Below are 56360 nucleotides of genomic sequence, written 5' to 3' on the forward strand. Positions count from 1 at the left end.
GGTAAATGCATAAGATAATTATTTTGGCCATCCCCGTGAAAGTATATAAGGTAAATGCATTGCTTTTTTTTCCTCTTTTTTTTATAACTATAATAAATACTTAACATATTTAATTTAATAATAATAAAAAAATAAATTACCTAAATTTGACGGAATGCAAAATTTATAATTAAAAACAATTTAAAAATATGGGATATTACATTGTGGAATCTCTGAGTTTACGGTCTTCCTCGACAATGTCAAAATCACACATAAGGCGAAGAGAAACGGACGGATATAAACTGTGTGTATTCCCTTGTTGGATGGTTCTGTATGTCTGATCGAGGCGTTTAGCGTGATGTTGAAGATGTCGATGGCGAAACTCATCACTAGAAATCAACGAATACCAATCTCGACTTACCGATTTGAAACGAAGCAACGGCGTAGCAGGCACTCTCGACAGAATGTTGATTACTAGATCATCTGGTATATATGGCTTACCGCTATTTTTTTTAATCTCCTTGCGGTTGAACAATGTGCATAATAAAGATAATTATCATCTTAAAAGAAAGATTACCAAAAGGATTGTAGTGTGTGTGTGTATATATATATATATATAAAAGTACAACTAATTTCTTTTTACTAAAAATTTTAAACTACTTTTACTTTTTTTTTTGATGAAAAACTACTTTTACTTAACTACTACCACTGTAATACAGATTAATTGGAAATTGGAAAATATATAGATATATCATCTAATTTAGATAATTTTTACTAAAATTAGTATAAAATAAGAGGATAATTCAAATTAGTTAAGAGTTTGATTCTTAAAAGACAATGTATTAAATTATTAAATATATAGGATTTGAAGTATAAACATGTAGTTTCTCTTGTTGTTAAGGTTTACAGGTGGTTTAGTTATAGTCTGCACCATTAAAAATGTAGATTTTGTTTAATTTTCAATTTTTAAGTTATTTTTTTCTATCTCATGAATTCTTCATATTTTGTTAGGATTAATTCCTAAAAAAATCACGAACTTTACATGAAATTTTATTTAATCATGACTTTTAAAAGTTGTCATTTAAAGGCACGAACTTTCATTTTATTTCAAATATATCACCAAAGTAAAATTCGGTGTATTTTATTTGACTAAAAATTCCTAATTCTAGATACTCTAACTGAAAGATAATAAAATTTGATGTTGATTAATAATTTGGATCTTTCATTAATGCTTTAGTAAAGAATTTAATTAATAAAAATATTCTGAAATAATAAATTTGAAACAATATGAAAGTTTGTGCCTTTAAATGATAGTAATTTTTAAATGTCATGATTAAAATGAAATTTCGTGTAAATTTCATGAAATTTTTAGGAATTAACCCCTTTTTTTTATTAATATTGACTTTTAAAAAAAGGATAAAATTTACAAACATTTGTCTTGATGATTTGTTATATACTCTATTTAGATTTACTAGACTTTGTAATATAAAATATATTTGGTCTGGAGAATATTGTTTCAAGATAAAATTCTTGCTTTTTTGGCCTAATTACTTAAGAAACCCTCACCTTATAGCATTTATTCGTTTATACTCTGACCTAGAAAAAAATTTATTTGTACCCTTTTTTTGATTTTTTATTTTCGTCTCTACCCTAAAGAGCTAATTTAACCTCTTTTTATTTGGAAAAATATTCAAAATAATCCTTTATATTTAGCTTATATTCTAATTAAACATTAATATTATTAATCATTAATAATATTGTCATCATTTAATTAATTTAATTGTACAAAATTTAAACTTTAGGATAGAGATGAAAACGAAAAATCAAAAAAAAGGTACAAATGAACTTTTTCCTACGTGAGGGTATAAACGAAAAAATATTATAAGATGGGTTTTTTAAGTAATTAGGTCTGCTTTTTTTAATCAAAAGATAAAATTCATGCTTTCTTCAGTTCTGTGTTTTATTTGTTTTTCAAAATTTTAAATATTTAATCAAAAGATATTAGGTTTTGTGTTTATAACTAATTTTTAATAATTAATATTTTCATATATTATAGATACTGGTATGGATATCAATATATATGGTTGCATAATAGATTGGATTAATAAGTGATTTGGATTTTATGACAACAACACAATATATATACACGAATGATGTGATATACTAAGTCTATCTAAAAATTCCTCAAAATGTAAATTTTTAAATTTTAATACAAACATAGATTTTTATAATATTGTGAAACTTTGGTTAATATGTGACGATTTTTTTTCATAAATTATATTTTTATTGTCTTATCTTTATTTGGGAGGAACAAACCTTAAAGCACTGTATGGATTGAGAATTTTTAAAATTAATAAATTCTATTAAATTCATGTATTTTAACTAATGGAATGCGAAATCTATAGATTTATGAATTTCACCGTTTGGAATATATGTATATATATAAACTCTATAGATTATAGAGATATATTTGAAATGATTAAATAGTAGCACGATCCACTATTTATAAGAGAAAATGATGGATTTTAACTTTTTCACTTCTTCGGTGGAAATTTAAATGAAAGATTTTAAAGTATAAGGAGATTTGAAAATTCATCAATTGTCATTTTTTGGTACCACACAATAGACTTTGATAGAATCTATAATTTGTGCAAAATTCATTAATTTTATTTTTTAAAATCCCTCAATCCAAACAACAGTGACTAAGACTTTCTCTGTGTTAAAATTCATGTCTTTAACATTTTTTGATATCATTTCATCCTAATGAACAACAGCAATAAAAATATCAAGAAGAAGATGGAAAATAACTTATAATTTTAGCCGGCTTCACTTTTTCTTCTTTTGATGAAATCAACTTTTTATTTTAGTTCTTGAAATATTGGAGAAAACTAAGAAGTAATTAAACATTTCTATTTATAAAAAACATTGAGCAAGATTCACAATTTAGTAGCTTTCTTTTTATGAAAATTAATTCGAAATTGCTTGATTATCTCTAAAATTAACATCTCGGTGCAGTGGGTACGTTAGTTACTCATGAACACTCATGAAAATTACTGAAAAAACTCATTTGTTCTTATTTTTTAGTTTTTATTAAAATAAAAATTTATCAAGATAAAAACAAAGAACAAGAAAAAACATTAAATGGGCTTTTCTTCTTCTTATTCTTTGTTCAAATGGTAATTTATGTAAATGAAGAATGGGGTTTTCAATACAGTTAAGACCTTTTTTTGTTCCTTATTTTAATTTTTTAATAGTGTAGGCCTCAATGTGAACTTGTTTTCTTTCAATCTATAACATAATAAAATTATGTTAACAAAAAATACTTCCATCTACAAATAAAAATACCATCTTTATAATTTATTAATTTTAATTACTAATTTTTTTAGTACTAATCAATCACTAACCTTTCATAAACATAAAATTCTTTTTATATTCTCTCAACTTTAACTAATTTTATAATCCTAATCAGCTATTAAGAAATCTTTATTAATTCTAATCAAAAGAGCATATATTATCTTAAGCCTAATTACTTAAAAAACCCCACCTTATAATATTTTTTCATTTATACCATGACCTAGAAAAAAGTTAATTTGTATCCTTTTTTTGATTTTTTATTTTCATCTCTACCCCAAAAAGGGTACAATTGACTATATAAAATTTTTAAGGATAAAAATGTTAATAACAACTAAATAGAAGGGTGTCACCATATTTTTTCTTATTTTAGAAAATACAAATAAGTCCTCCAACTTTAAAAATGCTCAAATAAATCTTCTAATTTATTATTTTTAAATATTTTAATAACAAATTAAATTATTTAAAAAAATATTTTCGGCGTACCATCGTACTCCTCCGATTTATCAAAGCCGCTAAATATTTTTAATTTTTTTTTATCGTTTTGATGCTCCTCCAGGAGGAGCTCATGGAGGAAGGAGGAGCAGCTCCTTCCTCCCATATCTGCTCCTTCCTCAGATCTGCTCCTTCCTCCATGGGAGGAGGAGCAATGGAGGAAGGAGCAGCTCGTGCTCCTCCGAGGAGGAGCCCAAAATGTTTTTTAAAAATAAAAAAAAATTCATAAATTTTAATTTTTATTACGGTTAAGATAATTGTATATTATATAAATTAAATATTTATTATCAATTTAAACTTTTTTTAAAAAAGAAGGTATTTTTGTACAATTAATATAATTAATGTCTTATTAGAATAATAGTTAAATTTAAAGGATTATTTTGGCCTTTTTTATATATGAAAAGATATCAATTTAGTACTTCGGGGTGCAGTTGAAAACAAAAAATCAAAAATAGGGTACAAATGAACTTTTTTCTAGGTTATGGTATAAACGAAAAAATATTATAAGGTGGAGTTTTTTTTAAATAATTAGGCCATTAACTTATTTATATTATTGATTTAATTTTTAACTAATATCAAATATAAATAATGATAAATGTAAGAAAAACCACATGCAACAATTTATATATAAATCATGATACGTGTGTAATTAAAAAATCATAAATTTTATCGTAACTTTTGATAAATAAATAAAAAAATCACGTGCAGCGTACGTACACAATAAACCAGTTCAAATAAGATTCTAATTTCAATTGCGTTTTCTTATTCTTTGTTTAAATTCTTTAGCTGTATATATATATAACTTCAATTTGGGGTTTTTTTTTACTTAAACATTGATAATGTAATCTTTTTTCTATGTTTGCATTTCTCATTTTTGAACTCATGGTTCTTGATGTTCCGTTGCTCTATCACTAAATCTCTTATAAAAAAAATTATATTTGAATTTTTTTAAAAAAATCTGTCATTTTAATTAAATTTTATGTTGATTTAATTGAATTTTATGATCAAAACACGCATCACCATCATCTTGATAATCAAGCACAATGAAAAGGTCTAATTTGTAAGTTGTACTAATTTTTTGTTAGAAATTCAAGATGGTCACATAAGCGTACACCTTTTATAGTTTTTGGCATCAATTTTTTTTTAACAGTTAACATTTTAAATTCAATTTGAATCTAATGCACATGCTCTAACTAAGAGGCTATGACCAATGAGTTATAACTCAAATGGTATATACGCTGAGCAGCAAACTGTTAGGTCGTGGTTCGATTTCTCCCACAAGCGCTTCCCCTCTCCAAATTATCAAAAAAAAAAATCTAAGAGGCTGTGGGTAAATTAGCTCTAAAATACCAATAGCAAATATTTAATAATTTACTTTGACTAAATTTATTGACCGATTAAATAAAATTATGGAAAAATGACAACAAAAATTAGAGTTGAAGATATGACAAAACCAATCTCGAAAATATTTTCAGTATCAATTATAACCATTGTTAAAAATCTGAATTAATTAGGAGATGTAAGAGTCTGATTATATGCAACAACTGTTAAATGATAATTATACTCTTAAGGGACGGAGCCAAGTGGGGGCTTGTAGTGGCATTATCCCTCCCAAACTTTTACTTTTAACTTTTTCATCTTCAAATTTATTTATTTTTTTAGCTTTTTTTGACATTTTAATTTTTTCTTTAATCTTTTAAGCCCTTTCAATTGTCTAATTTTTTATTTTGTTACCCCTCTAAAAATAAATTGTGGGTTCGTCCATGCATACTCTGACTGTAAAATAAAGTTTTTTTTTTATTTATGAATACTGTAAAATAAAGTTATAGTATTGCCTAGTATCGTCAATTATAGTAATCCTAAATTAACTATAATTAACTAATTAAGAAAGTAGTCAATTATAGGTAATTTGTGATAATTTTCCTAAATTGTCCTTTTAATTTCTTGAAGTAAATTATAATAAATTAGTGATTCACGCAATCCAAAGCCAAAAACAAAGGACTGACCTATATTATGAACGAATAAGTATAAATATACAATTAATAACCAACTCATCGCTTTGCATTATCTGTATCCAAATAAACATTCAAGATATATTGTTCATATTCATATTATTGAAACAATGCAAATCCTTTTTGTACAAACAAAAAAAACCAATCTGATTTAATTAGGAGTTCTAAATAAAAAAATTATGGGGATAAGCGGAAAGGTGAAAGAAAGATTATATAAATATTAGCCAATAAAATTTTAAATGTATAAAAAGAATACATTGAAACTTTAAACCAATTAATGTTGATATAAGAGTATTTTAATAATTTTATAGTTAACTAACACTACTTTTTTTTATCTTTGTCGGACAAAAAAAGTAGCTATTTTTTCTATTTTTACGGGACGGAGGGAGTAATATATATAAAAATTTACTCGATCTCTAATTTTTCTTGTTTAAATCAAATTTGTTAATTTCTAATTTAAATCAATTGACTATTTCAATTACTTAATAAATTAATTTACTATATTATACATCTTAAATTTAAAGATACACTCTAAAATGTAAAAATAAAAAAAATAAAAAAATGGTGAACGGCGGCCATAACTATAACATTTCTAATGTACAAGATTGTCATCATTTTATGGGTTGTTATAATATTGTAAGATTTAGATTAATATAAAATCTGGAGTTTTTTTATTGGTAATTCTTTTGTCTTATAATTATTTGAGAGGAACAGTCATTAGAATTTTCTTGTATCAAAATTCATGTCTATAACATGTTTTTATATCATTTTATTGTAATGAATAGTGATAATAAAAATATCAACAAGAAGATTGAAAAAACTTATAATCTCACCATTAAAAGCTTAATTTTTTTTTTGTTTTAATTCTTGAAATATAAGAGGAAACTAATAAATTAAATTCAGTTATGTGACTGTGGCCATAAAATTTTAAAAAAACTTTTGAAAGAATATACTTTCTCTTCTTGATATCATTTTTTTTTCAAATTGATAGATGAAGTTTTCTATTTCCAATAAAGATCTGGTCTTTTTTTTCTTGTACTGTAAGAACTCAGAGACAAAATCAGAAGTGGATGGTTATTGTTGGTACCTCAACGACTTGACTGACTACTGTTCCCAATGCTCCCATTCGCATTAGGAGTTATTTTTGGGCTTGATATCTTCTTTGTCTTTTATATTTTCCCGCAAGATGAAGGTGTTAATTAGAGACGAAGAGTATTAGATTTTATTACGCAAAAATGATTAAACAACTATCAAATGAATTCAGCAATAGAGTATGTTGTCTTTTATAATGTAAAAATGATTGAATAAAAGATCGATTTACCCCTCAACTTGACATCAAAAATTTAGAAGAGTCAAATCTAAAGTAGTCAAAACTATCTAAAAATTAAAAAGTTGATCAAAAATACCTTCTTAACAAAAAGAAAAAAAGAGAGTATAAATATATATTTTAGAAAAATTAGTCTTAGTTAACTATAATTAACCTATAGTGGATATCTAATCCACTTCCCACCACCTTCTCATCATTATGACTGAGTGAGATACTCTTTTTTTCTTTTCTTTTTTTTTCTTTTTTTTCTTTTTTATTATTTAAAATAAATAGAAAATTCTTTAATCTAGAAAATAGTTATATGCAAGAAGTTGGTATTTAAGCAGTCCAATTGTGATTCTTTAATATTTTAAGGGAATCCATTGTAGTACAAAAAAGTTAAAATTTTAATTAAAAATTAAATAAAAAAAGAAACCAAAAAAGTTTAAACAGAAAAATTCATACTTTAACCTTCTTTTTTCCTTTATTTGATTATTTTGCTTCTTTTATGTGTCATACATTTAGGACACTGTATCATTGAAGTATTGGGAGAATAAAAGATACCCTTTACATTATATTTGCTTTAAAATTGTTTTTTAAGTTTTTACATGCTTGCAAATTTATTTGATTCAAAAGTATAAATTTATTTTTACATATTAATTAGTTTTTGTTCTAATTCGTGGCCATTTTATAAAAAGAATAAAAATTTGGCAAGAATTTTCTTACTTTTTTCTTTATAGAAATAGAGATCTCCCTCTAATTGACTTGAGAGACTAATATAGGCAGAGCTCCACAAAGAGTACACTTAACAATTTGTATTTCTCCAATATATACGTAGTGGTATAGTGTATGGATAACATCTATACTAGTATTAGGAACATTCCTACTGAATTTAATATTTATCAAATATTTTTGTTAAAATTGTGCATATTGATTAATATACAAGTATACTTAGTCATTAGTTGAACTTTGAATAGCCTAACCTGACTTGATTATTTAGATGCAAGGTTAAATTTAGCCTGAGTTCGAATAAATATAATATTTATTATTTAAATTTGACTCAAACATTAAATTTATGCGAAATTAAAATAAAAAAATTTAAAATCTATATAAAAATTACAAACAATAATTCGTATATATGTGCATCTACTTCAGATTTGAGTTTAGATTATATTTGATAAAAAAATTATTCAATTGCAATCCACATTAGTCAAGTATGAGCAGGGGTGAGCATTTGATCGGTTTAGTCAAAACTAAACTGATAATTTTTAAATCGAATTAACCGATCGAATGCTCAAAACCGGACCGGCAGAATAAAAAACCATAACCAAAATTGAACCGAACAAATAAAAAATAAAAAAGATCAAAATCGAACAAAACAGAAACAAACAGTCGGTAATTCAGTCGTTCGGTTAAAATCGACCAATACACAAGATTTTTTTTTTATAAAATTAATATTAAATTACCATTCAGCCAATTTTATTACTTTGAATTGCAAACACCTCTAACTGAAAAAATATCAAAACCAAACTAAGTAAAACCCGAGTTTATAACTGAATTCAAAATCATAGTTCAATTAGTTAATATGATCGGTCGGTATTTTTGCTCACCCTAAAACTGAGCAAACAAAACAAATATTTGGTCCAGTGATCAGCTCCAGCTACAAGAAATAAGTTGATCATGGTGAATCTATAGGATTAATTCTCGAAGACATTTATGGTACAACCATATTTTAGTTGGTGTTTCAAACTCATAAGCTCATAGCCAAATGAAGAAAATGTTGCTATGAAACTATTTAATGTTGAGGTATTGGAATATCTACGACAAGACTAATAAAATGCGACAAAATTATATGATAAGGTTAGCTGAAATTTTTATAGTTTCTAGAAGAGTGATATAACGCAATGAAGAATAATTATACGCAACGGTTGCGCCACGTCATTCGTGTAACAAACCAATGATACGTTAGTCATATGCAAATATTTAATGATAAAAAAATAAGCAATAAATAAAGATTTTCTATCGTAAATATTTATTGTTTTGTTGTAAAAATGACATGGCACATTCGTTGTGTGGGGTAAATACTCTCCAATAAAACATAACATATGCTTCATTATTTAATTGGCAAAGACAATAGAGCAACAAGATATACTTACTAATAGTTGCCCATACCATCATGTAAATATAAGCATAAATATAAAATCTTTTCACACAATCCTATACAAGTTGTTGTTGTGCTACAATTATTTGGGCAAGTTGCACCACATCTTCTCCTCATCTAATAAGCATTAGTTTAGCATTTATGTCAAATTTAACTTTTTATTTTATATATAATTAATTGAATTCATATTTTTAAAATTATTGATTTAAATAAAATTTTAATAAAAAAATTAAATAAGTAAAGTTTTAAATTAAAAAGTAATTAAATTTATATTTTATATTTTCACATATAAAATAATAATATAATTAAAAATAAGTCTATATTTATAATCAAATTGAAAGTCATATGCTTTCTTTTGTTATAAATTAATTAGAAGATACAGTGAAAGTGAAAATATGATTCAATAAAGTTCATTTTACCTTGCAACTCGATATAAAACATAAAATTAATTAAGTCATTTACAATTTGATAAAGTTGAATTAGTTTATTTTATATTGAAAAATAACGGCAGACGTGAATTTATACATATGAAAGAATATATGATCAAATTTTATTAAAATACTGATTAGTTTATTTAAATTTCAAACCCACCGTTATGCCAATTTTTGAACAGACTAAATGCATTGTTATTAAAATAAGATTTTAAATGTTTTTGGTGAAAGCATTAATTTTTTTAATTAATTAAATAATTTAAATTTAAACTGCAAAGACATGAAAAGGTAAAACATGTTTATGTAAAAATCATCATTAGATTATATATATCTAATTATAGGATAGTGACATTTAGAGTTCAAGATTAACTATAATAATAGATTAGGATCAAATATCGAGCTTTTCAAAAAATACTAATAAAAAATTACAATATTTGGCGCTAACGACTAGTCAATCCGTTAAACACCGTTCGATCATTTACCTTTACACAAATCAACGGTTATAACGACTTCCAGACATAACATACACGTGCCCACCTAATCTCCCCCCAATCAAAAAAAACTATTTAAAGACATCAAAAATTTTCACTGTCTTCTTCCCTTCAAATAATTTCTCCATTCACAATCTTCTTGACTTTCTCCAAAATTTCAATAAAAAATCCCCAAATTCATAATTTTCTAACCCTAAAATGGAATCACAATCATATACGAATCGCGCTTTAATCCGTACCAAGATTCTAACGGATCATCTGGTAAATTCTCAGCAGCATCCACAATCAACGTCGAATCTTGAATCAAATAATTGTTTGAGCTATACACCGCCCGAAATTGAAGGGAGGTTCGAGTTCGATATAAAAGAGATGAGAAATTTGCTAGATATGCATGATGTAGTGGATAGAGATTGGTTGTTCGGGTTGATGAGACAGAGTAAATTGTTTAATCCGGTTGAGAGGGGTGGGAGAGTGTATGTGATACCTGATTATAATCAATCAATGGAGCAACAAAGAGAAATTACTATGAAAAGGATTGAATATTTGTTGGAGAGAGGTGCTTTTAATGGGTGGTTGGTTAGTAATGGTAAAGGGTTTGAAATGGAAATGAAAAAATTTGCTCTTTTTGAAGTTATTGGGATGTTTGATCATTCTCTTGCTGTTAAGCTTGGTGTGCAATTCTTTTTGTGGTAAGTTTGGTCATATCTTTGTTTGATTGGTTTCCGTCTTGAATTGATATGCAGTTTAAAACAAACACGGATATTAAGAATTATTAGGTTCTCTATATAAAACTGAGTTAATTTATAAAAAAATGTTATGGTTATTTAATGCAGTGGTAACTTTTATTTTTTTTATGATTTTGTTGTCTTTTAATGAGGGTATTTCTGGATAAGAAAATTTAAAATAGTGTCTATCAATTTGGGACATAGGGAGTATTTTTTTATTCAGATGATATTGAAAATGGCTTTATTTTGTAGTAATAGGATTGAGGAGGTTTATTTTCATGGATTAAGTTTCTGGTTTCTTTTTGTTAATGATGATTCTTAGGGGTGGTGCCATTCAGTTTTTTGGAACAAAGCGTCACCATGAGAAGTGGCTAAGGGACACTGAAACTTATGCACTCAAGGGTTGCTTTGCTATGTCAGAATTGGGACATGGAAGTAATGTATGTTGTCGATTTTATTGCCTCCGACATCAGTTTGCTGCGTAGTTTAGTTCTTTGTGCTCTCTTTTGTTAAATTGTCGTAAATCATTATTGGTTTTACGTTTTCAGGTACGAGGGATTGAAACAGTGACCACTTATGATTCGAACACAGGGGAATTTGTTATCAATACTCCTTGTGAATCAGCTCAGAAGTATTGGATTGGTGGGGCTGCTAATGTAAGGATTTCTATGGACAATTTGTTGTTCATTATATGTTTTAGTTTTAAATATGCAGCTGCTGCCTTAGTATTGTGTATATTGACAATGTTTTTTTTTTCGTGTTTGATATATAGCATGCGACACACACAATAGTCTTTTCACAGCTCAATATAAATGGGAAGAATGAAGGAGTCCATGCATTTATAGCTCAGATCAGAGATGAAAATGGAAATGTATGCCCTAACGTCCGTATAGCTGACTGTGGTCATAAAATTGGTTTAAATGGTGTTGATAATGGTCGAATCTGGTAAAAATCTCACCTTTTGCGGTTATTGAGTATCTTATTGGTGAATGAACGATTATCAAATTTTTTGAAATCATATTTTTCAGGTTTGACAATGTAAGAATTCCCAGAGAGAATTTACTGAATTCAGTTGCTGATGTTTCGCGGGATGGACAGTATCTAAGTGCAATAAAAGACCGAGATCAGGTAGTTAATCACAAGACAAGTGCATTCATTATTGTCATCATTGCCTTCGTTGCCATATTGCCATATCTTCTTTTTAATTTAATGAATCTGGTTATATGGTTGTGCAAACAATTAAGTCGTATTTACTTGTTCCATTTCCCCAGAGATTTGCAGCATTCCTGGCCCCGTTGACATCTGGTCGCGTAACTATTGCTGTCAGTGCAATTTACTCAGCAAAGGTATTAAATGATGCTCTTTATTTCTTTTAGATCATAAAGTCGCATATATGTGTGCTCATGACAGGAAAAAAAGCCATCTTGCATTACAATTGAAAGCTTCTAGACCCTTTTTGTAGTCTGATTTAATGCATTTAGACATAACTATATCTCTGTTCTCTAATGAAGACTGGTTATTTGTCATGGATTCTTTAATAAGAGGTTTTTTGTATCTTGCATCCTTATTGGATCTTGTTGCTTTTGTATCAACCCAGACTTTGATTATGAAATTAAGTTGTTCTTTAAATTAAGAGACTGGTTCGACAATATATGATGGACCCAATCCGAAACATTTGGATTCTCTCCAGTCTACATTATGCGGTGCTAATAGTGTCATATTATGTCCATTATTGTTATTCTGTTTCTGATTATAAATTTATTTTTTGTTACCGGTTTTTCTATTCTTCTATCAGGTGGGTTTAGCAACTGCCATAAGATACTCATTGACTAGGAGAGCATTTTCTATCAAAGCTAATGGACCTGAAGTGCTATTGCTCGATTACCCAAGTCATCAACGACGACTCTTGCCTCTTCTTGCCAAGACGTAAGTTAATTTGCGTGTTAAATTTTTCTGGATTTTTGTTTCTGCTTTGCATTTCCCAGTACAATGTTGGAGGATTTGCTGCGACTTTGAGTGTTCTCAAATTTTGAGTGTATATATGTTTGCATTTTAATCACATGCAATATTTTGGGTCATTGGCTAAATTTCCTTTTCATTTTGGAGTTGGTATAATTTTAAGCCGTGTCTGCGTTACTGGTAAACAAATTTAGGTATATCATGCTTCGATCAAAGTTGAGTTTAAATAGTTATTCTCATATATTGAGCGGTAGTATTAGAGACAAGGTGTTCTGTCGAGTTATGAACACTAGACCTTAAACTAAATAAGAAATCAGTATTGAAGTCCCTTATGATTTTATTTAGCGTTTTGATGTCTGGCAATGTTTAGTTTGATTCTAGATGACTGTATATTAAGATTATTTTGTATGATGTAGCTCTCTCGTAATTTAAATATGAAAGTTGTGATCCTGACTTGTCTTTCCCTTGGATTCTTGCTGTGCAGATGTGCTATGAGTTTTGCTGGAAATTCCTTGAAAATGATTTACTGGAAGAGGACACCCGAGACAAATAAACTCCTTCATGTTGTTTCAAGTGCATTTAAGGCTACCTTCACCTGGCATAATATGAAAACACTTCAAGTAAGGAGCTAAAACCCCAAATGGAGTTCTAGGTTCTTATATAAGCAGCCAAAGTAAAGTTTATATAATATGTTTTAGGAGTGTCGTGAAGCTTGTGGAGGACAAGGATTGAAGACTGAAAATCGAGTTGGTCACATGAAAAGCGAATTTGATGTCCAGACTACATTTGAGGGAGACAACAATGTTCTCATGCAACAGGTAATGGCTTGTTTCTTTTTTCTTTTTTCTAAGATTACTGAATGACAACCATTTTACACATGGTTAACTGTTATTTGCAATCTGAGTATAATAGATGAGGCTTTGAGTTTCTAACAGCAGTGTCCGATTTGGTTCCAATCAGATTCAACTTATGTCACTTAACTAGTTCTGGAGTCTTGCTCACTATTTGTGTATTTGCTTCTAACCTTCCCTGATTATTGTTCTCACTGTTAGACTAGCTTATTCGGTTGTTGTCTCAAGGCCTATTGGTCTCCTTTGAAGTTCCTTTTGAATCTGCTCCAGTTTTGTTTATTTTAAGAGTTTCATCTAAAAAGTGGAGTTTCAAATCTCAGGTCAGCAAGGCACTTTTTTCGGAATTTATAGCGACCCAAAAGAAAAAGAAACCTTTTAAGGGTTTGGGAATGGAGCACATGAATGGACCTTGCCCTATCATTCCATCTCAGCTGACAAGTTCTACTCTTAGAAGCACACAGTTTCAGGTAATATATTATTAATTTCGTTTGCATTTTAACCGACGCATGGGTTTATCTCACCACTTAACTTTTGTCAGGTTGACGCATTCTGCTTAAGAGAGCGGGATCTTTTGATTCGTTTTGCTACTGAAGTATCACAGAAACAAGCAAATGGTGAAAGTAAAGAGCATGCTTTCATCTCGGTAAGAATGTCACCTGCTGCTAAAATTACTATGCTCGCTGACTCCATTCTCAATCTAATTTTTATTGCTATTCTTATCTCTTTCCTTCCCCAGAGTTATCAACTTGCAGAAGACTTGGGACGAGCTTTTTCAGATCGAGCAACGTTGCAAACCTTCATCGAGGTTGAGGCAACTGTATCTGACAATCAATTGAAGGTAAATGATGGACTATTATCATACTGTACGAGTGTCCACTTAATGATTAGTTTTATATGAAGATTTTAAACTTTTTGATCTCTTAATGTAATTACTTTTTCATCTGCAGAATGTGTTAGGTCTAGTGAGATCAATGTACGCCCTAATCTGTTTGGAAGAAGATGCTGCGTTTCTCCGCTACGGATATTTATCAACGGAAAATGCTGCTGCTGTACGGAAAGAAGTAACGAAGCTTTGCGGTGAATTACGACCACATGCGCTTGCGTTAGTCAGTTCTTTTGGAATTCCTGATGCTTTTCTGAGCCCTATAGCCTTCAACTGGATTGATGCCAATTCCTGGTCCTCTGTTAAACAGCAGTAGTTTTTTTTTTTTGCTATGATATTAAATTTAATGAACTTTTCCAGTGAAAGCTTGCTGGTTCAAGGTTTTTGCCTTTGTGTTTTAATAAGAGATGCTGGATAATAAATTACTCAAACTGTTGTATGCTTATTTTTTTGTAAAATCTACTCCCTCGGTTCCTTCCGTCACACAAAGATAATATAAAGTTTTTATTTTTGGCGTTTCAAATTATAGGCCAAATTTCAATTGTTGGATAATTTGTGCTAATTTTATCTTTCATTAATGCAACTATTAACACTATCTTTTACTTTAATCATCATTAATTATTCACTTTTACACAATTTTCGCTGAAGTGCCAGATTAATTAGTCAATGTCATTTTTCAAAAATCGGTTGTATTGTTTTGCTTCTCCTTTTTTCAATGCAACTGCTGTCTTATTTTTTTGTTTATATACTATGGCTAATGCAAAAGACTAAAGACAAAGTATTGCACAAGATAAATTTTCCACCAAAAAAAGATGATCATATTTTTTCTGCAATATTATATTTAGTTCATTCCTCAAATTAATACGTAATTATTTTTAAAGTTCAATTATAATACTATAATTTTAAAATTCTAAAAATTATATCAATTTTAGATAAAATTTTAGAGATATTTTGCCCTTTTGCCTTTTTCTTTTCTTCTCTTCTTCTTCTCATCGGCGGCCGTCGTTCTTTTTTCTTCGCATACGAACTGTCGAATTGAGCCACTAGTAATTAGTGCTGCCTGTCGTCGTTCTTTTTTGCGTCCAACACTCCTCTGCTAAAGACGAGCCAAGTCTGTTCATAGACGAACAACGATGGAGTGCCTATTCGGCGGCGGTAAAACTTAATTCTATTTTTTAAATTATGTTTTTAATTAGAGTTGTAAATATATATTTAGTTAGATTTTATTTAGAATTTTAATTTAGGCTTAATTCCTTAAAAAACCCCTACCTTACACTTTTTCTTCGTTTATACCCTGACCTTGTAAAAACACCATTTGTACCCAATTTTGGGTTTTTATGTTTCATCTCTACCCAAAAGCATTAAATTGTTCTTTTTTCATTTGGAAAAGAGTTTAAAACATACTTTTTTCTATTTTAAAATATACAAATAAATCCTTAAACTTAAAAAATAATCAAATACATCCAAATAATTAATTAATTTTTTTAATTTGATAAAATAATAAAAAAATTAAAAAAATTATTATTATTTTTAATTTTTTTTGTCAGAAATATTTTTAAAAAAATTAAAAAAAATTCGAAATATTTTTAAAAAAAATTAAAAAAATATATTATTATTTTTAATTTTTTGAAAAAGATGGTATTTTTGTACTATTAATAACATTAATATCTAATTCGTATATAAGTTAAAAATGAAGGATTGTTTTAAACTTTTTTTCAAATGAAAAGAGTACAATTTAATGCTTTTGGGTAGAGATGAAACATAAAAACTCAAAATTGGGTACAAATGGTGTTTTTACAAGGTCAGGGTATAAACGAAAAAAAAATGCAAGGTGGAGTTTTTTTAAGAAATTAAGCCTTTAATTTATTAAGGTTTGAATAGAATTAATCAAGATTAATTATGTTTAGTTAAGAATCTCACTTTTTTGTCAATTGGATGAAAACGATCCGGTTTTGTCAACTGGTAAGTTGTTTTAATCCGATTTGGTCGAAAATGACTTTTTTTTCTTTTGCCAGGTTTAGAGGGTGAAGTGATCCTTCATCCAAAAAGTCACTATTTATAACAAAAAGGGAAGCTTTTATAGTAATATATAAAAATAGACGACTTTTTACATAAATAAAGAAAGTTTAGGGGGCAAAAACAAAACCTTAAAAAAATCAAAATAAAAACCCTAATTCTTCTACTTCACTTGCAGCACCCAAAAGGAAAATTAAGCGGTGGCGGTAATGGCTACAGGCAGAGAGTCGAAGAAAAAAAAAAGTTTTTGAAGCGGCAAAATCATTCAAAATCGAAACAAAAATTTGAGAAAAGAAAATGTGGATAAAATGAAAACCTGAAGGTGGTTAAATATGATGTCCTTCAAATTCATAAATATAGTTTTCAATCTGAATCGTGAAAATTTTCTCCATTTTTGTCCTTGTTGTTTTGAATTTTGCTGCTCTTGTTTTTTTCTCCTCTCTGTTACTGTTGATTCTGCTGCCGATTAGCTTTCCTTTTGGAACCTTGTGATGATTATGGATTATCAAATCTGAAGGTTCCATTATTCAATTTCTTGATTTTTATAATTTTTTTATGAGATTTGTTTAGGTAAATTTAAGGTCCTAAATAAATTCAAATTTTTACAGGTTGTTGCAATTTTAAGGTACGATTGTTTTGATAAAATTTAGCAGCTTAGCTCATTTCTATGTTTAATTAGATTACAATTGTCGAAGAAATTCATAAAAGAAATTGAACTTTTATCTTATTTTATATATAGCCAAGAAAATAAGTTACAATTTACAAACTTAGCTGAAATTTAGTTTTGGGACTTAAGTGTAAATTTCTTACAATTTGCAGGTGATGCACAATTAACATTAGTCTCTCTTTCAAATTGTCATCTTTGTCAATTAGGACATGTTAATGTCATAAGAGGTTTAATTAAATAAAATGAAGTCCAGTTCAACTACTTCAACTTTTTTTTTTGTATAAATTCGACCAATTGCGTAATGGGATGGCTTGCAATGAAAATATTCATAAGCGACTATTGGAGAAATCTAGTCTTTGCCCAAGGTGCAACCACTTGGAGTCTTTGGAACATTTATTTTTCCTGTGTTGGATGGAAACTGATATCGAATCCTGGACGTATAATTTGCCTACTCATTAACTTCGGTTGTTCCGGTCTCTGTAGAAAAGCTACAGGATGAAGGGAATAAGATTGAAATTATGTCCATCATAGTAAGGGTTTTGTGGTCTCTTTGGAAAGCCAGGAACTCCCCAATCTTCAATGATTCCGGTGGCAATCCTGTGGCATGGCAGTTCTTCACGTAGCAGCCACAAGTTGGAGTTGGAGCGTGTGTGGTGCGTAATCATCAGGGCAGAGCTGTTTACTCATTTTCAAAGCGTTTCGGTAATGTCTCTTCGCACGCAATGATAGAAGCCTTGGCTCTTCGAGGCGCTATTCAACTAGTAGTGAGAATCCAAGTTTGAGACCTGATATTCGAAGGTGATGCTAAGACCGTCATTGAAGCAATGGTCTATATCTTCAAGATTGCATATCCCTGGAAAAATACAGTTTTAGAAAGTTTAGTTTTGTTATAAGATATTGTAATTGGATGACAATAATGTAGCCAAAAAGTCGTTTGGGATTCTTCTTTCTATGACAATGCTGTAGGCCAATTGATGTTGTTAGATATGATATTTTTGTAGTCCGACATTTGAATGAAGATTATGTTAATTACCCAACCACCCTTATAACTAAAGGGGGAAAGTAGTAATATTTTTATTTTAAAAAATGCGGAATTAGTACTTAAAAGTACTCCGTCGTTAGACTACATTTCTATCTCAAAATAACACATATTTTTCTGAAGAAGTTGTGGCCTCTTTCATCCTAAGATCAAACCATTTACAGATTTCAAAATAACTATTAATAATAATCAAGGAATTAAAGTAAAATTAATGAAATGAAAATAATACACTAAATTAAGTTTTTTTTTTATATTTTAAAATGCTTAAAATAATGAATCTATTATCTATCTACTTTTATAGAACTAATAAATAAATTCTAAATCAATAACAAACATTAAATGACATAAAACACTTTATAATTTTGAAAATAATTAAAATAGAAATTTTCTGCTCCAAATAAGCCAATCATTATTGTTTTGGAAAATTAGAGTAGGAATTTCCTTTTCCACTAAATGGGGGAAATTATTAATTATTCTTTTTATTTCCCAAAACTTATTATACATGATAATTTACCAAGCTGACCCCGCTATGCCAATCTTTATATAGCCTATAATTTTTTCCCGGAAAATAACACAGACCCGTAAAAACCCGCCTTTGTTAACAGTTTACTTGTTGCATGAAATTGAAAAACCAAAGCAATCATCACAAACCCTAAATTGTTATTATTAGCAAATTTCTGATCGCGATTTTTTTGGCTTTTAATTTTTATTGAGGTAATTTTTTTAAACGATTTAATTTTTATTTCGCTTTTGTGTTGCAATTCAGTCACATTTGACTTCTGGGTTTTTGTTAGATGTGAGTTTAAATTCGATTAAGTTCATGAATTAGATGAATTGATACCACTTTTGTAATTTTGATGTCTAATTTGGGTACTTTTAGTTCTGATTTGATTAGGGTTTTTGTGGGTTAGGGGTTGAATTATGGTAGATAATTATATAAAGTGTTTTATTTCTTCTCTTTGTTAAAGTTGGTAAATGTGATTAAAAAAATTGAACTTTTATGATGATGGAGTATTATTGTTTTTTTTTTTATATAGGGCAAATGCAGAAAGGTGCAAAGAGTAAATGCACATCTTCATCACACAATCGGTTATTGGACAATGCAAAAAACCGGATTAATGATCTTCAGGAAAGATTCACTAGTCTCCAATCTGCGAGAACGGAGGGTAGAACTAGCGATGTTGCTGTGTTGGAAGAACAGGTGTATCAGAGTCTTCGAGAATGGAAAGCTGAGCTAGATGCACCATCCCCTGCTTCGTCTTTGCTTGTTAGTAACTTTAGTAATTTGAGTGTTTGTTGATGGTTTGGTCATAATAGTTTGATGGGGTTTTAAAACATTGATGGGATTTTTGTAGGGTGGTAGTATTGGAACATTCTCGGAGGATATAAACCGCCTTTTGCAGTTATGCGAGGAACAAGATGATGCTACTAGTCCATTGGTTGAACAGCCAGTTTTGAAGACTGAGCTTAATGGTCAGGATGTACATATTGGCAATTTTACAGCTTTTGACTATGTAAGTTTATTGGAGTTGTTGTATTGATGGTATCTTAGTGCAAGATACAATGGCATTCTTTCAAACCTCTTTTGATGATGTTTATGTGATACTATTTTGAATGTTTTAAAAATTTAGCATAAATCCTTTAAGAAACTAACTAATAATTCGAATCTTGAAATGTTTGTTTGCTGGTTTTGTGAAAGATTGCACCCTCTTTTTCCCTATGAAAGATTAAGATGGAAAAACAGTAGTTTTTAAACACTCTGTTTTCTTACTGACCTGATAAATGCATAATTGCATTTTTTACGTGTTTTACTTTGAAATCTTAGGCCTATGTTCGTATGTTGGGCTCTAGCAGTCATCATGAAGGTTTTATTTTCCGAGTGCATTATCATACTTCTATAATTTTTTTAACTATGACCTGAAGTCATTTGGTGAACCAATTTAGAATTCTGATCATCAAAATTATTTAGAGTTGTTTCTTGTGTTGCAAATTAACTGATCTTATGCTACAAAGTGTCACTTGTTTCGCAAACAATACAGGATGAGTAGCGAGACATTATGCTGAATTTATTCTGTTAATGCATTTCAGTCGAATTATGAGGTCCTTGGTTGGCCAGAATGGTGCAATTTGATTAAATGTATGATTAATGAGTAGTAGACAATCACTTTGAAATCCTTTTCACTGTGAAATATCATATATTTTTTTATGCTGGATCATTGCCAAGGGCATTGTTTTTTTTTTCCGATTTGTGGATAATATGCTTCCTCAAGTTTTATTGGACTGCCATTCATGTTCTGTTCTTATACACTTACGAAAAGAAATACTTCGCAGGGTTACTTTCCAAACAGCGACGCTCAAGTTTTTAGCTTTCAAGGATTTGATCAATGCAACAATTCCTCCATAGATTTGCAGAATACAGTGGGCGGTATCTCTGATATGACTGAATTTTTAGAGTGTCAACAGTTCATTTTGGATAATGAATTTGAGGGGGGGCTTTGTACCGCTACTAATGAATCTAAAGCGTTTACGGGAAGTGCTGAGGTCCTGCCTATCAGTCCTCCTACTTCTGCTTTCATGGGGCCAAAATGTGCGCTCTGGGACTGTGCCAGACCTGCTCAAGGATCTGAATGGCTTCAAGACTATTGTAGCAGCTTTCACGCTACTCTGGCTTTGAATGAAGGTCCACCTGGTATGTCTCCAGTTCAGCGGCCCAATGGCATTGATTTGAAAGATAGTTTACTATTTAGTGCTCTCAGTGCCAAGACGCAGGATAAGAATGTTGGTATCCCTCAATGTGAAGGGGCTGCTAGTATGAAATCTCCATGGAATGCTACTGGTAAGTTTGTATGGTAACTTGTCCTTTTTGCTTATTTAATGGTTCAGCTCAACTAGTGATTCTTTAGCATGCTTGCAACGGTTATGGATTCCCCTTTTATTTTTGAGTAAATTACTTTGACACCCCTGATCAAACCATGCGATCCCTTGGTTTTAATAATGTAAACAATTAAGTATGCTGTTAGAATTTATGATTTTCCCGTTAAAGACGAGGGGAAATTCATTTATGTGGTCCATTAGTTTGTCCCTATATTTTATCCTTTCCAATACTTAAGTCCCTTTCTTCTAATTTTTTTAACAATTTAACCCTTATATTTTCTATGATTGTGAATATTAACGGTTTCTCATTCACAAAATACTCTAATTCTTATTGAGATTTAAACTTTGAAGGACTAGGTCGTTTGATTGTGAAACAAAATGGATGCAAGTTTAAACTATGGTAAATATCATGGGTATCACAGTAATTTGCTCTTCTTTTTCTCAACTGCTTTTACTTGGAAATGGATAATATTGAACAAATTAGCTGTGTTTTAATTTTGGCGTTGAATCTGACCTTTTGGCATTTGCATAACAATAGTAGATTGAATGTTTGTAGTGGCTGCGTGTTAGTCTGACAAATTAAGCCATCATATTTCTTCGTACATACGGTTAATTTTATGCTTTCCATGCTGCAGAGTTGTTTGACCTTTCCTTGCATGCTGGCGAAAAAATTAGAGAGTGGCTCTTTTTTGATAAACCTCGAAGGGCATTTGAAAGTGGAAGTAGGAAGCAGAGATCCTTGCCAGACTACAAAGGGCGTGGTTGGCATGAATCCCGAAAGCAAGTGATGAAGGAGTTTGGGGGGCTTAAGAGGTCCTATTACATGGATCCTCAACCTCCTGGTTGCTATGAGTGGCATTTGTTTGAATACGAGATCAGCAAATCTAATGCTTGTGCATTATATAGATTAGAACTCAAGCTTGTGGATGAAAAGAAGACTTCCAAAGGGAAAGCTATGAAGGATTCTCTCGCCGACTTGCAGAAAAAGATGGGAAGGCTCACTGCTGATACCAATGCAAGTAGTCCCCCGAGTAGGGGCAAGACAAAGCCTGATAAAAAGGCTGCTGATGGAGATGTTAATATTGCTCTAGATCGTAAGACTTCTAATGCTTAAAGCTTATGCTGGGATGTCATACAATCATCTTCCTAATAGCTTTGATTGACTATACGTTATGGGAGCAGCTTTTGGTTGAATTTCGAAGCTAGCAGCATTCTTAAACATGATATTGATGACCTTTTTGGGATCAGTATCGCTGCTGGTCTACATAGCACAGAAATGCTGAGACAGGAGAAACAATGACGTTTTTTACAAAAATATGTCAAAAGTTTAGTTTCAGAGTTTCAACTTTTGGTCAGAATATGGAAACCCAAGTATGAAATGTATAGTGGAAGATACCAATGGTGCACTTATGTTTTATGTACACTACAATGATTAGTTCTTATATTGATCGATTTTGCATTGATATCAAGTTTGTACAAGAAAATTGTGGACTTGAATGTGCTCTTGGAAGTTTGTGTTGCATCATGCAACATGGTTTAACTCAATATCAAGCGGTATGCTATTTACAATGTTTTTAAAACCGGACCGGAGAGTGAATCGGCTTCAACCGGACCGGAGAGTGAATCGGCTTCATTGGGGGTTCACAGTTGGGCCGTGTTACTCCAATTATCAAATTCTATGTCAATCAGCTTTTAATTACTATAATTTTTTATTTCAAAAAAAAGTAGAGGTATGAAAGCTGGGTAATTTGATCATTTTATATTAAATAAAGTATCAAGATTAATAAATAATTAATAATAGCATATAATTTGCAATAATAATGTTTCAAGCTAATGTTGAAAGATACCAATAAAGATGAGAAATGTTTTCTGAATACATGGAAGATTTAGAATATGGATCATAATTCATACAAATCAATATCAAATTAAATAACTTGGTTGAACCAAAACACATGTAATTATTGATTAAAATTACCAATTTTATTATAATGATACATGCAGTAATTACAAATTAAAACACCATCACAACCATAAAAATAACATTACAACCATAAAATACAATCGACCTTTATTATGAACTCCATAAATAGTAATTAATTAAGGATAAACTTCAATAATAGATCTTAAACCCAATGTAGGAATAATCTTATAGTCACTAAAACCAGCATTAATAAATAAATTAGCCCATTCTTTTTCATTTCTTTCTTGACTAGAATACAGAACCATTGTAGCCATATCAAAGAAGAGCTGTGTTTCAATAGTCTCTTTGTTAGTCCATGTAGTTTGATTTTCCATAATCATATCTATGATTATTAATTTTCCTCCTTCTTTACCCTTAATTGCTTCTTTACATTGCTCAAGTATTTTCACACAATCTTCATCATTCCAATCGTGCATAATCCACTGCTTGTCATCAATAATAAAAGAATTCAAAGTTTGTAGCAATAATATTTAGAATAAATTAGACTTATTTATTTTAAATATCACAAACTTTAGTGTGTTTACCTATTTAATACGAACTTTCAATCCTGATAATATTGGACACCAACTTTTAAAATTTTGCAATTTCATACCGCGAATCCGTATTTTTATATATAGTATATAGATATTACGACCAAATACTTTTACCTTCATTAAAACAGCATCAGCTTGAGGAATTGCATGAAACATGTCACCCCCAACATATTTCAAGTTCTCAAAGTCTTGCAAACCAGCAACAACATGAGGAAGATCAAACACAATGCAATCTATGTGAGGAAATGTTTTAGCCATGGAGGTAGCCAAAGTTCCAGTTCCACCTCCAACATCAACTAATGACTTCAATCCTTCAAATATTTCTTTGTGTTGATTAATCAGAACCCTACTCATCAACCTAGCATCACTAGCCATAGCTGTCGGAATCAAGTGTTAGTCTAATTGAACCACATGCGTAGCACGTAATGCAAAATTAGTATAATTAGATAAAGCTAGCATCAATACCTTCATTAAACAAATTCCCAAAGTTTGGTTCATGGCCACCGTACTCCCAAATTTTCTTTCCATGACAAGTAGCAAACGGAGAAGCATCATCATTTCGAAACCAAGTACTCATAAAATGCCACGGCTCTGTTAAAATTGGGTCAAGCATGGATAGCAAGAGCGGTCTCACACTCAACGGGTTATCCTTAAGAAGTAGCTTAGACGCATTCGTCAAAACATAACCTTCTTCTTCTTCTTCTTCTTCGTCGTCGTCATTGACACGATCCAATTCGTTGAGTTTTTCATTAGCGAAAAACCCGGAATGGATCAAAATGCGCATTAGCCGAGCGAGACAATGGGATTTAGTCGGATGGATTTGTAAGGCGGAAATGAGGTGAGAAAGAGAGATTGGTTTGCCATAGTTGTGGATCGCGTCGGGGATTCCGAGTTGAACAGCAGATTTAAGAGACATTGAGTTTATGAAGTTGAATATGTGATTCCATATGTGTTCTTGAGCTTGAATTAGGCTAGCAGTATCATCACCCGAATTAGTACTCATCTTTAGGGTTTCTTGATTAGGTTAGGTAGATATATATATATATGCTGAAGTGCATATGAATCAACATGCTAAGAGCTCCTATTTATAGATTTAAAAAGAGTTAGCATGCAACCCATATAGATTTCAAGCATAGAGAGGTTATACTGAGGTTCAATTTTTTTTTTTTTGATTATAGAATTCCAATTTTTTTTATCGATAACGACATGTGATTCAATAATTTTTGATAAATTTGTTCCTATGTGAAGAATAGAGTTTATTTCTTTTATGTATTAAAAAAATTACTTTTTTCATCAATCAAGTAAGAATTTGACGTTTTAATTCATTTAGTGACATATCGTTGTTGGTAGAATTGAAATTTGATAATTGAATTTTTTTAAAAGTCGAACTGTTATTTACAAATGTTAAAATTCAATAATTGCAAAGAGTTGATCTTGCAATGAGCAATTGACCATCTTATAATAATATTATCAACATGCAATTTTAAAATATATTTTTGATTGTTTTAAAAAGTTTATATGTACGCCTTCATAAAATTATAATAAAATATATATTTTTCATCAAAATTGTTTTTCATCTACGTGTGATATATACATAACTCATTAAATGATCCACACGCATTGAGAAATTTAACAAAAATTCTACTATTTTTTTTTATCATTCGGAATTAATTTTTAATTAATTACTTTTAACATGAATTGAACTCATGATTTTAGCAAAATCTATTCAGCATATAACATTTAAGTTATAACTCATTGATACATATTCTGCTACTTAGCTGATACATATCTTACTTATTTGTAAAAAAAATCCTATCTTTTATGTTTGTCTTATTATATTTTTTGAAATTTGATACAATCAAAGGCCTATGTTTTATTTGTTGGCATTTTGCAGTCAGACGTCACTATGCGGTATCGTTTCATTCATTAAAAGAATAAAAACGACATTTATTGGTGAAGAAAAATTGTGTCTGTGCTAGAAAATATCAATAACTACAAGATTAGGCTTTTGTACCAAATTTTAAAAATTGTGCTTAAATATTTACAAACGATAAAAGTGATTTTTTTTGTGTCTTTTGCAAATACCCCTACTTTAAATTCTATTATGATATATCACATTTAAATAAGACAGTTTTGATATGCTTCCTCTTCGAGTTTTCATTTTTTAACGACAATCTCATGATACTTATTGTTGTCGCATCATGAGTTTGAGGGGAGATGTTAAATAGATTTTTATACTTATTATTATGTAAGAATTGTATAGTCTTTTTCTTTTCTAGTCTAGCATATATATATATATATCACTCTTTTATATTATATTAGAGTTTAAGACTTTCCATTTTAATGCTAGCCTCAATCTTTTCTTGTATCTCTTTGTTTTTCTCTTTTTTCTAATCAATGACATTTGCGATCTCTTATCATATAACATATTAAGAATTAAAAAATACAAGACATATTTTTCCAATGTTGGATTTTTTTTGTCCTTCTCTACAAATACGCCCTAAATATGTTGTCTCCTCTCTCTTCTTTTTCTTGCTTATAGCCGCCACCTATCAAAAATCACCTCCCTACCCCCATATAATCGAATTTATTAGTTTTCCTCTAGTTTTTAAATAGTTAATTTCATGTTCTTTAGTCTGATTTAATTTCTCTCTCGACCTTTGGTTTAGTTCTAGAATTTTTGTGTGTAAACCGGGTCAGATCTAATCAAATCTAGCTTTAGATTTGTATTTTTTTCATCTTTCGCAGTAGAGATGCGAGTTTTACGGTTCAAGAGGGCTGAATCTCCGCAATCAAAACATCATCCTCATCAGAGTGTATGGACATATGAATATTTGTGAATATTCGGTATTTCTACCGCTTAGTGGATTCTTATTTAGAGTCTCACAAAGAGTTTGGTTCATTTGACTTATCTCAAATGTTTATTGTGAAATTGCAGTATATGTTTTTCGATTATTATTTTCTTCTTTTAGGAGTTTTATACAATGATGGTTGGTATTTTTATGCATGTGTTTCTGTTGTATTCGGATGCAAATCCTCATTAATGATATGATATCATTCAGTTCAAAAAAATGTTAGATTTGGAAATTTTTGTTGGAGTGAATTTGGTCACTTCTGTCCGAGTCAATATGGTGAAATTGAATAAATTAGCAATTGGTGAACAATTATTTTATAATTAGCATCGAATTGGTAATTTCTGAGCCATTTTGATTAGCAATTTTTCCTTTTGTCAAATATAAGAAATGATCAATAGGATAAGAACACAAGGACATGAAATAATGTTTCCACCAATAATAGAATTGAATTGAAGAAATTATTGGTTGTCTCTTAATAATTCAAGATTCGATCAAAAGAAGACGAAGCAGGATCTGCCAAGACGAAGAAGCAGGATTTGCCAAATCGAGCAGGCTAGTAGCTAGTACGCACTTGATAAATTAACTGATATAATTGTCGGCAATTCTTAGATTCGAATTTAATTGAATAAGATCTATTAAAATAGTAAAATATTTTTTAAAATGTATTGGTTAATGTTTTATTTATTTAATATTTAATATTTTTTATTTTATCTAATTCTAATACTTATAATTTTTTAAACTAATGCTGTAAGATATTAATAGATATTGATAAATATGATAAAGTTTTCAGAAACTATGGAAGGAAAAATTCTTATGTAGACTCGGTTTACCACGTCATCCGTGAACTAAACCAATCATATCTTACCTAAGAATTTCTCCTATGAAAAATTTATAGCTTAGTCCACGGATGACGTGGTGAACCAAGTATACCTAAGAATTTCTCCTATGGAAGATTTATATTTTAGATCATAAGTCATACTACAAATCTATTCAAATTAAAAAAATCGGTTGAACCAAAACACATTTAACAAATGATTAATTGACCATTACCAATTTTATTGTTCACATTCAAGCAATAATTACAAATCAAAACAACATTACAATCATAAAACCCAATCTAGCTTAATACTCCATAGAAATTAATTAAGGATAAACTTTAAAATTATATCTTAATTAACAATAAAACTGGAGTAATTGTATTTTATTTTCCATTTTCATGAAAGTTGTAGGTATTCGAGTTAGATTTGTAGAGCCGTTCTGATCAATTAAATTGGACGTCAAGAAAAAGAATAATGCGTTAAATGCTCAGACTGGATATATGTATATTTCACCATGTTTTACACGTGTAACAACTTTTATAGCGATTTCTTCCTTTTAAGAGCACGTATCCGAATTTTCCGTCTTAAAAAAAGATTAAATATTCAAGTAAACGTTTCGGGGACGTTTGGACTAATTCAATCGGACGTCGAAAAAAAGTTTTATAACTTAAATATTGACTGAATATATGTAAATTTTACCATGTTCTACACAGACAACACCTTCAAAGGAGATTTTGTCTGTTTTAGTGGACAAATCAAAAAAATTTGTCTACATTAAATCTGTAAGTATTCGAGTAAAGTTTCCAGGGATATTTGGATCAGTTCAATCGGACTTCCGAAAAAAAGTTATGCCTTAAATGGTTAGATTGTTTTTCAAAAACATACTTTCATCCCCTTTCGTATCTATTGAATACTTGAATATCAACAACTATCACTAAATAAACTTGAAAACAATAAATTTTGAATTAAATTAAAATATTGAGAAATGGAACGCGTGTTAAATTATTCGAATAAAATAGTTTATTGTAAATTAATAAAGGAGGTATATTTAAATTGAAATTTAAAATAATTAAACATCTATTTTACTTAAATTGAATATAAATACTTATTATATGTTTTTTCATTTTAATCACGCAGTTTAAATTTTGTCCATTTTCATTCACGAACTACCACTTTTTTTTTCAAATTCATACGCAGTGTTGAGGTGTCACTTATTCATTGGTGTAAAATGACCTTCACATTAACGAATTACACCAATGGAGCCGTGACATCTCAGCACCGTGTATGGATTTTTAAACAAGTGGTAGTTTGTGCATGGAAATAACAAAATTTAAATTGTGTGATTAAAATAAAAAAAACATGTAAAGTTCGTAAATTTTTTGACATTATCTAATTTAAAATAAATCCATCTAATGGGAATAGGTGGACAAAATAAACATAAATATAATATATTAATTTTGATAAATAAAAACATATATATATATATATATATATATATAAGGGATTATTTTCCAAATACCTGTTTTTGGCAAAGTATTTACAGGATTTTGGCCCATCTTTTCCTTATTTCCTACGCTACCTATTTTTCTAATTTATTTACAAAAATACCCACTATATATAGAAGGCTTATCTTATTTTAGGTTAAATTTTCACATAGATACTCTTTTTTGGAAAAACTCATTTCCAGGTCCTTAAACTATACCGTTTTTAATTATCTGGTCCTTAAATTAATTTTTTTCTTTTACTGATCCCTCAACTCTGCAAAACCGCATTTTAAAGTCCTTCAGTGTAAGTCTGTTAAGTGCGTGGTCTCAAACTCTGTTAACTAACAGAAAATGCATAAATTATATTCCATATAGGAAAATGAATTTCTTGGTAACAGGTTCAAATATAACCTTTGGGGACCCTTTTATCCTTTTTTCCTTTTATTTTCAATTATATACAAATTCAATTTATCCATTTTCAAACATCAAACACAGTTAAAACTCCAACCGATATTTACTTTTGCTCCGACTCCACCTTTAAACTCCAACTGCCGCCTCCGCCTCAAGAACCACCATAGAAGATGAAAACCACTTTGCTTTGATATGCTGCATATATGAATTTTTAATTTACTCTCGAGTTAGCTTCTTCTTCGGAGCACAGAAACTCAAGGACCTGCAAATAGAAGCAAAAATGCAATGATGACCAGAACACGAAAACTTTGCAAGAACTTAGATCTTGTTCGAGGAAACGGCAAGTAATCAAGGTCTAAGATGTACCAAAAGTTATTTATGTAAGGACATACCCATGAACAAGAGGGTAAACATAAGTGCTCCATTCATCATGTTTCTCTGCAATTCAAATCAGGACAAAAAAATTAGAAAACTAAAAAGTTCACCAAAAAAATTCTAAGAATATAAAGAAAGAAATAATCAAAACTTTCTTAAATATATAAAAGAAGACGGAACATACCAGATGGGTCTCTTGCAGCCAATCCAAAAGTCTGTCTCAGTTTGGCTGCCATTTTTGCTTCCTAGGTGTTAGTTAAAATGCTTCAGAGAGAAAATAAAATATTTTCTTTAATATTTGGTGATTGATGAGATGGTGGGTGTGCATGTACGGTGGTTTTTTCATCCGCGGCAACATACCATTCTTCTCCGGCGTCCTTCAAGTTCTGGAAAACATAAACAGAGAAATCATTAGAAACTTCAAAAGCAAATTAATAAAAAAAGAAAAGCTTATAAAAAATAAAATCAAAAAAGAGAGTAAAAAAGAGTACAAATTGGTTGGGTCATAATCTTCTGGACTTTAGTACTCACCATGGTTGTGACGGTCCTTTTATTTTTATTGTTAAATTGGAACAGACAAAGAAGAATGAGTTGTTTGGTAGAGAAGAAGAAAGAAAGAAAATCATTCAATTAGGTTTTTTAATTTGTAGCTTAGGTGGAAAAAAATTAAATAGAAAAAAGTTCATTTCTCTTTCCTACGTGTTAGCTTAGGTGGAATTTTTTTAACAGTTAACGCATTAATTATGGCGCGTGAGTTCACACACATAACAGACATCTATTTAAGGACCTAAACTTGCGAAACCGTAAAGTTGAAGGATCATTAAAAGATAAAAATTAGTTTAATGACCAGATAATTAAAAGCGGTATAGTTTAAGGATCTGGAAATGAGTTTTTTCCTCTTTTTTTTCCTCTATCTTCTCTCTCTTTTCTTCTTCTTTTTCGTTTGATTTTCATTTTGTCTCCTCCGGTTACTTTTCCGTTCGCACTTCCGTTCGTCTACTTCCGATGGATTTCTCGTCGTTTCCAGTCGTTTTTATGTTCTTCTTTTCCGTTCGCGCTAGTCTGTTCGTCTCTTCTGTTCGAGTTATGGATTTCTCGGCTCGTTTTTAGATTTGCATAATTTTTTAGGTTTTTTGTAATGATTTAAACATTTTGTAAATAAATTATTGTAGATTCATAATTTTTTGTTTATAAAATTGTTTTATTATTCATATATTATTTATTTTGTCTTTCTCTTATTCATAGATTTGTTTATTGTTACTGATTTTGTAAAGAACAAATTGATTTATGGTGCATTTGTAGTAATTTTATAATGTATTTACGTTTTAATGTATTTTGTGTATTTATAGTGTATTTCTGGTGTTTTTTCGGGATATCTATATTTTTTGGTGTATTTAAGCCGTTTTTTTAGTATATCTATGGTGCATTTACAATTTTAAAGTGTATTTGCAGTGTTTATGGTGTATTTGCAGTGTTTTCATGGTATAGACCATAAAAATACTATAAAATGTCATAAATACACTATATATACACTATATATACACTTTATATACACTAATCTTACACTATGAAAACACCATAAAAACACTATATATACACTATTGTTACACTATAAAAAAATAAAACAAAATCAGAAAAAATCTATAAAATAAAGAATAAATTATTAAAAACTGAAAAAAAAGGGCTGTGCAATCGGTCGGTTCGGTCGACTGAACCGAAAAAACTGAAAATCAAAATTGGAAACCGAAAAAAATATTTATAAAATTAAAAAAATGTATTTTTTGTAAATAAAAAAAATCAGGAAAAAAAATCAAAACTTGACAGGTAAAAATGTAAATAAGTTACCGAAATATATATTTCAATAAATTACCACTATATTTAATGATATTTATGTTAAAATTGATAAATTTATTCATATTTATAGTAATTATAAATTGGAGAGTGTATTTACTCTTTTTCTTATGATTGGAGTGAGTTTGAAAGTGTTAAAATCTGTAGAATTCTATTTTTATTTCAACCAATTCGGCAAGTAATAAAGATATTTCCTTCATTCTAATAGAGTTTTCCATTTGCCTTTATCACACAGATTAAGAAAAATAATTATTGTTTATAGATTTTGTAAATTTTTCCTTATTGTTTTTGTCATACCCCTATTTAATATAGAGTTTATTTGCAAGTTACTTTCAATTTACTCGTTAGTGGATTTTAAATAAGAGTAATATAGAAAAATTAAATGTAAAAATTTGTTATTTTTTGAAAGTGGACAAAAGGTTTGAGACAAATTTTTTTTTTAATGGCAAAAGGTACAAAAAAGCCCTCGAGTTTTCTCAAAAGTACAGATCATCCCTTTTACTTTATCTGGGCACAATTAAGCCCTCTGTATTTTTAAAATTGAACAATTAAATTCTTATTATTTTAAAATCAAACAAATAAACCCTTTTAGTTTACTTTTGGGACTCTTACCCCCTAAAATTTTTGGTAAATATTTGAAATTTTAAAATTATTTTTGAACTTTTTTGCTATATGATTATGAGAGACATGTCAGCCATAAACGAGTGTTTTTAATGATGTTGGATGAAAGAGGTTATTTGTTCTATTTGAAAATAAAGAGGGCTTAATTATACCCCAAAAAAGTAAATAGACTGATTTGTACTTTTGTAAAAATTATAAGAGTTTTTTTTATATCTTTTGTCTTTTTTTTTTTTATTAAAGTGGACAACTCTATTGAAATGGAGGAAGTATAAAATAGTAAAATACTGATGTTTTCATTAAAAATGGAACTGAAGAAATTGTTGGCTCTCTTAATAATTTTCAATTTAGTACGCATTTAATTTTCTTTGTTGATAAATGCGCATGCCCGTTGCCCCCCTAACTCGTAGGGCTTTTGTGCGTCATTACTCCCATGAATTCAGATGGGGACATATCCACGTATGGGTTGGTCATAGCTCTATAAGTTTTAGAGCCCATTAAATACACTCTCTTTACGGTAGCTACTACGCACTTGATAGCTTAATGGACATAATTGTCGGCAATTCTTGCATTTCAATCTACTCGACCTAAATATTTTTAGGTAAACACACTAGATCACGTTATCCGTATATTATTTTATTATATTATAATACATTATTAAAATAATAATATTATAAGAATATTTTTTACATTTGAATAATAATATTACGATAGTGCCATTATTTTAATAACGTGTATGATAAGTTTAGTAGTGGTAAACTGAGTCTATCTAAAAAATTCTCAGTTGAATAATATTCATTGTAATGTTAAACTTTTTAAAATTTATTGGTTAAATTTATTTTTAAATATTTATTTCTATTTAATTTCTAAGACTTGTATTATTTTATGTTTTTAGATGGTCTTTTGGACGAAAAGTGAATATAAATTATTCTTGCCGTGAAATATGCGTGAAACTAAATTCAAAAATTTACCTAAACTTGACATTTCGACAAAATAAATAACTTCATCAAATTTAAAGAGAGACCATTTAACTATAAAAAATTATAAATACATATATATATAGAATATATTATTTAAAAGAAGATATCAGTTAAATAAAAATTTAAAAATAAATGAAACTTTCTGTCATTTTCAACGTCAAAATTGATAGTCATTTAATGACGATTTAGCCACGCTCATAGTTTTTATCAATAAAAGGACCATTAAATAAAAAGTAAATAATATAATTTTTTTTATTAAATTACAAACTTAAGAAGAAATATGTAAAATAAAATTAAAAAATAAAAAGTCATTTTATGAGTTAAGCAAAACAATTGAAGTTGATCTATATAGTCGATCCTCTAATAGTTAATATTCTATAAATTAATAATTCTAATAATTAATAGAAAATTGAGAAAACCAACTTCTTTCCACGTCGGATAATTAATAATTCTATTATTTAATAATTAATAAAATTTAAAATATATACTACATGAATATTAATTATTAGAGAGATTTTTTTAAAAAAATATATAACAATTGATGATTTATTTGAGGCAATACTAACCTTAATTCATAAAATGGAAGTTAAAATACCATCAAATTACGACTTTTTTATTCTTTTGAGAAATTTTAAAAGAAGTTATTAGATAAACAAATTAAAGTAAGTAAAGTATCTCTAGTATAAAAAATATTAAAATTATTTTACTTTATGAATACAACTTCTTAATAATTATTTTTTGGTTTGATATCAATTGATATCTTTTAAATTGAATATAAAATTGTTTCTTCTAAATTGAGTAATTGTAAAATGTATTTAGTTATTTTTTTTATAATATAATATTAATATTAAGTCTATTAATATAGATGCTTTAAAATATTTTTCATAATTTTTTTTATACAAATTTAATAAATTAATAATTCTAATAATTAATAAATTTTTGATCCACCATGTGTATTAATTATCATGGGGTCGGCTGTACTCACATCTGATTCGAACCCATCATCAAGTCCAACTCTTGCGCATGTTCAGAAACATATACGCATTTAACGTCAGAACATTCACGTCACTAAAGTGTCCGGTTCAATTTTTGAATTGATAAAATTATTGCTGCCTGCAATGATTTTAAAGCTTTATACATCATATTGGTATTAACTAGTAAAATATAGGAATTTTATTGTATTTCTTTTTAATAGTTTTAATACAGGAACTTAATTAAAAAAATTAAAAAAAAAAAAAAAATTAAACCCAATCCAATCAAACTACGTACTAAAACACAACCACTTTTTTCGGGCAACCATTTTTTCAGCGTGAAATAAATGACGTTCCGCCATTTTAATTATAAATAATATTTTACATTTTTGATCATTTAAAAAAATAACATTTTTAAATTAATTAAAGATATATTGGATCTTTTTTTATCTTTAATTAAGTTAAACAATAAAAATTGTATTTTTTTATTAATTTAAAAATAAAAAAAATATTTTTAATTGATTAAATAGGCTAAAGTGAATTATTGAATCCTAAATTATAAATTCAGAGATCATAATGACCTTTTTCCTCTTAAAAATAGTTATCTAATAGTATATAAATTAAATTAAAGTTTAAATGCACCAAAAATCACTAATTTTCACCTATTTTGTACATAAACTTTTAATTTTGGCAAAAAAGTACACGAGTTTTTCAATTTTTGCAATTAAAACACTGACAATTTTTTGGATATATGCCCCATTTTGAATGTAAAACGACAATGTTTTTCAAGTGAAACGCAAACATGATTTTAATTGCAAAAATTAGAAAATTCGTGTACTTTTTTTGCCAATTTTTTTTGTTAAATATGCAAAACACGCAAAAATTGGCGATTTTTAATGTATTTAAGCCTCAAATTAATTATTTATATTTAGTTTATATTGTTTTATAAAATGTGTTGATATTAAGCATAATTGATTCAAAAGTCCTTGCATTTTGTATTTTTTACTTAGTCTTTGTATTTTCCTTTTATTTCGTTTCTAAGATCTTTCTTCACTTGGTCCTTGAATTTTACCATTTTTTTCAATTAGTCTAGGAACAAACAAAAGTTAGGAGGTGTTGTGCATTTTATGTTAGTTGATGGTGAACGAATTAAAATAGGCCAATAATTTATTTTTTTTCTTTTTCTCTATATTCTCTTCTTTTTCTTTCTTCATAGGTGACGAAAACCCGATTGCACATAGTAATATATCATACGCTTAATAACGTACTCAAATTAAAAATGTGAATCATAAAAATTAAATTAACTCAATTGGATTGGAATCTAATGTGAATTCTATTGATCTATGATTTTAATACAATTATTATTCCATATATTACTGTAAAAAAGTTTATAATTATATATGACGAGTTTAGTCCGTGTAATTTTGTAATTAAATAACGTTGGTGACATTTGAGGGAATCATGAATATATCTTTATTGTAGCCGTTGAGGAATTAGGACAATTCTTAAAGTGGTCCTTAAAGAAAACCATGATCTTCTCGAACCAGCATTTTTAAATCTGAAAAGGCCTAAGTATTTTAAAAAACTCCAACCTTATAACTTCTTTTCGATCTTATTCCGACGTTGAAAATTTGTCAATTTTATCCTATTTTACATTTTATCGTTTCAATTGTAGTCTAAAATATTAAATTGACGTCTTTTTCATTTGAAAAAAAATTCAAAAACGTTATTCATATATAGCACATATTAATTGTACATGCATGTTTAGAATTAATTTAAATTAATTAAAATTAATTAAGAGTTGAAATTAGTTTAAATTTAGTTATGATTGTTAGTTAGTTTTTAAGATATAAGACTTATTTGTATTTTTTGAATGGAAATGAATTTAATTTTATCTTTAAACATGGTTATTTGAATGATTTAATTATTTAAATAAAAAAATTGACAAAAATTTAAAGTTGAGATACAGTTGAAACAATAAAATATAAAATAAGATAAAACTGGTAAGTTTTTAACGTCAGGATAGTATCGAAAAAGGGCTATAAAGTTGAAACTTTTTAAGGTATTATTGCCATCTGAAAAGAACTACTCCCTCCATCCCATTTTTAAAGTCCCATTTGACTTTACACACAAATTAAGAAAATATTAATTATCCTTATTTTTTTATGTTTTTTCATGTTTTGTTTCTATTAATGATAGTTGAATTTTCCATAGAACTCTTTTAAGATAACTAAAAGAAGGGTAAAATAGTGTATTCATAGGAAAAACATTCTAAAAATAGTAATGAGACATTTTAAATGAGACATCCCAAAATGGAATATGAGACTTCTTAAACGGGACGGAAGGAGTAGTAATTAACAATTCCAATTTCGTTATGTGAATCAAGAATGTCTTAACATTGAAATATTAAAATCCTGTTGTTTTGTGAAGATAAAAAACGGTAAAAGATATCAAAAGAATTGAAGACAAAAATTAATATTTTGTTCCATTTAACAGATGTTACTAGCTTAGCTGTTTTTATTTGGCATCACATGGGTTGGTTTATGGAGTGGCTCATATTTAATTGCTAGCGGTGGTCCATCTTTTTACCTGTAAATGACTTGGGCCACCTCTTATTGTCATATATAATTATCTCACTTGGTTCAGCTAGGCGAACATGACACATGTTATGAATAAAAATAAATATTAGAAGTCCAAATCCTGACAGATTTTGTGGTCAAAATTATGCCACGAGAACAGAAAAAAAAAAACACAAACCTAAACCTTCTTTATGAGCTACATGTGAATGTAAATTCAAATGAAAAATGATCTGGAGTCGTATAATTCTAAAAAGACTTGATAAAATCAAGATGAAATAGAGTGTAGACATCAAATTTAACTCAAGTAATAACAACGTGGTTGAGTACGAAGCATTGATAACAAAATTCGTTCAACACTTGAGGTAAAAACTGAAATCCTAAATATTTATAAATTTGCCGTTTAAATTGAATATAAAATCCATTACTTTACATGGATATTTTTAAAATATTTAAATTGTCACACAATTTATCATTCATTAAAAATGATGGAATTCAATTTTTCCATCTAACAGTGGAAAATTAAATGATGGATAATTTTTTATGAATAAAAAATATATAAATGTCCACAAAAAGTGGAAGTGAAATTCAATTAGTGACAATACTTGACCGGGAATGAAAAGTGGAAGTGAAATTCAATTAGTGACAATACTTGACTTTTAATTCGGTGTTAAATAAATGACTTACAGCCATTTTGACTACAGATGGTATTTTACATTATTTTTTAATTAATTATAATAATAATATTTAATTTTTAGTAAAATAGAATTGGCTCCATCCTTTTTTTTTTTTGAGAATAATGAAAATTTCATTAATAGAGAAATAAAAATACAACTTGATCAAATATTGAATATATCAATACATTCAAGAGGTACAATAATAGAACATCAGTAAAATAACAAAAAATTATATCTAATTTCTTCAATCGCATTGACGGAGCTCTTTGAATGTGCAACTCGGCGATCCGTCCGCTCCACTCGAAGGTTATTTTAAACCACAAATCGACTCTTTGGTCTTTTAATGAATCCGATTGAGAGAATATTAGAAATAAGATTTCTACTGATAGCACTTCAGATCTACGTTCCGTAGATAATTCCATTAAGGAAATAGCAAAACCCATAAAGGGTAAGAGTCAGAACTCCACTAAGGAAGACAAAACATCCATAAAGGAAGAAAGAAAAAACCAACAGATCTCAGATCTGTGATTATTGACATAAAATAAATTAAATACGAGATTTAAAGAGAAAACGAGAAGGTAGGGAGGTGATTTTGAACCAAACAATGGCCAAAATCACCTCCCTCTTGTTGCGGCTAGGGTTTCTGAAAAGAAAGAGAGAGTTTAGAGAGATGAGAGAGAGTCTTTTTTTTAATCTCCTTAATTGGCTCCATCTTTAAACATGTTAATAGTATACAAATTCTGAATTGATTTGAAAATAGAAGATTTTATTCTTGATTGATTGAATTGACTGAAATTTAGTTATTGGATTCTAAATGACAAGCTCATGATCGAGATGACCATTCAGTTGCTCTTAAGAATAGTGATTTAACAATATATAAATTAATTGTTTATCTTTAGTTGATAGTATTATATTTAAAAAAAAAACAAAAAAGAGTTGATATTATTTAAAAAATCTAATCTCTAAAAAATATCCCGACTTTTCAATTTTTTTTATTTATGACCTCACATTTTAAATTTTTTAATTTTAACTCATTTTTTAATTTTCACTTTCAATTGAAATCATTTGTCCAAATTAAAATTTAAAGAAATTCAAATAAATCTCATATTATTTTATTTTTGAAATTTATTATGATAAAAATGCATATTGGAATAATATGGAGTAACATAAATGAAATATTTGAATTTTTTTCCACTTTGATTTAAACAAATAGCTATAATTTAAAGTAAAAATTAAAATTTTGTAAGGTAATATCATAAATAAAAAATCAAAAATTATGAGATATTTTTGAGTGATAAGCCTATCTAAAAACAACCAAGATGATGCATACTACAAGGCCCGACTGTCATGTCACATTAATGCATTAGTTAGATTTTCAAATTGCTATAAATGGGTATGCATATGTGTGTAGAAGAATTAGAAAAATCCAATGGAGTTGGTTAATGAGGAAAACATAGATGAGCTAATTCAAGCTCAATCTCATATATGGAATCATACATTCAACTTCATAAAATCCATGGCATTAAAATCTGCAATTCAACTAGCCATACCGGACACCATCAACCGCCACGGTAAACCGATGACTCTTTCCGAGCTCGCACTTGCCCTCGGAGTCCATCCAACTAAAACTCATCATCTCTACCGTCTCATGCGTCTTCTCATCCATTCAGGTTTCTTCAAGTACACGCAAACTCATAGTGGACAACAAGGCTATACCCTAACTTTAGCTTCACGTCTTCTTCTTAAAGAGAATAATCTTTTTGATTTAAGCCCCTTCATATCTATGCATCTTGAGCCAGTTCTTTTAGAACCGTTTAATCATTTAACCGCGTTTCTTCAAAATGATGATCCGTCGGCTTTTAAAACCGCCTTTGGCGAGCAGGCTTGGAGTTATGGAGAGCAGGATTTGGGGGTTGCTAGTGTGTTTTATGAAGCAATGGCGAGTGATAGCTTAATGATGGGTCGGGTTGTGATGGTTAAGTGTAAGAATGTGTTTGAGGGGTTGAAATCGCTGGTTGATGTTGGTGGTGGCACTGGAAATATGGCTAAGGCCATTGCTGAAACTTTTCCAAGCTTAAATTGCACAGTTTTGGATCTTCCACAGGCAGTTTCTGAGTTGAAAGGTAGCAATAATTTGAGTTTTCTTGGGGGTGACATGTTTCAGAGTGTTCCTCCAGCTGATGCAATTTTACTCAAGGTAAATATTTTGCCAAATCAACTGATATATTTAATTTAAACGTATGGTAAAATTTGATAAAATATCATTACTGAAAATAATTATGTTAGCTTGATTCATAATTTTTTTAAAATATATATCAATTATATCGGTAAATATTTTGGGATACTCAGTTTATCTAAAACTACAGAAAGGTACTATGTCTCAAATCTTCTAAAAGAGTCATTCAATTATGGTTTTGTTTCAATAGGGCCATTGTGGTCAAAATACGCAAAATATAGCATTTTTTGATATATGGTAGATTTATAAAACGAGGTATAGTTTAGTATATTGTTTTAACAAAACGTATAACTTAATATTCTTTTTTTAATTGAGAATAAATTCAATATCTTTTTTGTTATGAATTTTTAACCGATCATAACTAGTTGATTTTCTAAAAAGATTAAAACATAATATCTTTTTTGTAATTTCGGATAAATTGAATGAAGTTTAATATCCATAATTATATAAAAACAGCAACTAAACATATGAACTGTCTACTGAATAGATCTAAAATATATTTTAATCTTTTAACTTATATTTATAACAAAATTTGTTTATAATTAAGGAAAATTTAATTTACATTTTAAAAATTATAGATCCAGTTTTATCCAACAAAAAAAATCACTGAAAATTTTATGAGTTTCTACATTAAAAAAATAACTATGAATTTCTTTCCATTGGACTAATATTTTATATATAATTTAAAATACTAAATTATGTTTTCTATGAATTAGATCCCTTATTTATATATAGTTGATGCTTAGTGATCCTTTTAAATTTATCATGTTCTTACTCATATATAGCTCGTAAAAAACTTACATTTTCTTCTAAAATCTAAAATTGAATTTACATTTACAGTGGATATTGCATGACTGGGGTGACGAAGACTGCATAAAAATACTTAAAAACTGCAAAGAGGCAATACCAAGAAATGGCAAAGTAATAATCATAGACATTGTTATGGGAAACCATGAGAACTGGACTGAAACTCAGCTCTTGTACGACATGGAAATGATGGCTTGCGTTTCGGGCAAGGAGAGAAATGAGAAAGAATGGGCTAAGCTTTTCCTTGATTCTGGCTTCACCACCTACAAAATTCACAATGTGCTTGGCCCTAGAGCTCTCATTGAGGTTTATCCCTTCAAACCGAACCGAACCGAACTGGTTTCCTCTTTATAATTATTCAAGATCATGAAGCAATATTACGTGTGTTTTAGCTAAATAATACAAAAGTAACCTTAGTAGTGTGGTTGTGTTGTAAGGACAAACTATTTCTTTAAATTGAAATTTTTACGTTTTTTTTATTAATTATGATTAGACTTTTTAATTTTATAATTATGCCAATTTGAAATTCTTTTTATATAATTAAAACTAAAATTTTAAATTTTATTATTAAATTTGATCGTAATTAATAAAAAAAATTGATTTTAGAAATAATTTGGCCTTTTGAACTAAGTCTAAACATCTATAAGTCAAGCCAATTCTAACCAAATCTTTCAAAATTATTTGGCCAGTTTGAAAAGATTTTATTTTTTATAGCCATTTTTTAAAATAAACTAGTTTTTTTGCCAACATTATTGATGGTCATCAGGAGAAAACCGATTTATTTTCAGAAATGGTTATAAAAGAAATACAATATTTTAAAATAAACTAAATAAAATGATTTTTTAAAATATTTTATTAGAATTAACCTAACTTGCAAAACTTTGGTTTTTTTAAAACATTAAGTCTTTGAATTGAAGTACCAAAATTAATAAATGATCGAGTATAGCATTAAATTCACAATAAATATGTTTCACAATGCAGTTTATTCATTACAATAAATATGTTTCAGATAAATATTGATAAAGATGAGAAATGTTTTCTGCAAGCCATGGAGAATTTAGAATTTAGATCATAATTCATACAAATCAATATCAAATTAAAGAACTTGGTTGAACCAAATCATTATCATCATCCATGAAATGATTACAAGGTAGGAATAATTAAGGATAAACTTCAATAATAGATCTTAAACCCAATGTAGGAATAATTTTATAGTCTCTAAAACCAGCATTAATAAACAGATTAGCCCATTCTTTTTCATTTCTTTCTCGACCAGTAAGCAAAACCATCATAAGCATATCAAAGAAGAGCTGTGTTTCAATAGAGTCTTTGTTAGTCCCTGTAGTTTGGTGTCCCATAATTATATCTATAATTATCACTTTTCCTCCTTCTTTACCCTTAATTGCTTCTTTACATTGTTTAAGTATCTTCACACATTCTTCATCACTCCAATCGTGCAAAATCCACTGATTGTCATATTAAAAAAGAAAATCAAAGTTTCTTATTAATTGGTATATTAGTCTTTGAAAAAGAATTAAATCATCTTTTAAATTAGGTTTCATCATCCTACCTTTTCATTTTTTATTTATATCTCAAACGTTCAAAATCGTCAATTTTATTTTAGTTTCTAATTTTCTATTTCAATTGTACCCACCTTTTTAAATTCGAGTTATTTTATTAGAAAAAGATTCAAGTATGTTCTTCATATTAGACTTATAGTCTTATCTTTTAATATTTCTAAAAATATGAAAAACTTATTTAGACTACATGTAAAATATGGAGGATATATATATTCAAACTCTTTTTCAGAATAAAAAAATTCAATTTAAAAAAATGGATACAATTAAAATTTAAAATTGAAATGTGAGTTAAAATTGATAATTTTAAAATTTTGAGATATAAAAATTAAAAAAATGAAATATTTTAGATGGTTAAATTTTTAAATTAGTAATTTACCTTCAGTAAAACAGCATCTGCCTGAGGAATTGCATGAAACATGTCACCCCCAACATATTTCAAGTTGTCAAAATCTTGAAAACCAGCAACAATGTGAGGAAGATCAAACACAATGCAATCTATGTGAGGAAATGCTTTAGCTATGGAGATAGCCATAGTTCCAGTTCCACCTCCAACATCCACCAATGACTTCAATCCTTCAAATACTTCTTTGCATTCATTAATCAGAATCCTAGTCACCAATCTAGCATCACTTGCCATACCTGTTGGAACCAACTCTTAGTATATAACAAAATTAAATGCCAAATCCATCTTGAAGTCTCTCTATTTTCATTTTTTTCTTGTTTTTTTTTACAAATCTCTATTTTTATCTAACCCATGTATTTATTTTTAAAAGAAAATTATTTTAGAAAAAAAAACGTGCGTTACACTTGTCGTGAAACATGCATGAGACTGATTTAAATATCCACCTAAATGGACACGTTAAAAAAAATAAGTCACATTATCATACTTGAAAAGGGACTGGATAAATAAAAATTTATAAATATAAGGGTCTATCAATTTAAAAAAATCAAAGAAAGGACCAGTTAAACAATAACTTGAAAGTACATGAACCTTTATCATTTTCGACGTGTGAATTGTAAATTACTACGATGACTGAGTCGCACACTCATAATTTCCGTCCATAATCCATTAAATGAAAATTGAATAGTACGGGATTTATTGAATATTTTTTTAAAAAAAAGATAGATAAATAGAAAATTAAAAATATATGGGGCTTTTAATGGGTTAAGCCAAAATGAAACAAATCATGTAATATTTTATATTTATATGATAAAACAATGATATTATTGAAACCAGAAAGAAATAAAAATAAGTTATAATTTGTGATTTAGGATCCATAATACTCGTATAAATTTAAAAAAGGTTAAAGTTTTTTTGACATAAGTTGGTTATAGGTTCATCGAGTGTTTATCTCATGCAACCGTTGCGCCACGTCATTTTTACATCAAGACAATGAGCATTTGCAATAGGTAATCTTTTAATTATTACTTATTTTTTTAATCATTCAATTTTCCATTTGGCTAACGCACAATTGGTTTGTTGCACGAATGACATGGCGCAACAGTTGTGTTGTATAATTATCCTAGGTTCATCATATGCTAACCTAATATTAGTTTTAATTTTTTCCATTATAAAATTTAAAATAATAATAGGTCTCTACTAGACTTAATTATTGGACCAAGATACTGCCCGGTCTTTCCAAGCCCGCTTCGTTTGAACCGGGTTTGAATTTATTTTTTCTTTAAATTTGCTGAATAGAGGTGGACATAGGCCGGGTTGAACCGTAAATTGGCCTAAAATCAGATGGAGGTTGGGTGAGGCCGGTTCCACATTTTTTGGAGCTGAAACCATCAGTTCCGGTTTTAAACCCACAGTTTTGATTCCAAACTTTATTTTTTCAAGATACATGATTGATTACAGGTCAGGCCCTAAACCTAGGCCCTGGGGCCTCACAACTATGAGGGCCCCGAATTATGAAGGGCCCAAATTTTTTTTAGCCACTTACAGTTTATCTTCGAAGTAATAGATGTATATTGCACGTACTAAAGGCCAAATGTCGTAAAATGGCCAAATCTTTCACAAAAATTTCACAAAAGTTCTAACCTTTTATTTTTGTCGATTTTGGCCAAAAACTAATTATTTATTTTCACAAAATTCCTGACCTTTCAATTTTATCGATTTTGACCAAAAATGGATTATTTGGTTTTACAAAAATCCTGAACTTTCAATATATGTGCATGTCACGTAGGTGCCATATAGGTAAATTGAAATCAAATTGAGAGTTGGCCACAGTTGAAACCAAATAATATGTTTTTGGCCAAAATCGACAAAATTGAAATATCAGAATTTTTATGAAACTTTTATAAAAGATTTGGCCTTTTACAACATTTGGCCTACTAAATTACTACTCCCTCCGTCCCACTTTAGAAGTCCCATTTGACTTTACACACAGATTAAGAAAACATTAATTATTTTTGTCTGTTCATGTTTTTTCATGTTTTGCCCCTATTAATGATAGTGGAATTTTCCATAAAACTCTTTTAAGATAACTAAAATAAGGGTAAAATGGGGTATTCAATGGAAAAATATTCTAAAAATAGTAATGACACTTTTTAAATGGGACATCCCAAAATAGAATATGAGACTTCTTAAACGGGACGGAGGGAGTAATAAGGAAGTGTCAAAGATATTCGATACTGCAACAAATCTTGAATATAGATAATATTAATGAAATTTAAACCAACTCATTTTGGTTTAAATTTCAAATCTTTTGACTTTTGAGCAATGGTCATATTTAAAAAATCAAATAAAAATAGATAAATTTTATTTACTCATATATTTCTTTAAAATTGTAAAGTCTCGTATAGTTTTAGATTCGAACTGGACTCAGAACATGCTTTAAACTGTATTTTAAAGAGTCAAGTCTGGTTGGGTCCAGTTCGAATCTATCCAAACCCGGTCCCCGCAACTTATTAATTAGATATTTTAAAATCTGAATAAAACTAATTAGATAACTTAATATAGTTTACCATATTATATTAATCCTTAATACAAAATTATATAACCCATAAAACCAATATATAAATTATAATAAAATAAAGCATGCATTAATACCTTCATTAAAGAAATTGGCGAGCTTTGGTTCATGACCACCATACTCCCAAAATGTCTTTCCATGGCAAGTATCAAATGGAGTAGCATCATCATTCTGAAACCAAGTGCTCATAAAATGCCATGGATCTGTTAAAATTGGATCAAGCATGGCTAGCAAGAACGGACTCACACTCAACGGGTTATCCTTAAGAAGTAGCCGAGATGCATTCGTCAAAACATAACCTTCTTCTTCCTTTTCGTCATTGACACGATCCAATTCGTTGAGCTTTTCGCTAGCGAAAAAACCGGAATGGATCAAAATGCGCATAAGACGAGCGATGCAACGGGATTTGGTTGGGTGGATTTGTAAGGAGGCAATGAGGTGAGATAGAGAGATCGGTTTGCCATGGTTGTGGATCGCGTCGGGGATTCCGAGTTGAATAGCAGATTTAAGAGACATTGAGTTTATGAAGTTGAAGATGTGATTCCATATGTGTGCTTGAGCTTGAATTAGGTTAGTAGTATCATCACCCGAATTAGTACTCATCTTTAGAGTATATATATATCTAGTGAAAGTGTTTATATTTTCTGATATGTATATCTGCTGATATATATGCAGATGAATTAATCACATGTAACTAGAAATTAAGAGTTGGTAGCTACCAATATTCATTTCAAGCACCGACGAACCTACATAAAACAGCCAATATTCATTTCAAGTACGGTCGAACCTACATAAAACAATCAATATTTATGTCAAGCACGGACGAACCTACATACAAATATACATATCCATGGAGCTGTATTTTACTAAATATACTTTTTTTTATGTAAATGTGTCATATACATCGCCTTTCCAACTTTCACTAGATATATATACTCAATCAATTGGAGCTGATACGGGGTGATGTTATATGCGCCACGCAATATTAATACGCCACACAATATTAATTTTATACACAGATTTATAGTATCGTGCCACATCGGTGTTGAAGTGGGAATCCCACATTAATTGTGTGTGTGAATGAACTTGTGTTTACATATTAGTTGGACACCTCCATTCAATACCAATTGGTTTTAAGTGAAGATGCTCAACTAATATTTAAACACATGTTCATTCACACACACAACCAATATAGGATGTGTTATTTCCAACTTCAGCACTTCCCTCACGCATATAATATGTTTTAAGATGGAATCTAACACGGTATCAGAGTCTTTTCCATTCACACAATTTGGAATGGACAATTTGGGTTTGGTTCAGCCCATATGAAATGCGCGTGAGGGAGGATTTTGTTGCTCGGCCCGGATACGCTACGCGTGAGGGAGATTGTTAAATTGGGAACCCCACATTAATTGTGTGTGTCAATGAACTTGTTGGATACCTGCATTTAATATCAATTGATTTTAACATTTAATCTAACAATCAGAGCCAAACTGATTGTGAGAAAATTTTGACAAAATCCAAAAGATAATGATAAAATATGATATGCTTTAAAAAAATATGTATACTTTTTAAGAAAACAAACGGATTTATGGATAGATATGGACGTTGATATTGTACCATAAAAATATGATATGTATATGAGTTAATTTTTGTTACGGTTATTACAATGTAGTATTTTTATAAAATTGTTATCAAATTTCTATTTGAAATTCTAGTAATGAAACTTCAATTTTAATAATTTTTTTTTACTTTTATAAAAGAAAGTATCTTTACATATAAATTTTTTCTTTACAATGCTTTGGTAAAAAAGTAAAAAAATTATATCCTTTTTTTATAATTTTTTTTATATATTTTCTGGTGGTATTTTTTAGATATGGAATTCAACAAATTAGAATAATAAATTTAAAATTTTAAAATTAATATCATATAAAAATAAATTATTATGCATATAAAAGATTCGTATAGACTTATTTTAGAACTTTCTGAATTATCTTTAAAATAATTTGCGAGTAGTCCAAATTCATTTGCAATGCTCTATGTGAAATCACATATAGGTGTAAAATTTTAAATTAATAGATATATATTCAATAATAACAAAAATATTTTGAGATCTAATGGGCCCGACCGTCCCATTTTTGCTGATAGAGACTTTCCTGTTTTGAGGCGTTCTCGCAGAGGAGAGATTCTTAGATACACTCAGTCTACCACGTCATCCGTGTACTAACCTATTATATTATAACATGTCATTAAAATAATGGCACAATCGTAATTTTATTAATTACTTATTTATATTTTTGAATAGTAATATTACGATATTTTAATGACGTGTCATAATGTAATAGGTTTAGTCCACGGATGACGTGCTGAACCGAGTCTATCTAAGAATATCTCATTTACCAGATTATGCTATTTGTCTTCCATCTTCTGTCAACAACCTAACTACTTCACCTCATTCTTTAAGAGAAATTCTTAAGTAGACTCAGTCCACCACGTCATCCATAGACTAAACCTATCACATTATGACACGTCATTAAATAATGGCACTATCGTAATATTATTATTCAAAAGTGTAAATAAGTAATAAACAAAATTACGATAGTGCCATTATTTTAATGAAATGTCATAGTATGATAGACTAGTACACGGATGACGTGGTAGACTAAGTCTACCTAAGAATCTCTCCATTCTTTAAATACAATCCTTTCTTATAAAAACTTATCTCCTTCTTTCAACACTTTTCCTTTTTCATTTCTTCTTTTCATGAACCTAAAATCTATAATGAACCTAAGATCTGTAGCCATTTTAGTACACATTTATGTCACTTTTTGTGCATAAGTTTTTGAGTTAGGTTTGCCACTTCTCGTGGTTTTTTACTACAATTATATTCATAAAAAAACTGTCATGTTAGAAAGAAGCTATGAATGCAAAGATACTTGCTCTCGAATCAATCAATACTTGGTCCTTTACTGGTTTACCACCTCACAAACAAGCCATTGCATGTGAATGGGTGTATAAGATTAAATACATATCTAATGGCTGCATATAAATATATAAAGGGTTACACATAATAGGAAGGCCGGAATTATATGGACATTTTTTCTCCAGTTACCAAAATGAATACCATCACTTTTTTTATCGTTAGAAAAGGAACAACTTAAACTTTCATTAACTAGATATAAACAATGCATTTCTGCATAGTGACTTGTTTGAAGAAGTGTATGTGCAATTGGCTCCGGGTTTTTCTCCCCCTACCCATCCTGCTAAGGTATGCAATTTACAGAATTCTCTTTATGGTCTTAAACAAGCCAATAGAGAATGCAATGCCAAATTATCTACTGTCTTAGTTGAGAAAGGTTTAAAGTTGTTGTTGATGATCCTTCTTTGTTCATAAAGCACATTGTTGATTACTTTATGCTTTGCTGATATATATTGATGGTGTGGTGTTGGCAAGAAGTTCTCTATCTGCTATTACAGACATCAAAGTGTTTGTACATAATGCTTTTAGCATTAAAGATATTGGCAGTCTTAAGTATTTTTTAGGTGTGGAGATAGCTAGATCCTCTCTTGTATTACTTTGTCTCGAAAAAAGTATGTCCTTGACTTGCTGCAAGAAGCTAACTTTTTGGATTGCAAACCAGTTCAAACACCAGTGCTCAATTCCAAAGAGCTGAGCAAATAGCAAGCAAACTTACTGCCTTCTAACACCGAATACAGAAGACATGCTAGCAAACTTTTGTATCTTTGCACAATAAGACCACATATGTCATTTATTATATAACAAGTGTCTCAATTTTTATATTTTCTAAAAAATGCTCGTTTGTAGGCAGTTCATAAAGTCTTTAGATACTCTAAAAGTGCTCCATACAAGGGCATTTTCTTATTTGTTGCATCATCTCTAGATATCAAGGAAGTTTGCTTATTGTATTTTCTTGAAAGAATCTTTTAATTTTATATGGTGATTCAAAAAAAAAATCTCTTATCACTAAATCCAGTTCTGAGGCAGAATATAGAGATTTTGCAAGTTTAACCTGCAAAATTCAATGGGTTGCTTATTTGCTGCATGATTTGGTTCAACCTCTGACTTCCCCAGTTTAAGTCTTTTATAATAATAACTTTGCAATTCAGGTGGCTCATAAGCCTGTCTTCCATAAGAAATGTAAGCACATAAATATTGATTGTCACATTGTAAGAGCAAAGCTTCTTTAAGAGCAAAGCTTCATAAGCCTGTCTTTCAGTTACTTCTACAATTTACAAATTAAATTATGAATTTTCGAAAGCCTCTACCATTTGCGACATTATCTTATGATATTTCCAAGCTGAAACTGCTCAATATGTATGCTCCAACTTGAGAGGGGGTATCATAGTTGGTGATGTGGTTTCTTGTGATTGAAGAATCTATTGTTTATGTTGTTACATGTCAACAGATTATAACTTTCATCCAGCTTGAGTTTGTTAGTAGCAATTATTTCTTTATTTTCATTTTATAAATAGCTGCTAATCAGCTGAGTCTTGTATCATTAATTATCAATTTGACCAATACAGATTATCCTAGTTTTTCAACAATATCAAACAAAAAATATCCAATGGGATTCATTTAGTCGAAATTTAGAAGCCGTTAATAATAAAGAGTCATATTAACATAGAAAAAACTTCATCATTTTCGCATATCCATTAAATATAACTTTTATTAAAAATGTTAACATATTAATGTATAAAATAATGAATACTAAAAATTAATATTGCAAGTATTTTTTGATAATGGCGTGATTAATATATTTTAAGGGTTAATGTAAATTAAATTATAAATTTTAACGTGATTTACAATTACAACTCGTACTTTAAAACTTGCAATGTCAGTAACTAACTATTATTTTTTGACAAATTGGTACACTGAGCTAAAAAGACATTAACGTGGACATTGTAATATGCAGTCACGTGTTTATTGGGATTGGTTGGTGTACCATTTTGCGAACTTTTTATGACTACACTCATTTTTTAATATTAAATCTCATAATCAATCAAAAAAAGTTCGATCATCCAAATTGAGGATACGCCGATCATAATCGATCAGGAAGATTTAAAATTGAATCTCATTATCAATATAGGTCGATTAAATTGATTCAAAAAAGTAGGATATATCATGATGAGGGATGTAAACAAACCGAGTAGCTCATCGTTTGCCTCGATAAAAACTCAATTCATATTCGTTCGTATCCTAAATGAACTGAGTTCGAACTAAATATTATGTTTATATTTAAACGAGCCAATCATGAACATAGAGTCGTTCGGCTATGTTATGTTCACGAACAACTCGTATATGAGGTCATTTAGTTGTTCGTGAACAGTTCGTATAAACTTGATTAAGAATTCGTGATTTTTTTTGTATATGAGCTCCATAAAAAGATCGCGAACTGGCTCGTACGAAAGTTCGGTAAAGAGTTTCCGAACCATCTCGTGGTGAAATTAAATAAAATATTTTTTCAATTTACTAAAACTACATAGTTTTAAACAAAGATGTACATTTTTTATTGAAAAAAATGCTCGTGTTCATTTGTTTTATGGTTCATATGTAAGAAAATACCTTAAGGGTCCTTACTTGACCCTCAAGCCTATTTCCTTTCCCGTAATGTGGTCTAATTAGGAATCTTATTTTCTATAGGAAGTAAGATATACCTAATTGATTTGGTTATTAAATAGGAGATCTTTTCCAATTATGACTCTAACTTGATGGACGGTTGAAATTAAGTTTTAGGGGAAACCCTAATTGGAATTTCGGTCCTCTCTTCTCCTATATATAGTGCTTTTGGATCATCACAAAAACACACCAACAAACACATAACTAAAAGATATATAGGAAAGAGGAGAGAAACCGAAACTCTTCATTATAGTGTTTATTCTATTATTCCGCATTCGTAATCGCTATGGAAGGAGGTATTCTTCTATCTCTGCTTTATATTAGTCTATTTGTGATTATCATGTTTGTTCAAAGATCTTAGGGTTCATGTAAATTAACTTACATCATATCGTTCGTTTAAATCTTAAAATTTCAAGTTTGAGGGTATTTTTTTAATATAAACTTGATTTTATTTGTTTTTTTTTTAAATTAAATCCGAAAGAAAAATGATCTTTTGTTTTTTCATTAGCCAATTGAGTCCTTGGGATTAAAAAGAGGATAGGAAGAAAAGTTAATAGTTTTGTTTGTCAAATATAAGATACATATGAATAGGATAAGAAACAAGCGAGTGTTGTGTTGGCCTGGATGGCAACACTCAGCATTGTATGGTGTGAGTTCGAATTACGTACCCTTCTTCTTAGTGGGCTGAAAATAAATTTTCGAAAATAGAACTGAAGAAATAATTTGATGTGCCTCTTTTGAATCTTGTAGACCAGTACGTGCTCCATAAATCTTGTGAGCCAAAATTTTCTACAAAAATCTTCAAGTCCATCCATCAAAACTTCATGACTATTGTTGCACCCAATGTCCATCCATTAAAAAAAATTCATGTTTATCATTTACAATATATATATATATATATATACACGACGTAGTTTTGAAACATGGTCGGTTATTTTTTTGTCAAAATCAAAAACCGAACCGAATAATCAAAATTTTAAAAATTCTGACCGTAACCGAACTGTATTTTCCAATTATATTTTGTTTTAATTAATTCGGTTCGATTCGGTTATTCAGTTTTAACCATTTAACGCTCACCCCTATATATAAGTATCTATCTCATCTGATATATGTGTTAGGTTAATATGGAATGACTATTAACTGTTTTTGTTATTCATAAAAAAAAAACTATTTTTGTTGGTAAATTTATTTTTTTTTATTTAAATAATTAACATATATTTGTTTTTAATGTTTTTATGTTGAATAAAAAATACTATTAAAATCAGAATTTTTATTTGTTATGTATGTACTATTATAATACTATCATTTTTGAAATTCGTCGCTAATTTAACAACGAAATCGAAATCTGTAGCGACGGAATCGAGATTCGTCACTCACTAATTTAGCGGCGGAATTGAGATCTGTTGCTAATTTAGCGGCGGAATTGAGATCTGTTGCTAATTTAGCGGCGGAATTGAGATCCGTCGTTAATTTATCGACATAACCGAGATCCGTCGCTAATATAAGTATGGAACCAAGACCCGTCGCTAAATTAGCGACATAACCGAAATCCGCTGCTGAAGTTATAAAAAAATGGCGCCAAATTTGGCGCCTCAGTTAGCAACGGATTCCGTCGCTAAATGTTGGCGCCTAACTTCCCCTCAATTTAGTGACAGAATATGTCGCTAAAACTAAAATTAGCGACAGAAGTATAGTCTGCGCTAACACGCTGTTTTCTAGTAGTGATATTCATCAAATCAAATGAATTGAATCGATGTAGTCTATCTCCGATTTTTTTGTTGGAAATGATAACTATAAGGCTGAAGAGGGCTTTTTTGAAGATACGCTCTTCTAATTTTATCTCGATCATTTGGATCTATTTATGATATAGTCACAAATTTTGCCACTTGGGCTCGATTTTGTAAATAATCCTCTAATATTTTTTTGTCATTTTATTTGATAAAATAAGATAAAACGAGCTAAAATTTTAAGGGTGTTGTTTTTAAATCACAAACTTAACTGCATTTGATTTTTGAACCTTTATTGATTTTTGTTAACCAATGGATATTTAAGTTTAAGAAGAGGATAGGAAGAAAGATAATACTTTTATTTGTCAAATATAAGGATATGAATCGGATAAGAAACAAGGATATGAAATAATGTTTCCACCAATTATAGAATTGAAGAATAGTTGGCTGAGATGAATGTCTCTTAATAATTTTCAACGGTTTGATCAAAAAAGACAAAGAAGCAGAATATGCCAAAATCTAGTCCAGTAGTACGCAGTTGATGATCTTTTTTTAAACGGAAAATTTATGTTCAAAACCATAATAATAGAAGTTTTTGGATGAAATTTAATAACCTGACATAGAATACGACGTCTATCTTAAAAAAAATATAAACACCTTAATCGTAGATCGTCTAACAAATTTTAAAACTTGAAATTAAATAACGGCACTGCTTTAATCCATTAAAATTCTGCAACTACAAGTCTGAATCACTGCAAAAACTAATGAAACAACAAAATCTATAAAAAAAAGCTTGAACCAGCACACGAATTTGAATGAATCAAAAAACCGCATAGGATTCATCAAGAATTGATACAAGTGAACGCGCAAAACAAAACCATCAAAACGTATATCACAACCAAAACAACTCCAAAACGGAAAATCCACAACCAAAATAACTCCGCAGCGACAAAATTTATTCAAACAGACCCAGAAAAGAATAAAATAAGACGAATGAGCGAGGAAATGGTGAAATTCTGGTCTAAAACCTGAAAATTACCGATTCCCACCCAAGAAACGAAGCGGTGAAAAAACGGTAAAAAAAGAAGAAAAAATCACTCTCTAGCTTCGCTAAAGAGAATTATTCACTTAATTTTTTATTTTTGAAATCGATTCACTTAAAAAGTTAATGGATATAATAATTAAATTGTCGACAATTTTTAGATCTGAATTGAATCGAATAAGACTTGTTAAAATGATAAAACAATTTCTGAAAAAAATCTTTGAAGTTGATCATGAAGTCCAAGTTGCGCATGCTTAGAAACATATACACAATTATTGTAGCACCTAATGTCCATCCATCAAAATATCTTCATGTTTATCATTTACAGTACAGTAGTAGGTATATATAGTATGACTATCAATCTCACTAAAATTAAATTGTGTTATATGTTAATATGCAACGATAATTAATTTTATTTATTAATAATTTTGGACTTTTTTTATTTAAATAATTAAAAAACATTTATATTTAATTTTTATATATGTAATATTAAAATATTATTATTTGCTCAATTTATGGAAGTACTTTTATTTGTCTCATATCTAATCTTATTAAGTTATGATATGCATAAATTTTACTATTTAATTAATTATTTTATTTTATTATAGATCGTGTATAAAATAAAAATAAAATAAAATAAAATAAATAAAATAAAAGAACAAAATAATAAAATATCATTTAATTAATTATTTAATATCTTATTACTATTTTATTTTAAACATTTTGTGTGTGTGTGTGTGTGTGTGTCTATATATATATAATATATAATAGTTATTTAATATGTTACTACTATTTTATTTTAAACATTGTGTGTGTGTGTATATATATATATAAAATTAAAATAAAAAAAAATTAAAATAAAAAAATAATAATAAAATATCATTTAATTAGTTATTTAATATCTTATTACTATTTTATTTTAAACATTATATATATAATTTTATGATTATTTTTATATTTATAATTTTTAATTAATAATATTGGTTATTTATAAAATTTTAGTAGTAAAAATAAAAAAATAAAAATTTTGAAAGATAACTTTTAATTGCGATAAATTAGCTAAAAATGTAATAAATATTAAAAACTATTAATAGTTTAATTATAAATTTCCATGACATCTGATTCAATTATACCTAACAAATCCTTCATTAGAAAAGGAACAAACAAATATTTTATAAAACAATGACGCAATAAAATTTTAAAAAAAAACAATATCTAAAAACGTAAAAGTAATATAGTCCACAAATAATTCCATCTTTGTTGTTAAAACTTAAAAGGTTTTCAATCTATTTTTGTTTCTTAATTCACGATACATTGAATTTGGAATGTTTTTTGTCAATAATTTTAATTAATCCATAAAAAAAGTTGGCTATTATATTTTATAAAATTAAGTCTGTTTGAAAAAACGGCTATTCTCAATGGAAAAAACAGAATACTGATAATAGCCGAAGAAAAATTATTATAAAAATATAGACAATTAATGTTTATTATTTGAGAGAAATTAAAGAGGTTGGGAGAAAATTGCATTTGCTTACATATTATTGAGTTGTTATTAAAGAAAAAAAAGTCGCTATTATATTATAGGAAACTCATGTACTTTCTATTTTTTTAATTCTTTTACTTGGTTCACGTATTTTTAGAAATAATTTTATAAATTTTTTTATTAATAAAAATGCAAAAAAGTGTGAGAGAACAAATAAATTGTTTTTGAAAAATACAAGAACTAAGTAAAGAAATAAAAAAAATTATAAAATTGTATTTTTAAAATATAAGGATCAAATAAAGAAATAAAAACGCTTATATTTTGAAAATATAAGGATCAAATAAAGAAATAAAACGCTTTAGAATGAAGTAAAAAATAAATAAAAAGTACAGAAATTTTAAATTAAGTTGAGTCTATTATATCAACCAAAATGATGCATAAAAGGTACGAATATCATGTCACATTAATGCATTATTTTAAATTGGGCTTAATACATCATTTGACCCCTAAACTATACCATTTTATTCTCTGCAACCTCTAAACTAATTTCATATTCTTTTGTACCTCTTAACTCTCTTTTTTGTTCTATTTAACCCCTCATTCGGAATGTGCACGCCACGCGCGATGACATGGATAAAATTGCTGACATGGATTTGCTGAAATGGAGTTAAATAGAATAAAAAAAATAGTTAAGAGGTCCAATGGAACACTAAAATAGTTTAAAAGTCATAGGGAATAAAAGGGTAAGGTTTAGGGGTCAAAAAATATATTAAGCCTAAATATGTTTTTTAATTTAAAATAAAAAGTGATGTACTTTACATATTACCTGAAAAAATCATTTAAAGCTTTAAAAATCATGAAATTTAGCGTGTTTTCCAATTTTAACACAAATTTTAAAAATTCATAATTGATTTGAAAAGTTTGAAATTGCAAAAAATTAAAAGCTGGTGTATTGAAATTTTTAAAATTAAAAATTCGTGAAACACGCTAAAAATTATAATTTTTTAAAAAATTTAGTCTTTTTTAATATTATCACAGTATCGTAAATTTATATATTTTATAATATCGTTAAAACCAGACAAACTTCACTAATCATTATTGAAATGTAAACAAATATTTACATGTACGAGAAGTTATATTATGTAATTATTTGACTAAATTTCAATATTTTTATATTTTTCTAGAAGATTAAATGGATAAAAATTGAATAATTGTATTTTTGAGAAGGTTAAATGGGTAAAAATTAAAAGTTTGAAGGTGCAATAGGAAAATAAAATAAGTTCAGAGGTCAAATAGAACAAAATAGTGTAATTCAGAGGTTTAATAGAACAATTTATGCATTTTAATTATCCTTCACGCGCTTCAAAGCGTTTGAAAACACGCGCTTTTGCCACGTAGGAGGAAAAAGGTCAAATCGGTAAAAAAGTTGCAGTTGACGGGTTAAATAGAACAAAAAATAAAGTTAATAGGTCCAATAGAATAACAAATTAGTTTAAGAG

The 56360-nt window shown here is 28.8% G+C and overlaps 5 protein-coding genes and 1 long non-coding RNA gene across 7 annotated transcripts; 3 read left to right on the forward strand and 3 right to left on the reverse strand.

The window, feature by feature from the left end:
- Positions 1–10326: 10326 nt before the first annotated feature.
- LOC126656250 (acyl-coenzyme A oxidase 3, peroxisomal-like) lies at positions 10327–15185 on the forward strand. Its single transcript, XM_050350764.2, has 13 exons — positions 10327–10915; positions 11274–11391; positions 11500–11607; positions 11724–11896; positions 11980–12079; positions 12223–12297; positions 12747–12877; positions 13395–13530; positions 13609–13728; positions 14082–14228; positions 14300–14404; positions 14498–14599; positions 14709–15185. The coding sequence occupies exons 1-13, from the start codon at positions 10425–10427 to the stop codon at positions 14958–14960; spliced, it is 2058 nt and encodes a 685-aa protein (XP_050206721.1). The 5' UTR covers positions 10327–10424; the 3' UTR covers positions 14961–15185.
- Positions 15186–18870: 3685 nt separating this feature from the next.
- On the forward strand, positions 18871–22785 carry LOC126657447 (transcription factor VOZ1-like). The gene is made up of 5 exons (XM_050352136.2): positions 18871–19080; positions 19404–19633; positions 19722–19880; positions 20698–21202; positions 21876–22785. Exons 2-5 carry the CDS (start codon positions 19409–19411, stop codon positions 22352–22354), a joined length of 1368 nt encoding a protein of 455 aa, XP_050208093.1. The 5' UTR covers positions 18871–19080; positions 19404–19408; the 3' UTR covers positions 22355–22785.
- Positions 22786–23198: 413 nt separating this feature from the next.
- LOC126654524 (trans-resveratrol di-O-methyltransferase-like) lies at positions 23199–24881 on the reverse strand. Its single transcript, XM_050348411.2, has 3 exons — positions 24220–24881; positions 23869–24131; positions 23199–23643 (listed from the first exon to the last, which is right to left on the reverse strand). Exons 1-3 carry the CDS (start codon positions 24755–24757, stop codon positions 23338–23340), a joined length of 1107 nt encoding a protein of 368 aa, XP_050204368.1. The 5' UTR covers positions 24758–24881; the 3' UTR covers positions 23199–23337.
- A 4372-nt stretch (positions 24882–29253) lies between these two features.
- On the reverse strand, positions 29254–30320 carry LOC126657338 (uncharacterized). Of its 2 annotated transcripts, none has more exons than XR_007633296.1 (4): positions 30229–30320; positions 29882–30083; positions 29715–29760; positions 29254–29584 (listed from the first exon to the last, which is right to left on the reverse strand). It is a non-coding gene; the product is annotated as an uncharacterized LOC126657338 (long non-coding RNA). The 2 variants fall into 2 exon arrangements; XR_007633295.1 differs by having other exon boundaries at positions 30189–30314.
- Positions 30321–38772: 8452 nt separating this feature from the next.
- On the forward strand, positions 38773–40896 carry LOC130014566 (trans-resveratrol di-O-methyltransferase-like). Its single transcript, XM_050349324.2, has 2 exons — positions 38773–39567; positions 40447–40896. The coding sequence occupies exons 1-2, from the start codon at positions 38800–38802 to the stop codon at positions 40765–40767; spliced, it is 1089 nt and encodes a 362-aa protein (XP_050205281.1). The 5' UTR covers positions 38773–38799; the 3' UTR covers positions 40768–40896.
- A 606-nt stretch (positions 40897–41502) lies between these two features.
- Positions 41503–45727, reverse strand: LOC126655242 (trans-resveratrol di-O-methyltransferase-like). The gene is made up of 3 exons (XM_050349323.2): positions 45049–45727; positions 42370–42632; positions 41503–41879 (listed from the first exon to the last, which is right to left on the reverse strand). The coding sequence occupies exons 1-3, from the start codon at positions 45572–45574 to the stop codon at positions 41574–41576; spliced, it is 1095 nt and encodes a 364-aa protein (XP_050205280.1). The 5' UTR covers positions 45575–45727; the 3' UTR covers positions 41503–41573.
- Between the last annotated feature and the right edge of the window lie 10633 nt (positions 45728–56360).

Source organism: Mercurialis annua, linkage group LG7 (assembly GCF_937616625.2).
Source record: "Mercurialis annua linkage group LG7, ddMerAnnu1.2, whole genome shotgun sequence".
NCBI lineage: Eukaryota > Viridiplantae > Streptophyta > Magnoliopsida > Malpighiales > Euphorbiaceae > Mercurialis > Mercurialis annua.

Coding starts and splice junctions, on each gene's coding strand:
- LOC126656250 (XM_050350764.2), top strand. CDS start 10,425: ATGGAATCACAATCATATACGAATCGCGCTTTAATCCGTACCAAGATT. Junction 11,608..11,723: donor GGATTGGTGGGGCTGCTAAT/GTAAGGATTTCT, acceptor TTTGATATATAG/CATGCGACACACACAATAGT. Junction 12,878..13,394: donor TTGCCTCTTCTTGCCAAGAC/GTAAGTTAATTT, acceptor CTTGCTGTGCAG/ATGTGCTATGAGTTTTGCTG.
- LOC126657447 (XM_050352136.2), top strand. CDS start 19,409: ATGCAGAAAGGTGCAAAGAGTAAATGCACATCTTCATCACACAATCGG. Junction 19,634..19,721: donor CCCCTGCTTCGTCTTTGCTT/GTTAGTAACTTT, acceptor GGATTTTTGTAG/GGTGGTAGTATTGGAACATT. Junction 19,881..20,697: donor ATTTTACAGCTTTTGACTAT/GTAAGTTTATTG, acceptor AATACTTCGCAG/GGTTACTTTCCAAACAGCGA.
- LOC126654524 (XM_050348411.2), bottom strand. CDS start 24,757: ATGAGTACTAATTCGGGTGATGATACTGCTAGCCTAATTCAAGCTCAA. Junction 24,132..24,219: donor TGGGAATTTGTTTAATGAAG/GTATTGATGCTA, acceptor TGATTCCGACAG/CTATGGCTAGTGATGCTAGG. Junction 23,644..23,868: donor CTGATGCTGTTTTAATGAAG/GTAAAAGTATTT, acceptor GATGACAAGCAG/TGGATTATGCACGATTGGAA.
- LOC130014566 (XM_050349324.2), top strand. CDS start 38,800: ATGGAGTTGGTTAATGAGGAAAACATAGATGAGCTAATTCAAGCTCAA. Junction 39,568..40,446: donor CTGATGCAATTTTACTCAAG/GTAAATATTTTG, acceptor TTACATTTACAG/TGGATATTGCATGACTGGGG.
- LOC126655242 (XM_050349323.2), bottom strand. CDS start 45,574: ATGAGTACTAATTCGGGTGATGATACTACTAACCTAATTCAAGCTCAA. Junction 42,633..45,048: donor CGCCAATTTCTTTAATGAAG/GTATTAATGCAT, acceptor TGGTTCCAACAG/GTATGGCAAGTGATGCTAGA. Junction 41,880..42,369: donor CAGATGCTGTTTTACTGAAG/GTAAATTACTAA, acceptor TATGACAATCAG/TGGATTTTGCACGATTGGAG.